The sequence below is a fragment of the Bombina bombina genome, chromosome 3 (genome assembly GCF_027579735.1).
Source record: "Bombina bombina isolate aBomBom1 chromosome 3, aBomBom1.pri, whole genome shotgun sequence".
NCBI classification, from domain to species: Eukaryota; Metazoa; Chordata; class Amphibia; order Anura; family Bombinatoridae; genus Bombina; species Bombina bombina.
The window spans coordinates 1,067,458,955-1,067,531,043 of record NC_069501.1 but is presented as its reverse complement, the minus strand read 5'-3'; positions in this window follow the sequence as shown (position 1 = coordinate 1,067,531,043).

The window sequence follows — 72,089 nt, the reverse complement described above, 5'->3', positions numbered from 1 at the left end:
TCATCCCCGAACTCATTGAACGCCTCCAACATGCCAAAATCTTCACCAAATTAGATCTAAGAGGGGCTTATAACCTTGTCCGCATAAGAGAAGGGGATGAGTGGTTGACCGCCTTTAGGACAAGATACGGCCTGTTTGAGTACCTGGTAATGCCGTTCGGGTTAACTAACGCCCCGGCCACATTCCAGTATTTTATTAACGATATATTTCACGATCTTCTTGATACTTGTGTGGTCGTATACCTGGACGACATTCTAGTGTACTCAAACACGCTTGAAGAACATGTTAAACATGTTAGTTGGATACTTTCCAGGCTCCAAGTTCATAGGCTATATGCAAAACTAGAAAAGTGTGTATTCCACACCAAGGAAATAGATTTTTTGGGGTACTCCATTGGCCCAAAAGGTATCCAAATGCAGGCTAACAAAGTCGATTCAGTAAAAAACTGGCCACAACCAAACAATAGGAAGGAACTACAACGTTTCCTCGGGTTTAGCAACTATTATAGAAAGTTTATTAAAAATTTCTCTCAAATTGCTAAACCTCTCACTGTACTCACCAGTTCCAGTACACCATTCACCTGGAACTCCAAAGCAACTGAAGCTTTCAACTCATTAAAAAACTCCTTCTGCTCAGCTCCAATACTTCAATTTCCTGACCCTTCTCTCCAATTCATTTTGGAGGTGGATTCCTCCGATTATGCCCTTGGAGCTGTCCTCTCGCAAAGACGCAGTATATCCCAACCACTACATCCAGTAGCTTTCTATTCCAAAATTCTTTCTGCACCTGAGATGAACTATGCTGTTGGAGAAAAGGAACTCCTGGCAATAAAACGTGCCTTTGAACATTGGAGGCATCTCCTGGAGGGCACGTCTTACCAATAATCATCTACACGGATCACCGTAATCTCGAGTTCTTACAGAGGAATAAAACTCTCTCTAGTCGACAGGTAAGATGGAGCCTATACTTCAGCAGGTTTAACTATCAAATCATCTACAGGCCCGGCTCTAAAAATGGAAAGGCGGACGCACTTTCTAGGAAAGACCCTAGACCTCCAAACACTCAGGAATCTACTTCTATCATTCCCCCAGATAGATTTTTGGGTCTACTGTCCACTTTCAAGACGCAACTTCAAACAGCTTTACGGTCAGATCCTCAGCTACCTCAACTCCGACTATCTTGTAGAAACAACCTCTACTATCATGGGACTCTCTTGTATGTCCCCGAGATTCTTAGACCTGCTCTAATTAAACAACATCATGATCCACCTCTCCTTGGACATCCAGGTATTATGAAAACAAAGGAACTTCTCAGCAGATCCTACTGGTGGCCAAATTTGGAAACATCTGTAAAAAACTATATCTCAAACTGCTCCATCTGCATTACTTCCAAAAAGGAAAGGGCTAAGCCATATGGACATCTTCCAATTCAAATACCTGATAGACCTTGGTTACATCTCGGCATGGACTTCATAGTTGAATTACCTGTGAGTTCAGGTTTCAACACCATTCTTGTTGTCACAGACATCCTGACCAAAATGGCTCATTTTATCCCTTTTAACAAACTTCCCACTTCCAGTGAGACAGCACAACTCTTCTTAAATTCGATTGTCAGATACCACGGAATTCCTTCAATCATAACAACTGATAGGGGTACTCAGTTTACCTCGAAGTTCTGGAAAAGTCTTTCTGCTCAACTGAAAATTGATCATCGCCTAAGTACTGCCTTCCATCCACAAACAAATGGCCAAACAGAGAAATTAAATCAATGGCTAGAGCAGTATCTACGCTGTTATTGCTCTTATCAGCAAAATGAATGGTCACAATACCTATATCTGGCCGAATTTGCCTACAATAACTCGGTTAATTCATCCACCCTTCTTTGCAAATTATGCTTTTCATCCACATTTTTCCCTGGAACAAACGGATAACCCAATTTCTCCTTCTGTAGATGATCTACTACAGAAGCTCGCTGAAAACTTCCACTTCCTAAAAACAAATATCCAACAGGCTCAGACCTCACAGAAGAAATACTACGACTTACACAGACGACCATCACCATCTTATGCCATAGGCGATAAAGTTTGGCTTTCGACAAAAAATATCAAAATCCCTGTTCCCAGTAAAAAACTAGCAGGATTATATATCGGACCGTTCACTATCACTCACGTTGTTAACCCAAATGCAGTTACTCTGGACCTTCCCAGTTCTATACCCATCCATCCTACTTTTCATGTGTCCCTTCTTAAACCAGCTTCAGATGATCCTTCAGTGAAAACTATTTTACCACCTGTACCTGTACCCCTAGATCCGGACACTTATGAAATTCAAGACCTCCTGGATTCCAGACGGCATAAAGGTGTCTTACAATATCTGGTCAGATGGAAAGGCTACTCACCTGATGATGACACCTGGGAGCCTTATACCAATATAGATGCACCTAGACTCATCTCCCGTTTCCACAGACGATATCCTCTTAGACCTAAACATCAAGCCGAGGATCGGCTTGCTTGAAGGGGGGCGTATGTAAGGATTCCGCTTCATGTTTTACCTATGCCTTTCCCATTCACCTTATGTATGGATTCCACTCCATGTTTTACCTATGCCTTTCCCATTCACCTGACTTCAGCCTTACCTGTACTTAAGGCATCAGCTGACTGCAGACAGGTGCTTAATTATTAAGTTTCTAGACTAGCTCTGAAGTCTGTCTGTTTTCCACTTGCTGTGTGTTTTTTCTGAAAACAAACCAGTCTGCTTTTCTTCCAATTTCTGAACCAGCTACTACCTTGGGATTACTTATTTTTACTGCCGGTTCATATGCTCATTTTGCCTACATAAACTTTTACAGAGGCGAGTTTTTCTTTTAAGCGTGCACGCTACAACAGAGACTTATTTCATACTGCAGTGTGTTTGCTGCCTTCTCCCTCTGAGTTGCTATCTCATTTGAGCCACTGAAGCGTTTCTCACACAGCGGACTTCAATCTCTCTTCCACTGCAACACAGTGCAACTCATCTACAAACAACCTCCCACGGACTAAGTACAAGGACATCTCAGAATTAATTCTGCTTCTATTTCACACCATCCGGTGACTGGGGGTAAGCACTGTAGTTACTTTAAGCTGTGCTGTACAAATAAACCTTGAACTTTGCTTTTCCCTGCTGCTCTACTGACCGCAAGACTATCAGCACATGTGTATACCATTCTGTGACAAACTAACTAACAGTGTCTAAAACTGAGAGTTACACTTCACACTGAACTGTTATATCTTACTCCAGCACTAATAGCAACACTACCTGCTTTCTGGAACTCTGCTTTTCTTTATCAAGATTTATCATACTGGGAGCTAGCTGAACACTAAAGTTTGCTACTAAGAAATTGTTTTATTTTTTACATTTCTTCTGATCCAGCCTTTGTTTATGTTTATACTATTGCTGTGACATTCAACAGCATATGTGATTTACATCATTCGTTGCCAGACAAGTTTCTGATCTGCAATTCAATTACTTGAGAATAACAACTTCACTTAAAGCAGCTTGGTCTATGCTGTTCAATAGTCCATTTGCCAAAAGTGATACAAATCATTTATTTTGCATACTCTGCAGTTGTGATCCATCCTCACTCTCTACTAAATCATTACAGTTATCATGTGCAGAACTCATGGATGGGATGATCGTTATCATGTGCAGAACCCATGGATGGGGGGGGATTGTTATCACATGCAGAACCCATGGATGGGGGGATTGTTATAACATGCAGAATCCAAAAAACTTTGATAAGCGGGATTCAAAAGATTTTAATTAACCCCATAGTTATGTAACCCTTATACATTATAATACTTATACATTTCAGTTAAGACAGATTCTAGATGACGGCTTACCTAGAGGATTATATGATAAGGAAACATTGGACTTCCTTTGTAGTTTTCCAGTTTTTCACAGTTCCTTAAGTACACAAGTCCCTAGAGAATGTCAAAGGGCATCTTATTGTATCAGGAATTGGACACTTTAAAACCATTGTCTTAATAGTTGGATAGTATTTTACAACCTTTCGGCTAGATTATGAGCTTTGCGTTAGGCTGAAAAAGCAGCGTTAACAGGTCCTAACGCTGCTTTTTCACTACCGCTGCTATTACGAGTCTTGCAGGTTTAGGTGCACCGCACACTTCTTTGGCTTTACCGCAAAACGACTTACGTAAACTTCGTAAACCCTTTTTTCTATGGGACTTCCATAGCGCTGGTATTGCGAGTCTGTCCTGGGAGACCAAAAAGTGAGCGGTACACCCTCTACCTCCAAGATCTCTAATGCATTTTAAAGTCAGTAGTTAAGAGTTTTATAGAACAACGCCGTAGCATAAAACTCATAACTAAAGTGCTAAAATGTACACTAACACCCATAAACTACCTATTAGCCCCTAACATTGCAAACACTAAAATAAATTTATTAACCCCTAATCTGCCGCTCCGGACATTGCCGCCACTATAATAAACATATTAAACCCTAAACCGCTGCACTCCCGCCTTGCAAACACTAGTTAAATATTATTAACCCCTAATCTGCTGCCCCTAACATTGCCACCACCTACATTATATTTATTAACCCCTAATCTGCCATCCCCAATGTCGCCGCCACTATATTAAATGTATTAACCCCTAAACCTAAGTCTAACCCTAACATAACTAATAGTTACATTGAATCTAGCTTAGGTTTTATTTTTATTTTACAGGCAAGTTTGAATTTATTTTAACTAGGTAGAATAGTTTCTAAATAGTTATTAACTATTTATTAACTGCCTAGCTAAAATAAATACAAATTGACCTGTAAAACCTAACCTAAGTTACACTAACACCTAACCTAACCCTACACTTAAATAAATGACCTAAATTAAATACAATTAAATAAATTAAATACAATTAGCTAAAGTACAAGAAAAAAACACTAAATTACAGAAAATCATAAACAAATTACAAGATATTTAAACTAATTACACCTAATCTAATAGCCCTATCAAAATAAAAAAGCCCCCCCAAAATAAAAAAAAAACCCTAGCCTAAACTAAACTATCAATAGCCCTTAAAAGGGCCTTTTGTGGGGCATTGCCCCAAAGAAATCAGGTCTTTTACCTATGAAAAAAAATTCAATTACCCCCCAACAGTAAAACCCATTACCCACACAACCAACCCCCCAAATAAAACCCTAACTAAAAAAAACCTAAGCTCCCCATTGCCCTGAAAAGGGCATTTGGATGGGAATTGCCCTTAAAAGGGCAGTTAGCTCTTTTGCGGCCCATAGCCCTAACCTAAAAATAAAACCCACCCAATACACCCTTAAAAAAACCTAACACTATCCCCCTGAAGATCGACTTACTGTTCTGAAGACCGGACATCCATCCTCAAGGAAGCAGCAGAAGTCTTCATCCAACCGGGCTGAAGTCCTCAACGAATCCGGGAGAAGTCTTCATCCAAGCCGGCCTAAGTGATCCTCCAGACGGGCAGAAGTCTTCATCCAGACGGCATCTTCTATCTTCATCCATCCGACGCGGAGCAGCTCCATCTTCAAGACATCCAACGTGGAGCATCCTCTTCATCCATAGTCTTCTTACTGAATGACGGTTCCTTTAAATGACGTCATCCAAGATCGCGTCCCTTAGATTCCGATTGGCTGATAGAATTCTATCAGCCAATTGGAATTAAGGTAGAAAAAATCCTATTGACTGATGCAATCAGCCAATAGGATTGAAGTTCAATCCTATTGGCTGATCCAATCAGCCAATAGGATTGAGCTCGCATTCTATTGGCTTGTATCAGACAATAGGATTGAACTTCAATCCTATTGGCTGATTGCATCAGTCAATAGGATTTTTCTACCTTAATTCCAATTGGCTGATAGAATTCTATCAGCCAATCGGAATCTAAGGGACGCCATCTTGGATGATGTAATTTAAAGGAACCGTCATTCAGTAAGAAGACTCTGGATGAAGAGGATGCTCCGTGTCGGATGACTTGAAGATGGAGCTGCGCCGCGTCGGATGGATGAAGATAGAAGATGCAGTCTGGATGAAGACTTCTGCCCGTCTGGAGGACCACTTTGCCCGGCTTGGATGAAAACTTCTCCTGGCTTCGTTGAGGACTTCGGGCCCGGTTGGATGAAGACTTCTGCTGCTTCCTTGAGAATGGATGTCCGGTCTTCAGAACAGTAAGTCGATCTTCAGGGGGATAGTGTTAGGTTTTTTAAGGGTGTATTGGGTGGGTTTTATTTTTAGGTTAGGGCTTTGGGCCGCAAAAGAGCTAACTGCCCTTTTAAGGGCAATGCCCATCCAAATGTCCTTTTCAGGGCAATGGGGAGCTTAGGTTTTTTTAGTTAGGGTTTTATTTGGGGGGTTGGTTGTGTGGGTGGTGGGTGGTTTTTACTGTTAGAAGATGCCGTCTGGATAAAGACTTCTGCCCGTCTGGAGGACCTCTTCGCCCGGCTTGGATGAAGACTTCTGCCACTTCCTTGAGGATGGATGTCTGGTCTTTTAAGGGGAATGCCCATCCAAATGCCTTTTTCAGGGCAATGTTTTTTTAGTTATTTGGGGGTTTGGTTTTGTGGGTGGTGGGTTTTACTGTTGTGGGGTGTTTGTATTTTTTTTTACAGGTAAAAGAGATTTATTTGGGGCAATGCCCCGCAAAAGGCCCTTTTAAGGGCTATTGGTAGTTTAGTTTAGGCTAGGGTTTTTTTATTTTGGGGGGGGCTTTTTTATTTTGATAGGGCTATTAGATTAGGTGTAATTAGTTTAAATGTCTTGTAATTTGTTTATTATTTCTGTAATTTAGTGTTTGTTTGTTTTTTGTACTTTAGCTAATTGTATTTAATGTATTTAATTGTTTTTAATTTAGGTCATTTATTTAATTGTAGTGTAGTGTTAGGTGTTATTGTAACTTAGGTTAGGTTTAATTTTACAGGTCAATTTGTATTTATTTTTAGGTATTTATTAAATAGTAACTATTCTACCTAGTTAAAATAAATACAAACCTGCCTGTAAAATAAAAATAAACCCTTCGGGGGCGTGTCCAAGCATCAAACATGGATGGCAGCACATTTGAGAGCTCCGTGCCTCTAGCAATTCAATCTGCAATATATCGGAGGATAAACTTCACATCTACCTCCTCAGTATACATGGCCTGAATTAGAAGCCAAAGATTGACCTGCTCAAGCCACTCTTTACCCAAAAGGAGCCTTAAAACTAATACTATTGAGAAACAAGCTGCACGCCACTTCAAATTATTCTTAACCTCCTCCCTGGCCTGCCCGAGTACAGTTATACCCTACTAATCCTGTAAATACAAAGCCGAAGTCCAGCCTCACCTATAGCTTTTAGTGGATCCCTGAGACTTTTTTTTATTGAGGACACAAGCATTTGCATAGCGGAACAGATAAAATGGAGGCAGAGATCGTATTTTTATTATGGGAACTCGAGGCTAAGCTGGACGCCCACTTCTGCAACTTGTGTGACATTCTCCCCGTGAGAAGCTTGCAATGAACTCTATAATCTCCACACACCTCCTGTAGATCGCTATCCAACCTCCTCATTCTGTGACAACCGGAACTTTACAGCTCCACTCACCCCTACCCTGACACTGAAAACGGACCACATAAGGATCACCGCAGAGGAGTTAACTCATCCAGTGCAGCTCAGAAGAGAGGAGGTAAACAATCCTGCTGACGTGTCTACAGCAATAGAGCAGCCAAGCCTGGCGACAACCCCAGCTGAGATGATACTGGTCGCATTGGAAGAGAGTCTGCATAAACTGCAGAGCGGTCTCAAGATGGAGTCGCCGACAGAAGCGCTGCTATGATTTCAGCCTGCCAAATCTACTACAAAGTCCTACACATCATGTGGACTCACATTACAGCCTGATTGTGGTCTCTCCTTCAGTCGCTCGGGTGGATCTGAGCAGAGGCAGCGGTGCAATCTGATAAACTTTGATAAACTGAACGTCAGGATGGGAGTAGGGTAAGAACATAGCGGAAACTTTATTCACTCATAAGCCCATTGCTTGCATGTGATATCTACCCTCAGAGATTCTTCAGTTGGTTGTTGGACATTTCATAGAAACCTGCCCGCATGAATGAGTCTAGAAAGATTCATGATCTGCACCAACTGAACCAGCAGCCACATGTTTTTTTCTTCAGTTAGCAACATAAGTATTGCACCACGTATATTTTTGTGAGCCTCAAGTTTGTTATGTGGAGGCACTATACCCTCTTAAAATGTATTTTATTCTATGTGTTTCTGCTTACATGCCTTCTAGGTTACCGTTTAGTATATGAGCACTTGAACCTTCACTACTGAGCTTGTAAAGTTCTGTTCAGGACTTATTGTTTAATATCTGTTGGTGTTCACTATACCTAACCACATGGTTTAATTACTTACTTCCCAGTCCTTAGGGGGAATGCATCTTGTAGTTCACTACTAATTGAGTTAAACCTGTTTGTCATTACTCTGTAATCTTAATGCTTATACTCATATCATACAAACTGCACTTAGTCTATGATTGCGATTTCAGCTTTTACTCCCATCCCATTTTCTCTTTTGAAATATGATACGAAATTCATGTCCATGGCCTGCAAATCTATACACCAACAGGGTAGTGGAACATACTACAGAGTTTGATCTAGCTCACGGCTATACCTTTGATAGTTTATGTGGGATTCTTTAGGTAACAAGTTTGGTAATATTCTTATAGAGGGTAAGTTCCCTTTATTAGATGGCCAGCCCCTATACTACTATATGTACATAACTTTCCCACCATATTAGCTGCTCGCATATTTAAAGCACATCCTACAATAATCTGTTTTACCTCTGATGGCTCCTGTTTGAGTACTTAGCTTTTGCACTATAGAGGAGGTTGAGGTACTCTAAGCTCCTATATAAGCTGGTTTTGGTTCGCTATTATTGAACCCTCTTTCCTTCATCATACTGAAAATGTCAGCCATGCTTGCTAAACTGCTCTGACACTATCATTTACACTCACTGTTATAAGGTTGTTATAGTCATTGTAGATGTACATATGTTGATTTATACAAATAACCTAAGTTTATATCTTGTGCATATGGGATCTTTATCCTATACTCCCTGAAGTGCTTTCCATGGTAGCTTTTTTGTAGTATTTCAGCCGTAGTTATCCTCTTACCCCAATATATCATAAAGCACACAACATATTTCAGTCTTTTGAATTAGTCCTTGCTATGGGCTCCAATATGTTTCTGTGGGACTTCCTGCGATAATAGTTTTAGCATAATTCCTATATATCATTCAAAGACCCATACGGGTTTCTATAGAGCAGTAATGAGATTTTTAATATATCTAACAGGAGCTATTGAGTACAGCATTTCCCCTAGACACTAATCTAGATACATGACCTACTGCCATCCACCTGTGCTAGATAACGATTCTAAGAGGCGATAATCTTGCAACTAAGGTGTTAAATAATGTCAGGGATGTAATATAATCAAGATGTTAATCGATACGATGTGCTGTTGTCTTACCATGATAAGACTCTATTATAATGACTGCTCCCATCTTGCGGCTAAGCGCCTAGTTCTCAGGTAATCTCTTATATTGAATAACTAGTTGCAGCCTATACCCTACAGATTACATATAGTTGAGCATGACCTAGCATGAGAGTGTTAGGTAGCAACTAGTGCAGATGGTTTCTGTGACCTCATAATGATGTACCATTTCCTCTAGGGGTCTGTTGCACCTGCAATAGGGTACATATGAGCATCTCTGTAATTTTAAGTCACTCAATTTTAATATTTGAATATAGGAAATAATTAGCTTATCTGTTTAGTGTTGTTTGACCTTTAGTTAACTATATCACCATTCATGCATTCAGTTCCTAACTGTTTAGCTCCATCTGCTTATTTTATGGCATAAGTATCAAACTACTCACTAACCTTTCATGGGCCCAAGAGCGACCACTCTAAACCCTAATCCCCCTCAAATTATAAGCTTAATAAGGCCCAATGGAACTACAGTTGGCTTTAGGAGGACTTAATTAAAGAAGATTATATATGAAAAAGAGGTATAGGGAGCCAATTGGCTGTTCCTCATTAGCTATACCCTTATACTTAAATGGATGCTTATTTCTAACTGGCCACGCCCCCCCCACTCTTATTTCGAGTGGCTTTTGCCCGCTGTTCCCCCCCCCCATAACCACTACTAAGGTCCAAAAGTGGCCTCACAAATGCCAATTTCCCTTCTCACTCTCCATTAGAATTCTCAGGTCCAAAAGTGGCCTCTCCTCTGAGTAAAATAGGGAACCCTAACTAATATATAAAAATGAGGTTTCATTCCTAGACACTTGCACTTCTCAATCAGCATTGTATACCACCACTTATTATACGAATGAATATTGTGACATTGACTTGCGATATGTAATATTTATCCTTGAAGCTCCAACATGATCATATATGTTCTTTTAGTTCCATTTCCAAAAATGTTTCCCTCATTAGCTTGGAAAGTACCTCAACGAATAACTAAAGGGACTCACGAATAGTTTAAAGAGAGACTCAAACTTTCCCTCATTAGCTTGAAAAGTACCTCAACGAATAACTAAAAGGACTCACGAATAGTTTAAAGAGAGACAATAAATAGTTTATTGTTTATTGGTTATTGTTTGGACTATTACTCTCCTGCCCAATGGCTACTTATTTGTAAAGAACATGCAACGCTTATATGTGTAGTTGGTCTATATACATTGTCTTGAATGGTGATGTAATATCATATCTGTACATCGATGTCTGTTAAGTGTTTTTTTCTTGTCATCGTTACTAATAACCTCAATAAAAATAAATTAAAAAAAATAAATAAATAAACCCTAAGCTAGCTACAATGTAACTATTAGTTACATTGTAGCTTTCTTACGGTTTATTTTACAGGTAAATATTTTGTTTTAAATAGGAATTATTTAGGTAATAATATTAATTTGTATTTAGATTTATTGTAATTATATTTAAGTTAGGGGGTGTTAGGGTTAGACTTAGGTTTAGGGGTTAATACATTTAATATAGTGGCATTGACATTGGGGGCGGCAGATTAGGGGTTAATAAATGTAGGTAGGTGGCGGCGATGTTAGGGACGGCAGATTAGGGGTTAATAATATTTAACTAATGTTTGCAAAGTGGGAGTGCGTCGGGTTTAGGGGTTAATATGTTTAATATAGTGGCGGCGATGTCCGGAGTGGTAGATTAGGGGTTAATAAAAATAATGTAGGTGTCGGCGATGTCGGGGGTGGCAGATTAGGGTTTAATAAGTATAATGTAGGTGGCGGCGGTGTCCGGAGCGGCAAATTAGGGGTATTCAGCGAGGTCTGGCGGACCTGATCCGTACTGTCGGATCAGGTCCGCCAGACTTTCATACATAGGGGCCATAGACTCAGAAGCAGCAATGCACTGTTGGAAGCTAGCTGCTGATTGGTGGATGCACATATATGCCTCTTGTCATTGGATCACTTGTGTTTCACTAGTTCCTAGTAGTGCAATTCTGCTTCAACAAATGATACCAAGAAAAGGAAGCAAATTTGATAATATAAGTAAATATGAAAGTTGTTTAAAATGTTATATTGTATGATGAAATTATTTAATGTTCTTTTAAAGATGTTACAAAAACAAGAAAAAAAACATTTTGGGGTTAATTTCTTTTGTTAGACAATACACACAGTAATATCATCAGATACGTAGAATTGTATGAAAACAGCAGATGAGAGATTGAAGGATGTAGATTTTGCTATTGAAAAGTTTTTTTTTTTATTTAAACAATCACCAACAACATTAAAACAAGCAAGAGTGACCAACTCATGACTCCTTTTTTAAGGTATACACAGATGTGGCACATCTGACTGCATTACAAGTAAGTTTATTTAACAAGGAAACAAATTTGTTCCTACAACAAACGGAAAAGAGTATGCGATGAAAACCTTTCACAATTGTAGATCTTTGTATTCTATCTAATTAATTGAGTGCATACACTGCCACCTGCAGTGAGTAGGTACAACTACAAGAGGCAAAAGTGAAGATAAGAGAGCGCCTTTCAAACATTACATCATATAGTACATCCTGTGATCATATTCCCTTATTGCATAACATTTTCCTACCATTCACAAGAAAAATGCTTATACATTCTCATGAACGCTAATAGAAAAATCACAGTTAAATAGAACAGGAGAGGATAAGGAAAAGTATTAGGATAAAGTATATTTTCTGTATCTTTAATTTTCAAACAAGAATCTCAAAAGGTTTAAATTCACAATTTGACATCATATTTTGTATGGAAGCCCAGAGAGTCCATGCATGTTTAATATTTTTTTTTACTTGTTTAACAACAAAAAAAAAATTCTCGACATAACAACTTGTTTTGTTAACATAACAAAAAGGTAAATTTATGCTTACCTGATTAATTTCTGTCTTTCCGGATATGGAGAGTCCACAACGTCATTCCAATTACTAGTGGGAATATCACTCCTGGCCAGCAGATGGAGGCAAAGAGCATCACAGCAAAGCTGTTAAATGTCACTCCCCTACCTATAATTCCCAGTCATTCGACCGAAGGGAAATGGAAAATAACACAAAGGTGTAGAGGTGCCTGAGGTTTAGTAAAAAATAACTGTCTTAATTAAGGGTGGGGTCGTGGACTCTCCTTATCCGGAACCAATACCCAAGCTAGAGGACACATAATGAAAAGGGAGAGAGAACAAGACAGGCAGACCTAAACAGAAGGCACCACCGCTTGCAGAACCCTTGTCCCAAAAGAGGTCTCAACCGAGGCAAAAGTATCAAATTTGTAAAAAGCTTTAATTCTCTCATGAAGCTGCTGACCAGCAGTCTCATAAGCAAAACTTATTATACTTCTCACCCAGAGGGAAAGAGAAGTAGCAGTAGCCTTCTGGCCCTTACACTTTCTTGAGAAACAAACAAACAGGGCAGAAGACTGGCAAAAATCCTTAGGTAGAATTTTAGAGCACGAACAACATCCAAGTTGAGCAACAGACATTTCTTATTAGAAGAAGGATTGGGACAGAGAGAAGGAACAACAATTTCCTGATTAATATTTCTATCCAAAACCAGTTTAGGGAGAAAATCCAACCTAGTACGAAGAACCGCCTTATCCGCATAAAAGATAAGGTAAGGCAAATCACACTGCGAAATCGAGAGTCCCGAAACTCTCCGAGCAGAAGAGATAGCAACAAGAAACAAAACCTTCCAAGATAACAACTTAATATTTATGGAATGCTTTGGCTCAAACAGAGCCTGCTGCAAAACTTTAAGAACAAAGTTAAGGCTCCAAGGAGGAGCAACAGGTTTAAACTCAGGCCTGATTCTGACCAGGGCCTGACAAAAAGATTGAACATCTGGCACTTCCGCCAGACGCTTATGTAAAATAATAGATAATGTAAGAATCTGACCTTTCAGAGAACTGACTGACAACCCTTTCTCCAGACCTTCCTGACCCTACTTCAAGAGTAGCACCTCGATTCACACCAATACAGGTATTTACGCCATACCTTATGGTAAATTTTACGAGTAGCAGGCTTGTGAGCCTGTAGCATGGTCTCAATGACTGACTCAGAAAACCCACGCTTAGCCACTAATCATTCAATCTCCAAGCAATCAGCTTCAGAGAAACAAGATTTGGATGGAGGAATAGACCTTGAGTTAGAAGGTCCTTCCTCAGAGGCAACCTCCAAGGTGGTTGAGATGATGTTTTCACTAGGTCGCATACCAGATCCTTGCGAGGCCATGCAGGAGCTATTAGAATTACCGACACTCTCTCCTGTTTGATACGAGCAATGACTTGTGGAAGGAGCACAAACGGAGGAAACAGGTATGCTAGACCGAACATCCAAGGAACCACCAGAGCATCTGATAAACCGGGCTGAGGACAACTGAGGCCAAGCCATTAGAGCATTGTAAATCGCTGTCAATTCTAAGATGTTTATGGGGAGAGCAGACTTCTCCTGCGTCCATAGTCCCTGTGCTTTTAACGAGTCCCAGATTTCCCCCCAGCCTAGCAGGCTGGCGTCCATGGTCACAATCAGCCAGGAAAGTCTCTGGAAGCATGTGCCCTGAAACAGATGCTCCTGAGAAAGTCACCATGGGAGAGAGTCTCTTGTTGACAGGTCTAGATATATCCTCTGAAACAGATCCGAATCGTCTCCATTCCATTGTCTGAGCATGCATAACTGCAGAGCTCTCAAATGGAATCGAGCAAAGGGAATGATGTCCTTGGAAGCGACCATCAGACCAATTACCTTCCTACATTGAGCCACTAATGGCCGAACAGTAGACTGTAGAGAGAGGCAAGAGAAGAAAATTTTGGATTTCAGTCAGAAAAAATTTCATAGATAGGGAATCTATTATGGTCCCTAAGAAAACCACCCTTGTACCTGGAACAAAGGAACTCTTCTCCAGATTCACTTTCCATCCGTGGGAATGTAGAAAAGACAACAAGATCTCTGTATGAGAGTTTGCTTGTTGAAAAGATGGCGCCTAAACCAATATGTCGTCTAGGTAGGGCGCCACTGCAATTCCCCGGAGCCTATTCACTGCCAAGAGAGCCCCCAGAACCTTTGAGAAAATTCTAGGAGCTGTGGCAAGACCAAACAGAAGAGCCACAAACTGAAAGTGTTTGCTTAGAAAGGCGAATCTCAGGAACTTGTGATTATCCCTGTGGATAGGAACATGAAGATATGCATCCTTCAGGTCTATGGTCGTCATGAACTGACCCTCTTGGACCAAAGGAAGAATGGAATGAATGGTTTCCATTCCCTGAGAAACTGGGTCGAAAAGTTCCCTCTTTTTTGGGAACTACACACAGATTTGAATAGAATCCTAGACCCTGTTCCCTTACTGGAACTAGAACAATCACTCCCAGGGAGGAAAGGTCCTGAACGCAGTTCAAGAATGCCTCTTTTTTTACCTGGTCTGCAGATAATCTTGAGAGGTGGAGTCTGCCCCTGGAAGTAAAAGTTTTGAATTCTATTTTGTAACCCTGAGATACTAAGTCCATAGCCCAAGGATCTGGGACATCTCGTATCCATGCTTGATAAAACAGGGAAAGTCTGCCCCCCACTGAAGGGGCTGACCCGTCAAGCTAACTTAGACTCAGCTAAGTAAGAGTCCTTTGATTGCTTCACCTTGTTCCAAGAATGATTGGGCTTCCAAGAAAACTTGGACTTCTCCTGCTTGGAAGAAGGAGAGGAAGGCTTTTGACCTTTGAAGTTATGAAAGGAACGAAAATTACTTTGATGTTCTGTTCTTTTTGTCTTGTGGTAGTAAAGACCCTTAATATCAGAAGTAATTTCTGCCAGACCAGGTCCAAACAAGGTTTTACCCTTGTAAGGAAGCGCCAGAAGCTTGGACTTGGAGGTAACATCAGCTGACCAAGATTTTAGCCACAATGCCCTACGGGCTAGGACAGTGAAGCCAGACATCTTGGCTCCCAGTCTAATAACTTGCATGTTAGCATTATAAATAAAGGAATTGGCTAGATTGAGAGCCTTAATTCTATCTTGAATCTCCTGTAATGGAGTCTCTTCTAAAATTGATTCAGACAAGGCATCGCACCAATAAGATGCTGCCCTAGCTACTGTAGCAATACAAAATACAGGTTGCCATTGCAGACCCTAATGAACATACATGTTTTTCAAATAAGCCTTCAGCTTCTTATCCATGGGATCCTTAAAGGAACAGCTATCGTCTATAGGGATCGTAGCTCTTTTAACCAGAGTAGAAATAGCCCCTTCTACTTTAGGCACCGTGCGCCATGATTTTTTAATGGAGTCAGCAACAAGAAACATATTTTTAAAGACGGTAAATGGGGAGAAAGGTATCCCTGGCTTCTCCCATTCCTGTGAAATAATCTCAGTCACACGGTCTGGAACAGGAAACACTTCCACAGAATAAGGAACATCATAGTATTAATTAAGTTTACTAGATTTCTTAGGGTTGACAACGGCAGAAGTATCGGAGTCGTCCAAAGTAGCCAATACCTCCTTTAACAGTACACAAAGGTGTTCAAGCTTAAATCTGAAGTTTTCTTCTTCAGTATCAGATTGTCAGACTCAGATACGATAGCTAGTAATGAGATTTATATAATGAGTTGTGTGAACCACAGCTGCTGAGAATCATACTTGTACTAAAAAATATGAATGATTGTAGCAGAATGAAATATTGCTATGTGACATAAACTATCATGAGTGATAGTGTCAAACAGCACATTTAACAGACAGCAAGGTTGATATTAGGGGAATAGGTGAGAAAACACTATTGCTATCACATGTGTTTGGTATTAACACTGCTTTTATATAGCAGTGTCTCTCACTGTGAATCCCAAATAAAAAAAGAACAAACTTACAAAGTACTTGTGAAAAATAATTATCATAAAGCACAGCTATGCAGCGAATAAATGTTGATCAACTTATTTATATATATATATATATATATATATATATATATATATATATATATATATATATATATATATATATATATATATATGGTATTTTGAGAGGATAAGAGAAATGTGCACAACAAAAGAAAAACTGACAGGTTGCTCTTTAGGGTGAACTGAAAATACAGGCTGTAGCAGTAAGAACAAACTTGTAACAACTGAACTTTTAAAAGTATCTGAGTGTGAGTTAATACCCTAGAGAGTGAGGTCTGGAATCCGGTATAGAAAACCCCAGTGGGGAGTAAGCTGGTCCGGTGTAGAGAGCTTGATCAGGGCTCAGGTAGTTCTGTTGATGGTGTGATTCAAAGTAGATCCGGTACTCAGAGAGAGGCTGTGCAGGCAAGGTTCAGAGAGGAGCAGGGAAACAGGCAAGGCTCAGGATAATACAGTTTAGCTACCACTGGGTGGCAGACGGTCAATAACAAGCAATGTAGGATAGTAGATTAGAGGTTTTATAGAGAAAGTTGTTAATCAGAGTTTATTACTTAAAGGGACAGGTACATCGATATGCCTTGCAGCAGTGAGCCTGACAGTATCCCCCCTTCTAGGAGCAGCTCCGGTGCTCAGGATGCGGCCGATCCGGGTTCCTCCTATGGAAAAGCGACACCAGTCGAGGTGCAGAGATGTTACTAGCAGGTTCCCAGGAATCGTGCTCTGAAGAATACCCTTTCCAACTGATAAGATATTGCAACACCCCTCGGAACAACCGGGAATCAAGAATTGCTCGAACTTCATATTCGGTAGTAGGGTCTATTGAGATCTGAGGGACAGAATCCGAAGGAACGTTTCTTAAAGCCTTGTAGGGCTTTAGAAGGGACACATGGAAGGTAGGGTGTACCTTCATGCTGTCCGGTAGTTTCAGGGTGACAGCATTCACGTTGAGTATTCGGGTGATAGGATAGGGTCCCAGGAATAAAGGAGAGAATTTCTTTGAAGGAGTGTTGAGCTTCAGGTTTTTTGTGGATAACCAGACGAGGTCACCTACAGCATACGGGGGTGGTTTTCTTCTTTTCCTATCGTAAAACTTTTTTTGTGTTTCCTTTGCTGATTCAATAGCATTCTGTGTAGCAGAGAAGCTGGCAGAGATGGCATCAGAGAGTTCAGATAAACCTGGGAAAGTGGTACGGTTATCGGGGTATAGATGAAACCTGGGGTGAAAACCGTAGTTCGCGAAGAATGGTGTAGTCCCAGTGGAGGTATTGATAGTGTTATTAAATGAAAATTCAGCATATGGTAAGTGTTGGGACCATGTGTTTTGTTGATCAGAGCAGTACAGCCGTATATATTGTTCGATCCATTGGTTACATCGCTCTGTCTGTCCGTTGCTTTGAGGATGATATGCAGTAGTGAGTCTCTTGTCAATCATAAATAATTCGCAAAACTTCGTCCATAACCTGCTAGAGAATTGACTGCCTCTGTCGCTCAAGATAGTAGTAGGAAGGCCATGGTGTTTGAAGACATGTTTTATGAGTAATTGGATGGTTTCCATGGCGGTAGGCAATTTGTGATATGAAATGAAATGTGCCATTTTACTGAATAGGTCTACTACTACTAAAATGGTATTAAAGTTGTTCGATACAGGTAGGTCTACTATGAAATCAAGTGCTATTTCTGACCATGGGATTGATGGAGTAGGTAAGGGCAGTAGAAATCCATAGTTTGCTTGTTTTGTTGATTTGGAAACGGTGCATTTGTGACAGGATGTTACATATTCGTTTATTTCACTGGCCATGTTAGGCCACCAGTAGGATCTCTTTGCGAGTTCTAGTGTCTTTTTCATTCCCGGGTGTCCAGCGAGCGAAGAATCGTGGACGGTTTGAAGAACCATTTGTCTACGAGTTGGAGGAATGTACAACTGATCTTGGTGGTAGTATAATTTATCCTTTCTCTTGTGCAGGAGCGATAATGGTTTGGTTTGATCCTCCATTTGTTCATGTAGTAGCTGTGGTTTGAAGTCACAGATAAAAGAAACAAACCTGTCTTTAGGGATTAGGCTGGTATCAGGTATAGGCTTCCGTACATAACAGGGTAACCTGGAGAGGGCATCTGCTTTATGGTTCTGACTTGCTGGTCGATATACTATCTGATAATTAAATCTGGTGAGGAATAAATGCCACCTTACTTGCCTGGAGGAGAGGGTCCTAGTGCTTTTCAAGTACTGTAAATTTCTATGGTCCGTATAGATCAATATAGGAACACTTGTACCCTCGAGTAGGTGCCTCCAATGCTCGAGTGATAGTTTAATGGCTAACATTTATTTTTCCCCAATGGGGTAGTTCTGTTCAGCAGAATTCAGTGATCGAGAGAAAAAAGCAACAGGATGGAGAGGTTGTTTTAAGCCTTTTCTTTGTGAAAGAACAGCACCCACAGCAACGTCAGAGGCATCAACCTCCAGTATAAATTGATACTCTGGATTAGGAAACCTAAGGATAGGAGCGGTAGTGAACTTTAGTTTTAACAGCTCAAAAGCTTCCTGTGCTGCGGGGTTCCATCTAAAAGGTATGCTAGTCCTTGTTAGCATCGTTAATGGTTTAGTGAGGGCAGAGAAATTTTTTATGAATTTGCGATAAAAATTCGCAAAGCCCAGGAAACTTTGGACTTCTTTTCTAGACTTAGGGACAGGCCAATCTTTAATGATTTGTATTTTTGATTCCTCCATATGTATACCTGAGGAACTGATGATATACCCAAGAAAAGCTATGGTCTGAGAATTGAATATACACTTCTCTGGTTTGACATACAGGTGGTTTTCCCTTAAACGAGATAGGACTTGTCTGACGTGTAGAACGTGTTCAGAGAGTGTTTTAGAGTATATTAATATATCGTCTAGATATATGACTATATAAACATCTAAGATATCTCTGAAGAGATCATTTATTAAATACTGGAAAGTGGCCGGGGCATTACAGAGCCCGAACGGCATGACTGTGTATTCATAGTGGCCGTATCGGGTCTTGAACGCCGTTAACCACTCGTCGCCACTTCGCACTCTGATTAAATTATACGCCCCCCGAAAGTCCAATTTCGTAAAGAACTTGGCCCCTTCTTACCTCTCGATTAACTCTGGGATTAGGGGCAAAGGGTATCTGTTCTTTACTGTGATCTTGTTCAATTGTCTATAGTCTATAATAGGCCTTAGGGAGCCGTCCTTGTTTTTTACAAAGAATATTCCGGCTCCCGCCGGTGATGTCGAGGGGCGGATAAACCCTTTCCTTAGGTTTTCCTCTAAATATGATTTTAAATGATCAAGCTCTGTTTTAGAGAGGGGAAAAATGTGCCCACAGGGAATCTCTGCTCCAGGTATTATGTCTATAGGGCAGTCGTACTTCCTATGGGGAGGTAAACTCTCTGACTCAGTTTTGTTAAATAAACCCATAAAATCCCTGTATTCATTGGGTATTTGGTTCTCAGTATCTGCCTGGGGAGTGAGTAGGATAGGCATAGGGAAACATGTGGTAGTGCAGTATCTAGAATTGAAGCTGAGAGAGAGTGTTTCCCAGGATATTTTGGGGTCATGTAGACTCAACCACGTTAAACCCAGGATAACAGGGGAAACTGGTGAAGAAATGACATCGAAAGACATATATTCCCTGTGATGGTCAGTCGTGGATACTAAAAGGGGTATTCTTTGATATTCAACTGGACCTGAGGAAAGGATCTTACCATCTATACCACGCAAATAAATAGGAGATTTTTTGTGCACAAGTGGTATTTTATTATTATAGGTGAATTCCTTATCAATATAGGAGACGGTTGCCCCAGAGTCAATAATGGCTGGAACTTTGACCCGTAGAAGATCCCACTGTAATAGAAGATTAATTTTACAATAGGTTGTGGTGGAGTCATAAGTTTTGCAACAGGATAAGGTTGAATAGTTCTTACCCTTTCGTTGTCTCAACAAGGAGGGGCAGTCTTTTACAGTATGTTCTTCTGAAGCACAATATAAACACAGGTTGTTCTCTCGTCTTCTATTTTTCTCTTGGGTAGATAGGGGTCCTTTTAGGAACCCGATATCCATAGGTTCAGCTGTTGATTTACTAGAGGCCTGAGGTGTAGCAGTGTTATAGTGCTTTTTGTAGTGTGTGTCCTGATAAGACCTTTCATGCATGCGTTCTCTGAGACGTCTGTCTATAGTAATGGTTAGATTTATAAGCCCCTCTAAAGTGGGAGGTAAGTCTATGCGAGACAGCTCATCTTTAATAGGGTCAGATAGACTGATTCTAAACTGGTTTTTAAGAGATACATCATTCCACTGGGAATCTTTTGCCCATCTTTTAAAGTCAGAGATGTACTCTTCTACAATTCTTTTCTTTTGTTTCAGAGCCCTAAGAGTTGTCTCAGCAGTCTGTTGTTTGAACGGGTCTTCATATAATTGACCCATAGCTGTTAGGAAGGCATCAAGTGAGTTCAATATAGTGTCATTTGTCTCAAAAAAGGTATTAGCCCATGTACGGGGCTCACCTCTCAAGAAAGAAATGATAGTCAGGACACGTGACCTATCATTTGGGTAGGTTTGTGGTTTCATTGTGAAAAGCAGAAGGCAGGCATTTTTAAAATCTCTATATAGAGATCTGTCGCCAGAAAATTTATCAGGGAGACTTATTGGTGGTTCTGATGTATGCAACTTAGGTTCTATGTATTCTTTAATGTAAGCTTTAAGTGCAGTGTTTTCTGCCTTAAGTGTGGATAAGCCCTCTGTTAGTAAATCAACTATTTGCTTTAGATTCTGCATACTTGTAGTCATCTCAGCTGGGTCCATTTTGTATTAATTGGCTTGTTATTCTGTCAGACTCAGGTACGATAGCTAGTAATGAGATTTATATAATGAGTTGTGTGAACCACAGCTGCTGAGAATCATACGTGTACTAAAAAATATGAATGATTGTAGCAGAATGAAATATTGCTATGTGACATAAACTATCATGAGTGATAGTGTCAAACAGCACATTTAACAGACAGCAAGGTTGATATTAGGGGAATAGGTGAGAAAACACTATTGCTATCACATGTGTTTGGTATTAACACTGCTTTTATATAGCAGTGTCTCTCACTGTGAATCCCAAATAAAAAAAGAACAAACTTACAAAGTACTTGTGAAAAATAATTATCATAAAGCACAGCTATGCAGCGAATAAATGTTGATCAACTTATTTATATATATATATATATATATATATGGTATTTTGAGAGGATAAGAGTAATGTGCACAACAAAAGAAAAACTGACAGGTTGCTCTTTAGGGTGAACTGAAAATACAGGCTGTAGCAGTAAGAACAAACTTGTAACAACTGAACTTTTAAAAGTACCTGAGTGGGAGTTAATACCCTAGAGAGTGAGGTCTGGAATCCGGTATAGAAAACCCCAGTGGGGAGTAAGCTGGTCCGGTGTAGAGAGCTTGATCAGGGCTCAGGTAGTTCTGTTGATGGTGTGATTCAAAGTAGATCCGGTACTCAGAAAGAGGCTGTGCAGGCAAGGTTCAGAGAGGAGCAGGGAAACAGGCAAGGCTCAGGATAATACCGTTTAGCTACCACTGGGTGGCAGACGGTCAATAACAAGCAATGTAGGATAGTAGATTAGAGGTTTTATAGAGAAAGTTGTTAATCAGAGTTTATTACTTAAAGGGACAGGTACATCGATATGCCTTGCAGCAGTGAGCCTGACACAGATGAAGGAATTATACTGTCTGAATCTGAGATTTCACCCTCAGAGGCTACCGACGTATCCTCCTCATCAGACTTATGAGGGACAGCAAGCTGCGTAGCAGAAGGTGGAACAGCAACCTTATTATCTGAATGTCTAATTTTCCTCTTGCGTTTTCCCAACATAGGAAAAGCAGATAATGCTGCAGATACTGCAGATGATACCTGTGCAGCAAAATATGCAGGCAAATAAACTCCTCCAGAAGGATGAGAGGAACTGCAGGGTACTGTATGTGCCACCATAGAGGCTTGGTAATGTTTGAGGAGAAAACTGTGGCATAGCCTGGACAGCATCATCCTGAGAGACATTAGGCTCAGAAACAAAAAAAAAAATCTTTACATGTATATGTTATATCAAGACATGGGGTACAAAATTGCATAGTTAGCACAATTTGGTTCTCTAGACACAATAATCACTTGTCCATAGGGACAGACTCCTGTTCCATGTCCATAAAATAAATTATTCCACCGGAATGACAAAAAGAAATAAAATAATTTCAAATGATACTGTCACTTTAAATGCTCAGAAAGAAATTACGCTCCAAAATAAACCTAACTGAGGACCTTTACACCTCAGCCGAACTGAGGTGTCCTACCTGCCTCTTCTGGAGTATAAAAATTCTGACAGGCAAAGGATTATTTCTAGTAGATAACTTGCCGGACTTACAGCACAATCAACGCTGCTCCGATAAATCTTTTGAGCAGAAGAGAGGAAGTCATGTGATTGGCTAGAAATAACACTGTGCAACTAAATAAATCGCATGAGTCAGCCGATTATACCAGGCAAACTGACAACTGCAGTCTAAGTTGCCTTACTCCCCATGAAATGATCGTATTCATGCTGTACCAGTGTAAATTATTCCACCCGAATGACAATAAACATTTGTTCATAGTCCAGAGTTATAATTAAATGACCTCCAAGGCATTTAGATTAAATAAATAAATAATTGAGCCCCAATTATCATAAAGAAGGTTAACCTAAGTCTCTAGTCACATACATATATTGTGCCTGCTCACTGCTTAAATGAATCCTGTATAAAGGATTATAAAATGTCCCCATATACTGCAAATTAAATTTCTTTCTGAAGTGCAAGTCTCCAACACCTAGAAGACAAAAGCTCTTACCTGCAGTCTAGCCGTCCAGCAGGAAGACAGCTCACAATTTGTAAAAGGACACATACTCCTTACAGAGATCTGTAGAAAAAAGAAAGAACAGAGTAACCAACTCTGGCTTTCTATAACTAGGGCAGCAATATGTTAGGAAACAAAGTAAGGACCACCTCACAACTTCCTAACTGATTAAAAGCCACCACTACTCTACTTGCTTGCAGGGAAAAGTACCCAAAAAAAGGAATTCATTTCTTCAGACACCAAACTTCACCTCCTCCATTGACAGAGGCAAAGAGAATGACTGTGGATTATGGGTAGAGGAGTGACACTTAACAGCCTTGCTGTGGTGCTCTTTGCCTCCTCCTGCTGGCCAGGAGTGATAATCCCACTAGTAATTGGAATTACGTTGTGGACTCTCCATATTTTAGGAAAGAAATTGTTTTGTCGCCATAACAACTTGTTTTGTTGACATAACAAAATTGTTTTGTCGACATAATTTGTTTTTGTCGGCATAACAAATTTGTGTTGATGACCTAACATAATTGTTTTGTCAGCATAACAACTTGTTTTATTAACTTTTTTTTAACAAACAGATTGTTACATTTACCTGACTAGATTTCATTCAGGAAGTGTTACAGTGATGTAGCATACTGATTGAAAGGAAAAGCAGCTGCCCGGGCTGTCACAGCAGCCTGCAACCTTCTTCCTAATCTTACCAGCAGCCAGAACAAGAACCTTTATTCAGAACTGTGTGCCAGTCTGGGAACTTGTATCTTGTCTACATATCTGTTATCCTGTCACTTCAATGAAGTGGTTATCTGGCTGCTCTTAAATCACTTGGAGTCTGGAACCCCCTCTCTCTGTCTGTTCCTTTTGTGTTTTTCTTTCCCTCTCTTTAAGTGTAACTGTCCTTCTGTGTATATTTCTCTCTGGCTTTGTTTCTTCATATCTCTGCTGTTTTTTTCTCTTCTCATGGGTATCTCCCTCTCTCTATCTGTGCCTCTATTTTACTCCCTTTTCCTATAATTCCCAAGTCCTTTTCACCCTTCCTTCACTTTACCCCAACTCAGTTTCTGCATCTTTTGCCTCTTTCAGTGTTTCTTCCTTTTCTCTCTTTATCCTTTTGTATGTCATTCTTTTTCTTGGTGCTTCTTTTTGCAATCCTGTCTTTATCTATGTATGTCTGTCTTCTAGAAACAGCTGTCACGTTTTCAATAGTCTGAATATTATTAAGGGACACTCTACTTGACATTTTTTATTATTTTTAAAGATAGACGGGAGACTTCCGGCGGAAGTGGAGCTCTCACGACACGCTGCTCCAACTTCAGCGTTCACTGAGGGCGGAAAGAACGCTATCCACGAGTGAGACCGCCTTTTGGCTGTACCTAACAGCAGCTTGTAGGCACTATTCTGGGGGATCTATCCCAGACCTCAGCCGAAGTCAGTAAGCGGATACGCTACTGCCCGTGCAAGGGACACAGACCGGGGATCGCCTGAAAGGAGAAAAGGCACGCCAGCCAGCCAAGGGTACTTTTGCGATATCTGCCTCTATTTGAACTTACCTCTGGGAGAACGCCCAGACACCTCAGGAAAAAGGAATCCTGTGCCCTCCTGGTAGGGCGTAACAGGTCAGCGACGCTGGGACCAGAGCAGTAACCAGCGGGTCGGGGAGGCACGGATGCGGAGGGATCCATGTGTGCCACTCCTTCCGGGCTGGACTGCTTTTGGGTCCGTACCAGCTCTTCATTGACTGCAGGGTAGACGCAACACAGTGCTCCAGATGCATTACTCCTGCAGAGGTACCAAATAACTGAAGGACTTCAGCACAACAGAAACCACACAGGAGCTTGGTATAGGTATCGTATGAGATAATACACCCTCACCCGGCACAGGCGATCTCCCCTTTGCACTAGCATGTCCTATTTTACTAAGTGGAACTGAGCTATACGGATCTAGCTGAGAGTTATCCCTTGGGTCTTCTTCCCTACTTAGTGCGGTTAAAGTTTGCACACAGTTTGCTTGTTATAACTAAGGACACGGGGAGAGACGGAGCAAAAGTCAGAAAGAAAGAGAAAAGAATCAGGGGGAAAAAAATTAGAGAAGGACAAAAATAACTCTTCCTCATGGACTCCCCTTTAAATTTTTCTATCTGGCTGATTTGTTTTTCTGAAAGAGCCTAGAGGAGGGAAGAAAAACTTTTTTTACTTTAACTTAACATGATATTTGAAATAGTATTCGAACAGAGTTAAGAAAAAAAAAGAAGTTGGGGACTGGAATATACAACTGGTTTGCTTCCCAGTGTGGCATCAGGATTAATCTTCTTATGTGTTTTCAATGTTCATAGGGATGTGTCTCTATTTAAGGGGACAAAATTCAATAGAACTTCCAACCAGTAGATATATGTCTATAAGGGTATAATTCTACACTGCTTTGCCCTAGCTTTCTGTTTGGTTCTTTTGAATGTTTTTTGGGTGCTATTTGTCTTTCTTCCCTTTTTTTTTTTTACCCCTTACCAGCATTCACTAGTCTTAGTAGTTGCAGTGATATATTGCTTATTCCGCTGTTTGTTATGTATGTTATGCTGATTAACCCTTATGGTATTTTTCATTGTGCAGGCATTATTAACATGATTCAGATTCAACTCTGAGTTTTCACTATTAATTTAACACCAATCCCCCAAAGGGAGGGAAAAAAAAAGGGGGAACATTCTCAATAGCAATAGTCTCTAGCTGATTGATCAGTTAGTAAGTCTACACCTCTACACTAATTTCACGATATCCATCACTCTAATTACACATTCCCCGTTGTCCACATTAGTTTGTTCTCCTAGTAAGCAGAAGTAATCTGCTGGACACACATAGTCTTGAATCCATATAATTCACTTTCTTTTTTTTTTTTTTTTTTTCTTTTTGCTTTGCTTCTTTTGTTTTTTGTTTTATTATTACACGTTACTTTACACGTTTTGGTTATTTTAGTTTTTTTTTATTTCACATGGAAAAATACTGCACACAACACCCTTCTAAAATGCCTGCCAAGTCCAGGGAAAAGAAAAATAATAAGGGGGCTGATCTGAGTTTTGTCTCTTGTGAAACGTTATCTTTATCAACTGATAATCAGACATTACTGGTACAGATGAGTATTCTTTTTTCACCGCAGTTTGACATAATTAAGAAGGAGCTGAATGGTATATCTAGTGAGCTTAATACTCTTAATCAGGAAGTTAAACAATTTGCCACTAGGATAGCGGAAGCAGAGGATAGGATATCTGTTCTGGAGGATATGGTTAATAAGCAAGAAAATATGCTAATAGAACAACAGTCCATAATCCAGAATATGGAAGCCCGTCTGGAGGATCAAGAGGATCGCTCCAGGCGTAATAATATTAGAATTCTAGGTATACCTGAAACTGCAGATTATGAAAACTTGATTGAATTTACCTCCCTAACGTTGCCTCAAGCCCTAGGGTTTCCTCCACACGCTTTACCTCTATCTATCGAAAGGGCACATAGAATAGGACCAAAAAAAATCTCTTAAAATGGCTTAGTTAGGAATAGAACATGTATATTTAAGCTGCTTCAAGACAAAGTGGAAATTTTGAGGCTGTATAGGAAATTTGATACTTTTACTATTAACGATAAAAAAGTTATGTTATTCCAAGACTTCTCTAATGAGACTGTCCTAAAAAGGAAAGCTATGTCTCCCATGTGTACGAGTATGATAAACAAAGGTTTGAAAGCACGCCTGATATACCCCGCTAAGATTATAGTGGAAGACAATGGGAAAAAGTTGGTCTTTACTGAGCCCTCTAAAGCAAGAGAATATATTGATTCCATGTGTTAACCAAGGGAGATTGTAACTCTCAGAGCATAGATTTAATGATATATTTAATGTTATGGCTATGCTATATATGGATATGTATTCTTTTTTTTTTCTTCCCCCCCCCCTCTTTTTTTTTTTTTTTTTGTTTGTGTCTCCCCCCGATGTCTCTGCTCTCTGCACTCTATCCCAATCCTTTTCCCACACCATGGATAGATGTACAGGAGAGTTGAAACATAATGTCTTCCGTTAGAGATTTTTGGACTAGTGAATTGTACCTATACAGGCTCTCTCCTGGTAATTGATCCAAAAGGATGGATAAAACTATATCACTCTGTTACAATTTTAAGTATCATAGTTAAAAGCTCGTGCTATTTTATTTTGTATTATGGTTGATCTAACAGAAAATTTTAAGATTCTCTCCTGGAATGTGGGGGGCATTACTAACCCAATGAAGCGCAAATTAATAATTAAGACATTAGGTTTACAGGAACCTAGTGTAGTGTTTTTACAAGAAACCTATTTAAAGGAGAATGAGATACCCAAATTGAGATCTAGGTGGATAGGTGAAGTAATTGCCACACCATGTAGTAGAAGGAGATTGGGGGTTGCAATTCTTTTAAATAAAAATCTAACCTATCAGATAATACAGATGGAACTACATCCGGAGACTAGATACATCATATTACAAATACGAGTAAAGGGGATAAAATTTGTTTTTTGTAACGTTTATGCGCCAAATGTTTTTTCTAAACCTTTTTGGGAAAAGTTAAAGGGTAAACTGCTACCATTTGTATCAGACAATTTGGTGATAGGGGGTGATTTAAATCTTTCATTGTGTCCTGAGCTGGATAGACTCTCTAAAAAAAATATAGCAGTATATAATAAACAAGCTAAATTTCTGAAAAAAAATTGTTATCAGTTAGAAATTATTGATGTATGGAGACTCCAGAATCCAGACCAGTGTCTATATACTTGCAAATCTAAAAAGCACAGGACATTTTCTAGAATAGATTTCATTTTAGTTGCCGAATCTCTTTCGTTGCAAAAAATGCAGGCTACAATAGAGGACATAGTGATCTCCGACCATGCGGCTGTTTCACTGTCATTCCAATCTTTAGTGAATCAGGCAAAAGAGAATTTTGCCATTTTCTTTCCGCGTTATTTGTATAAAAATATCAGATTCACTTTATGGTTAAAACAAAAATGGAAAGATTATTGTACTCTCAACATTTCATATTATCCAAAAATTGAAATTTTCTGGGAAGCTTCAAAAGCATATTTAAGAGGAGAAATAAAGGCTTATATGTGTAAAAAAAAAAAAGCATAAAGATAATCTGAGAGAAAATCAACTGGTTAAGCAAGTTAGAAATAGTTACAAGAAATATCTTGGGGATTCAACCAGTGTTCATTGGAAGAGGTATTCTAGGGCTAGACAGGAAAGGGACAGCTTCCTTAAACAGAAATCTTTGGAAGAAGAGATTAAATTAAATTTACGTTTTAAGGGACACTATGGTTATTCTGCTAAGTTCCTCGCTAAAATAGTTAAAGGCAGAAAAAAGAAGAATTACATTTTAGCAATCAGAGATCAGGACAAAAGATATACGGAAGTGTCAGATATCAGTAAAGTATTATTTGAGTATTATCAAAAATTATATACAAAGAGTAGTAACAACTTTCAAAACCGAGAAAAATTCTGGTCGCAAATAGAACTCCCTAGAGTCTCACAGGATCTCCTGGAGAAACTTAATGCCCCTATATCAGTGAAAGAGATAGGCAAAGCAATTGATAAAGCTAAGTTAAATAAAGCCGCAGGGCCTGATTGTCTAAATACTATAAAATATTGGCAGAAGAGATTAAACCCACTCTAGATAAATTATTTAATAGCTATTTTATGAATAGTAAACCACCTTCAGAATATTTTGCGGCTGCCAATATATCTCTAATTCTTAAAAAGGATAAAAACGCGGAGGATCCAGCTTCATACAGACCAATTTTCGTACTCAATGTGGATTATAAAATATTGTCTTCTATCATAGCATCTAGATTAATGTTCTGTCTTGATGAAATTATACACCCAGATCAGACGGGGTTTATGGTCTCAAGAAATGCATCTAAAAATATGCGAAAAGTTATAACTTTATTAGACTACATGTGGAACCTATGTCAAAAGACGGGTAGACAATTTAAACAATTTAAACACGATAGCACCCTTTTAACACTTGATGCGGTCAAAGCATTTGACTCCATAGAATGGGAATACCTATTTGAGGCTCTTGAAAAATTTGGGTTTAAAGATCATTTTGTACGGTTTATCCGCAATATCTATCAGTGCCCAATTTCTTACTTGCTGATCAACAATAAATTAACTCCAGGGATTAGATTGAAAAAGGGTACAAGGCAAGGTTGTCCGTTGTCCCCCTTGCTTTTTAACTTAGCATTGGAACCGCTGGCTATAAGGTTAAGGGACATAGTAGAAGGGATCACTATCGGTAAAACTGTTCTTAAAACCTTTTTATATGCAGATGATATCTTAATCTGCCTATATAACACACATAGGGCTATCCCTATAGTGATAGAATGTCTGAATTTTTTTAGCTCATTTTCTGGATACAAAGTAAATTATAATAAAAGTGAGTTAATGCGGATTCAAAAAACAAATCATGTGTCAGTTAACATAGAGTTTAGAGAGGTGGAGTCTCTCAGATATCTTGGAATTTATCTCCATAGAAACCCTTCAAAATGGTATGCACTAAATTTCTATCCTTTACTACAGAAAATCTATTCTGACTTAAAACTTTGGGCAGTATTTCCGCTTTCGATGTCCGCTAGAGCAAATCTTATCAAGACAATTATTTTCCCCCGGCTTCTTTTTCCATTACAGAACTTACCATTAATTTTAAATAAAACAGACATACAGAAATTGAATTCTAGCTTTTCCAAATTTATTTGGCATAATAAGAAACCGCGTATTGCATTAGAAAAGTTAATGCAACCACGTGAAGTTGCTGGTCTAGCCCTACCCAATATAAGACTCTATAACCTTGCAGCTTTGAGCAAACTTGCACTGGACTGGCTTATAGAAACAAGCTGGTTTTCAACTCTTGAAATGGAGAATGCTCTAGTGGCTCCTTTTTCACTTAAAGCCTTATTGCATACTCAATCTAAAGAAATCCCTAACAATATAAAGAGTTTAATATCCGTGCAAAATATAATTCTCGCCTGGCAAAAGCTTTGCACACTTATAAGCGTAGATTATTCGTATTCAGAATATCTACCCTTAATAGGCAATCCTGAATTTCTTCCTGGAAATAATCAGAGGACATTTAGAGAGTGGTATAATAAAGATCTTAAATTAGTAGGCCAATTCTTTACAGAGGAGCGTCAAATCATATCCTTTGATGATCTAAAATCCCAGTTCGACCTATCAAGCAATAGCTTATACGCTTATTGGCAAGTGCATCATTTTATAACATCTAGGGGATGGAGTGGCAATGGGACGGCTGCATGGTCGGAGATAAGGTCCATTATGGTTATTGCACGGGTCAAAGCTCCCTCAATCTCACTACTATATCGCATTATGCTTGCTAAACAAAGTGATTCCTTAATGGAAAAATTGAGTGCAAAATGGAGATCTCTGATCCCAGATATAGATCATGACATATTAAGAGACAGCTTTAAAACATTAAATAAATGTCGCATTCCAATAAGCTGGAAAGAAAGCCATATGAAACTTATCAATAATTTTTATTGTACTCCAGCTAAAATGGCTAAAATGTATACTGGTCAGGATTCCTCTTGTCCAAAATGTGCTCTAAGGAACGCAGACATACTGCACATGTTTTGGCAGTGTCCCAGAGTTGGACAATTCTGGAAGAAGGTCGTTTTTTGGATTAATAGACTTTATCTAACCAATATTCATCTCTATATGGAAGAAACATTGTTTCTTTCTGATTGCTCCAGTCCAGGAGCAGTTTTACAAAATAAGACTTTAAATACAATTATATTATCGGTTAAAAAATTGGAAGACCAAAAAAATGCCGGGCTTCTCAGTGTTTATCAAATCGATTCAGATGCAGATAATTTTTGAGTCTTTCCATCTTAGAGAGGCAAATGAACAAGAAATTAAAAGGTTTTTAGTGGGTTGGTTACCTATAATCAAGACATATTCGGAAGATTTACAAAAGACAATATTATACCCATTCTTAAATTCTGAATGTTTCTATGAGCTGGTATTATTAGGTGATTTCCCGTCTGAGTGGATCACGAGTTATAGGTAGACTTATTATAATGATTACAAGAAGCATGGTAAGGATTGGGCTACGTTTGATAAGTTGGTGCCGTAGGGGAATGTCAGTGGGGTGGGGTGGAGAGCAGGAGTGGGAGTGCCCAGAGAGCCAATTTATATACATATATATATATTTTTTTTATTTTTTTTTATTTTATTTTTTTTCTCCCTTTGTCCCTTCCCTTCTTTTTTTTTTTTTTTTTTTCTTTATCTTCTTTTTCTTCTAATCTTTGTGTATAAAAAAGCTGCCAAGACCAAAAAGATGATATAATCTTTGGCATAATATTTCCACAGCAAAATGATAAAATTGATGTGTGATGTTCATACTTTATGTCATTTTTGCATGTTGTATATTAATTTTTGTAATTCTGTCTTGTGATGTCAAAGACATATTATGTGTTCACCCGGTGTGGTGTCTTTTCTTTGTAACATGGTTAAATTGTATGAATCTTTTTTTGGCAGTGACAAATAAATAAATATTTAAAAAAAAAAAAAAAAGATAGATAATCCCTTTATTAATCCCCAGTTTTGAATAACCAACACTTATTACCTCTGTGATTACCTTGGGGCATATGCTCGCCGTATTCAGCATTGCACCAGCAGCTCACAAGAGCTGCTGGTGCAACGCCCCTCCCTGCTGACTCGCGGCCAATCGGCCGCCAGCAGGGGGGGTGTCAATCAACCCGATCATACTCGATCGGGTTGATTTCCGGCAATGTCTGTCTGCCTACTCAGAGCAGGCGGACAGGTTATGGAGCAGCGGTCGTTGTGACCGCTGCTTCATAACTTCTGTTTCTGGCGAGCCTGCAGGCTCGCCAGAAACACGGGGCATCAAAATCCATTCGGAGCTTGATACATATGCCCCCTTGTATCTAAGCCTCTGTAGGCTGCCCCCTTAGCTCAGTGCTTTTGACAGACTTGCATTTTAGCCAATCAGTGCTGACTCCTAAATAACTCCACGGAAGTGAGAACAATGTTATCGATAAGACACACATGAACTAGCGCTGAGATAAGAAGAAGCTTTCAATGGTTTAAAAATCAGTTAGAGACGACCTAGGTTAAGCTTTTATAAAAGAATACCAAGTGAAGTTTAATTTTGACTAGACTATCCCTTTAACTGGTTCCCTTTAAACGAATATTCATTCAACTATTATTTCCAATGGGAAGAGGGGGGAAAATCCAACTTTTCATGTCATGTTAATTTAAAAGGACAATAAACAACTTGAAATTTTCAAATAAAATGTTATGTATAATGAAACAGCTTTGTATTATACATTCATTATTTATTTTTCCCACTTTGTATGTAATTTAGTTCTGATAATTGAGTATTTCAGAACTTAAAATGCACCCTGCTGACTTTTCAAGGCTAACTCTGCTACATATCTCTCCCTAATTGGCTTTATCAGATAACAACTGCAAAATATACTTTATACTAACTTTATGACAGTGACTAGCCTTGTCTGTGGACTAAAGTCTAGACTGGCTCATCCAAATAATGCAAATGGAGGGTGGAGTTTGGCCACTAAAACATTATTGCAGTAAATAGGATGTAAATTTGTTTTTTGTTTTTTTAAATGTACAACTTGGCTGATATGTTTTTCTATAGCAACACAACAGAAATGTCTTATAACTACAATGGGCCAGATTACAAGTGGAGCTCTAAATATCACTTGCATGCTAATGTGAGTTGGTATTACAAGTAAAGCACAATGAGAACGCAAGTTCACGTTCACATTGCTAGGAAGCATTGCGCTCACTAGAGCGTGCTTCCATAGGCTCCAATCACAGCCTCATTCTGATGACCTCAGGTTGTAAGTATTGCAGCAATGGCAGCAAATATATATGTGTGTGTATATATATATATATATATATATATATATATATATTGTATATAAAAGTCCTGACTGACTGACTCATCAACACCTAGTTCAAACCATTTAACCTAGGAACATAACATTTGGAAGGTACATTGTTTTTGTTATGTAAGCACCCAATAAGGAAGGATTTTTGGAAATGATGTCCCTAAGGGGGTGAAAAAGTGGGGTGAATTTTTTTTATGAGTATACTTATATCTCAAAAAATGAAGATGTTACAGATGTGAAAATTGGTATTTAGATTCTCCTTTAAAAATAAAGAAACACAACTTTTTAAAACATAACAAAATGGCAGCAACTTTGTGAGTTGGATTGGCACATTTCCATCTCTGACATAGTATACTGGGATATAGTGAAGGAAGTACTTGGCTCCTGATACCTGGTGAGGGTGAGCTAATACACCCTGGCATATCAGCCTTCTCCTATAAGCACATTAGGGTTTTCATCAAATGTGAGTATCCATTTGATTTTTACATCCATTAAGATTACAAATATATCATTTGATCTACACATGAGGCGCCCCTCTATCTGCTTATTATTTCTAAAAATACAGAAACACGTGTTTTACTATTTCCTGAAAATCCACTTAAAGGGACACAAACCCATATTTGTTCTTTCATGATTCAGATAGACCATGCAATTTTAATCAACTTTCTAATTTACTCCTATTATCATTTTTTCTTCATTCTCTTGCTATCTTTATTTAAAAAGCAGGAAAGTGGTGCATAGTAGCCAGCCCATTTTTGTTTGAGAACCTGGGTTATGCTTGCTTATTGGTGGGTAAATGTAAGCAAGGCCTATCCATGGTGCTGAACCTAAAATGGGTTGGCTGCTAAGATTTACATTCCTGCTTTTAAAATAAATATAGAAAGAGAACGAAGAAAAAGTATAATAGGAGTAAATTAGAACGTTGCTTAAAATGTCATGCTCTATCTGAATCATGAAAGAAAAAAATTGGGTTCAGTGTCCCTTTAAGGGGGGTAATTAATGAGGATGCCTATATCTCAAAAACAAAAGATGTTACAGACGTGAACATTGGTATTTACATTCTACTTTAAAACTAAAGAAACGTGTTTTACCATTTCCTGAAAATCCACTGAAGGGGGTGAAAAGGGGGAGTGATTTATGAGAATACCTATATCTCAAAAACCGAAGATGTTAGAAAGTAAAAATTATAAATTAAAATCTTTATTATAAAGTTAGTTTACATGCCAAATGTATTGCTCCTAAAGTCAGCAGTTCTCAAGATACAGATATCACTAAAAAAATTAATACTCTTTTTTTTTTTAACATCTGACAGTTGAGTCATAATATATAATTTCAATTTAATATTAAACTATTTCTGCACAGAATAATAATAACATATTTTTGATGTGCCGGTCGGACGCCCCGCCCAAAACTTAACTAATTGGTGCTCATGTATGAGAAACACAGCCAGATTATGAGTTTTGAGTTATGGCTGGCTCGCTAATTACTTGTACGTTTTTTTCACCGCTCACCTTTCATAGCGCTGCTATTATAGGTTTGCAAAAAGCAGGATTGTGCGGGCGATATGGTTGAGTTGAGCTCCATACCTCACCCAAATACAAGCGCTGCTTTGATGTGCCCGTGCAAGATTTCCCCATAGACTTTAAAGGGGCTGCGTTACGGAGCTTTAGTTTCCACGATCGGAGGATTTTAGGCTTCTTTTTTGCCGGCTCTCCTAATCTGCCGCCCCCGACATCGCCGCCACCTACATAATGTTATTAACCTCTAATCTACCGCCCCCAACTAAATAAAACTATTAACTCCTAATCTGCCATGGGCCCACACCTCCGCTATAATAAAGCTATTAACTCCTAAACCTAACCCTAACGTAACCCTAACCCTAACACCCTCTAACTTAAATATAATTAAAATAAATCTAAATAAAACTTACAATTATTACCTAAATAATTCCTATTTAAAACTAAATACAAACTTACCTGTAAAATAAAACCTAAGCTAGCTACAATATAACTAATAGTTATATTGTAGCTATCTTAGGTTTTATTTTTATTTCACAGGTAAGTTTGTATTTATTTTAACTAGGTAGACTAGTTAGTAAATAGTTATTAACTATTTACTAACTATTTACTAACTACCTAGTTAAAATAAATACAAATGTACCTGTAAAATAAAACCTAAGCTAGCTACAATATAACTAATAGTTACATTGTATCTATCTTAGGTTTTATTTTTATTTCACAGGTAAGTTTGTATTTATTTTAACTAGGTAGACTAGTTAGTAAATAGGTATTAACTATTTACTAACTACCTAGCTAAAATAAATACAAACTTACCTGTGAAATAAAACCTAACCTGCCTTACACTAAAACCTAACATTACAATAAAATAAAATAAATTAAATTAATACAATACATTTATCTAAATTACAAAAAATAAACACTAAATTGCACGAAATAAAAAATGAAATGATCAAAAATAAAAAAGAATTACTCCTAATATAATAGCCCTATCAAAATAAAAAGCCCTCCCAAAATAAAAAAAAACCTAGCCTACACTAAACTGCTCGTATCCATCTTCACGACATCCGGTGCGGATGTCTTGAAGATAAGATGGACCCACTCCGCACCGGATGGATGAAGATAGAAGATACCGTCTGGATGAAGACTTCTGCCTGCTTGGATGAAGACTTCTGCCGCCTGGATGAGGATGGATGTCCGGTCTTCAAAAACTGTAAGTGGATCGTCGGGGGTTAGTGTTAGGTTTTTTTAAGGGTTTATTGGGTGGGTTTTATTTTTAGCTTAGGGTTTGGGAAATAAAAGAGCTAAATGCCCTTTTAAGGGCAATGCCCATCCAAATGCCCTTTTCAGGGCAATGGGGAGCTTAGGTTTATTTAGGTTTTGATTTGGGGGGTTTGGTTGTGTGGGTGGTGGGTTTTACTGTTGGGGGGCATTGCCCCGCAAAAGGCCCTTTTTAGGGCTATTGGCAGTTTAGTGTAGGCTAGGGTTTTTTTATTTTGGGGGGCTTTCTTATTTTGATAGGACTATTAGATTAGGAGTAATTCTTTTTTATTTTTGATAATTTCATTTTTTATTTTGTAATTTAGATGTATTGTATTAATTGAATTTATTTTATTTTTATTGTAATGTTAGGTTTTAGTGTAAGGCAGGTTAGGTTTTATTTCACAGGTAACTTTCTATTTATTTTAGCTAGGTAGTTAGTAAATAGTTAATAACTATTTACTAACTAGTCTACCTAGTTAAAATGAATACAAACTTACCTGTGAAATAAAAATAAAACCTAAGATAGATACAATATAACTATTAGCTATAATGTAGCTAGCTTAGGTTTTATTTTACAGGTAAGTATTTATTTTTAAATAGGAATTATTTAGGTAATAATTGTAAGTTTTATTTAGATTTATTTTAATTATATTTAAGTTAGGGTTACGTTAGGGTTAGTGTTAGGTTTAGGGGTTAATAGTTTTATTATAGTGGCGGTGTGGGCGGAAGGCAGATTAGGGGTTAATAATATTTAAATAGTGTTTGCGATGCGGGTGTGCAGCATTTTAGGGGTTAATAGGTTTATTATAGTGGCGACGATGTCGGGAAGCAGCGGAATAGGGGTTAATACATTTTTTCAGTGGTGGCGATGTCCGGAGCGACAGATTAGGGGTTAATAATTTTATTATAGTGTTTGCAATGCGGGCGGGGCTCGGTTTAGAGGTTAATAGATAGTTTATGGGTGTTAGTGCAATTTTTTTTTTTTTTTTTTTTTTTTTTTTTTTTAAACATAATTTTTTATTGAGGTTTAGTTAAAGGCATACATAGATCATAATAACCAATTCCTATGTCACATGAAGTAAAGCTTTCAATGTTACAGGAGTAGCAAAATAGGCATAAAAGAGACGTATAATATATAATAGCCGACAAGTTACATAGCCTGCAAGCATTATACAGGTAGGATACTGATCTTTCGGGAACCTTCTATATGACACATTAAATCACTTTTGAACCAACAAAAGAAACAGGTTGTAATAAAGCAAAAGAAGGAAATTGTACCTAAGGAGATCACTTTTGGATCTCATTAATAAACCTTGATTTTTTAAGATTAACAACAGTTTTGTTCTTGAGGTCCCGAGGACTCATACACCATAGAACAAGGAGGGTATTAACTGGGACTATTAATAAATCCACAGGACTACTCATAAATTGTATAGATTATTAAAGTAAATAAGGGAAATATTGTGGACTAAAATTAGCTAGTTGAATGGGTGCTTTTGGACCTGTTAGTGTAAGGTAGTTAAAGGTTGGTATTGTAAGCACCAATATGAGTAAATATATAGATTTGTTGTGTAGACATTATGGTGGAATATGCAGGTAAAAATAATTAAAGTATGGCATAGGCAAGATAAGCCATATAGATAGCCCTCCAACATTAGGGGGTACCTTAGGGGTTGGGGGGAGAGGAGGTGGTAAGTTGAATAAGGTTTATGCGATTTATATGGAATACCATGAATATGGTGTTAATGGTAACAGAGCAGGTCCAGCCTGCACCAGGAACCTATCTACTGCGGCTATGTGACAGAGCTGCAGATCACATCATAGTTCTACCAGGCTCACAGAAGAAATAAGCTGTAGCCCAATTTCTTAACTACTATTTATGTGGCTTTAGAAGTTATGTTGCGGGAATAAAAGAGAACATATATACATAGGTAATCCAAACCAGTTATTGATATGTGAGGGTTGAAACTAACCCCTTATATTGAAATATGAGTAATTATGTTGCTCATGGCTCACCGCCTCGGCCGCCGGCAGTGGCACCATACAAGACCAGTCAGCAGGGGTTGGAAGAGTATTTTTAAGTAGATATATAGCAGTCAAAGTTTATGAGAAACTGCGTTTAGAACTTAAACCATTCCTATGTGTAACATATTCTTTTACTGAGGAAAGTCTTCAACATTACTGCCATACAGCTGACTTGCAAACTAGAGGTACTGTTAGGTAGTTGAGAATTATAAATTAGAATGCTACCAGGGATATCTATGGGTACATATTGACATTAACCGTCAGGCAGGTGCTTAGCACCTCTGAACCAAGTGTATTAGGGTAAACATATAACTAGGAACTGTGCCATAACCTTAGAACCTTACGTAAACATTAATATTGCGCCAAAATAAGATGTGCATGGGATAGGTGATCTGTTTTGTAGAGACTTACAGTATTCTAAAGCCCATTGGAGCTAGAAGTGTAGGATATCGCAATTAAACATGGTACTAATGCATCAAGAACTGCAGGAAATACAAAATACAAAAACCCTCTACATGTTGGCTCCACTATAATAAGAAGAGACTCTAAAATAGTGGCTAATATAAACAAGTTAGAATTCAGAGAGCGGTAATGTTAAGGGTAAGCAATTGCAAGCATTGGGATCATTAAAGTGAGAATATTGAATTGCAAACAAGTGTATAGCCTGTACACTGCGGAGGTTAGTTTAAAACAGGAAGCAAGGTAGAAGAAGTGAGCTCTTTGGATTGATGTGAATGGGTGCGGTCTACATTATGTTATGAGTGTGCTATAATTAGTGCTCAGCACGTGTGTAAACCAGACAGAATTGGAGTTGTGAATTGCTCCTTTAAGCTCTACAACCTAGATGGGAGTGTGGCCCTATGGAGAAAAGCTATCTGGAAGAGCTGTGAATGAGAGGCTGCACGAGCAATAATATAAACAACATGTACAAACATCTATATGCTCTGCAGCGGTATGACCTGAGAGACTGAGCTCACTTCCTGTTTACTGAAGTAATAATGCCTTGGTACCGTAGTCAGCCACAGGCCTACTCATATAGTGTGAAATATTGTCCCTGGAAACAATGAGCTCTCAACTCAAATATAGGGGCCACACACATGAAAGTCAGAGCATAGCAATATTAAAGGACAAAACAAGTCTATGGTAGTTGTACTAAAAGTAATTGTTATGGCTAAAGAAATGTAGCAGCACAATAAGCAGTCCCATTAGTATGTGTGCGGGAGGATGTTCAGACTGGAAATAGTTTTCATACATGCTGTAAATCAAAAGCTGCTAGCATAGTCATAAGGAGCTCCAAATTAGCCGATGCCACTTCTCAGGTTACCGGGAGCATATTGTACTTGTAGTGTGAGGCCCATTAATGCACACCAATTTACAGTGCTCATCCTGTGCTGAGACTCCCAACGTGAACACAGCGCATAGGCTCTGAGTCTATCTGTCCCTGTGAGAAATGTGTTGTGCGGTCCGTACCTCTCCAGTGGGTTCCAAGATGTCAGCAGGAATTTGCGCGGTCCCTGCCTTTGTGTCCAGCTGCAGCTGCTCCGTAGCGCATTTGTCTGCGGCGTTTCTCTAGAGGCTTCAAGGTGCGCAGCTGTTGGGGAATCGCCCAGATCATCCTCGGACTGCGATCCGCCGCCGGTATCCAGCTGAGTGAGCTCCCTGGTCCTCTCGACCATGCTTTGTAGGCAAATGGGTGTCGGTCTTGGAAGAGAAGATGGCGGCTGCCTCTGTTCTAAGCTGCTTTCTGTGTCTTCTGAGTTCCTCACATGAGTAGTCAAGGTGGGTAGATAGTTAGCATGTCTGGCGTGAGGCTTACAAAATTCAGTCAATGTGTTACTAAGAGTCCCGCCATATCGGTCTATTAGTACATGCATCTGACTCAAGATGGAAGCTGCAGTGTCGTCGCACATTGTAGGCCAGAGAGAATCAGAGAGCCCGGGACTCGAAAGATAGGGCGGTAAGTGCTGTGCTGCTTTCCAGAAGTAGTGATAGATAGATCTTCCACATACACCCCTTAGGCAAAGTGAAAAGTGGAGAAAATAGACAGTAGATCACTTGAAAATAATAAATATATCAGGAGCTCTGTAAAAGTGCGTCTTGTCTTAGTGAAGGTTGGCTCCTCCCCCCGTTAGTGCAATTTTTAACACTTTAGTTATGTGTTTTATGGTACAGCTTTGTAGCGTAAAACTCATAACTACTGACTTTAGATGGCGGTACGGATCATGTCATTTTAGGCTGTAACGCTCACTTTTTTGGCCTCACAGCACAACTCGTAATACCAGCGCTATGGAAGTCACATTGAAAAAGGACTTTTCTTAAAGTGCGGTACTGATGTTGCGTGACGGCCAAAAAAGTGTGCGGTACAAGACTTGTAATAACAGCGTTAGTGAAAAAGCATAACGATGCTTTTTCATTCATAACGCCAAACTCGTAATCTATCTGACAGAGAATTAACGAAAATTCACAAAGTTTATGTCAGCAAGTGTGCAACCCAAACGGGCATACACGCGAGGGCACATGTAGTTGCAAGTATTTTTGTGTGTATAATAGTTTTCGCTATTTTTTTTACAAATCACAAAATCCACGCAAGCGAAGCGTGGGCAACAGCTAGTATAAATATATATGCATATGCTTTTATATATATATATATATTTATATTTATGTGTTGTATGTATATAAACATATACATATATATATATTTATTTTCCCATAGACCACAATGTAAAGGCACTCTTCAGTGACTTTTTTTTTTCCGAACACCCCACCAACTTTAAGGCCCAAAACTGCCTAGTGCATTTTTTTATTAAAAAAAGTATAATGCACTCAATTTTGAGGGCATTTGTGGCACTTTTTGAAAATTAACCAGAGATCGGATCTCTAGTTAATTTTCTCAGTGCTAAATGCTCACGGTAGCAATAACCAGCCACTTGAAATGGCTGGTTAATTATCAGGCGGCCAAAAAACGGCCAAATTTGACGATTTGCGGGAGCACGATAATTTAACAGGCCACACATAATCTAGCCCAAAGTGTTTACTGCCCCTTTAAATGTGAAACACTATAATGTGAGCAACAGTACTCAAATAGGCCTAGGTTACAAGTAAAGCTCTACAGATCTCTACACTAAAGCTAAAATTAACCCTGCAAGCTCCCTACAAGCTACCTAATTAACCCCTTCACTGCTGGGCATAATTCACGTGTTGTGCGCAGTTGCATTTAGCACCCTTCTAATTACCAAAAAGCAACACCAAAGCCATATATGTCTGCTATTTCTAAACAAACGGGATCCCAGAGAAGCATTTACAACCATTTGTGCCATAATCGCACAAGCTGTTTGTAAATAATTTCAGTGAGAAACCTAAAGTTTTTTGAAAAGTTGACTATTTTTTTTAATTTGATCGCGGTGAAATGGTGGCATGAAATATACCAAAATGGGCCTAGATCAATACATGGGGTTGTCTACTACACTACACTAAAGCTAAAATTAACCCAAAAAGCTCCCTACATGCTCCCTAATTAACCCCTTCACTGTTGGGCATAAAACACGTGTGGTGCGCAGTGGCATTTAGCAGCCTTCTAATTACCAAAAAGCAACGTCAAAGCCATATATGTCTGCTATTTCTGAACAAAGGGGATCCCAGAGAAAAATTTACAACCATTTGTGCCATAATTGCACAAGCTGTTTGTAAATAATTTCTGAGAGAAACCGAAAGTTTGTGAAAAAAATTGTGAAAAAGTGAACAATTTCTTTTATTTGATCTCATTTGGTGGTGAAATGGTGGCATACAATATACCAAAATGGGCCTACATCAATACTTTGGGATGTCTTCTAAAATATATATATATATATATATATATATATATATATATATATATATATATATATATATATATATATATATATATATATATATATATATATATATACACATGTCAATGGATATTCAGGGATTCCTGAAAGCTATCAGTCTTCCAATGTAACTAGCGCTAATTTTGAAAAAAAGTGGTTTGGAAATAGCAAAGTGCTACTTATATTTATGGCCCTATAACTTGCAAAAAAAGCAAAGAACATGTAAACATTGGGTATTTCTAAACTCAGGACAAAATTTAGAAACTATTTAACATGGGTGTTTTTTGGTGGTTGTAGATGTGTAACAGATTTTGGGGGTCAAAATTATAAAAAGTGTGTTTTTTTTTTCATTTTTTCCTCATATTTTATAAAATAAATATAGTAAATGATAAGATATGATGAAAATAATTGTATCTATAGAAAGTCCATTTAATGGCGAGAAAAACTGTATATAATATGTGTGGGTACAGTAAACGAGTAAGAGGAAAATTACAGCTAAACACAAACACCCCAGAAATGTAAAAATAGCCCTGGTCCCAAACGGACAGAAAATGGAAAAGTGCTCATTAAGGGGTTAAACAAATTCACATCCTATTTACTGCAATAATGTTTTAGTGGCCAAACTCCACCCTCCATTTGCATTATTTGGAGGAGCCAGTCTAGACTTTAGTCCACAGACAAGGCTAGTCACTGTCATAAAGTTAGTATTTTTTGCAGATGTTATCTGATAAAGCCAATTAGAGAAGGATATGTAGCAGAGTTAGCCTTGAAAAGTCAGCAGGGTGCATTTTAAGTTCTGAAATGCTTAATTTTCAGAACTAAATTACATACAAAGTGGGCAAAATAAATAATGAATGTATAATGCAAAGCTGTTTCATTATACAAAACATTTTATTTGAAAATCTCAAGTTGTTTATTGTCCTTTTAAATTAACATGGAATGAATAGCTGGATTTCCCCCCCTCTTACCATGGGAAATAATAGTTGAATGAATATTTGTTTAAAGGGAACTAGTTAAAGGGATAGTCCAGTCAAAATGTAACTTTCATGATACAGCAAATTTGTTTTGTTCTCTTGGTATTCATTTTTAAAAGCTTAACCTAGGTCGTCTCTTTTTTAAACCATTTAAGGCTGCCTCTAATCTCAGTGCATTTTGACAGTTTTTTAAAGCTAGACAATGTTAGTTCATGTGTGTCTTATCGATAACATTGTGCTCACTCCTGTTGAGTTATTTAGGAGTCAGCATTGATTGGCTAAAATGCAAGTCTGCACTGAGCTAAGGGGGCAGACTGCAGAGGCTTAGATAAAAGGTAATCACAGAGGTAATAAGTGTTTTAATAACACAGTGTTGGTTGTACAAAACTGGGGAATAATAAAGGGATTATCTATCTTTCAAAATAATAAAAAATGTCAAGTAGAGTGACCCTTTAAATAATATTCAGACTATTGAAAACATGACAGCTGTTTCTAGAAGACAGACATACATAGATAAAGACAGGATGGCAAAAAGAAGCACCAAGAAAAAGAATGACATACAAAAGGATAAAGAGAGAAAAGGAAGAAACACTGAAAGAGGCAAAAGATGCAGAAACTGAGTTGGGGTAAAGAGAAGGAAGGGTGAAAAGGACTTGGGAAATATAGGAATAGGGAGTAAAATAGAGGCACAGATAGAGAGAGGGAGACACCCATGACAACTGAAAAAACAGCAGAGATACAAAGAAACAAAGCCAGAGAGAAATATACACGGAAGGACAGTTACACTTAAAGAGAGGGAAAGAAAAACACAATAGGAACAGACAGAGAGAGGGGGTTCCAGACTCCAAGTGATTTAACAGCAGCCAGATAACCACTTCATTGAAGTGACAGGATAACAGATATGCAGGCAAGATACAAGTTCCCAGACCGGCACACAGTTCTGAATAAAAGTTCTTGTTCTGGCTGCTGGTAAGATTAGGAAGAAGGAAAATGATTAAACTTGACTATCTAGAGGAAGTAAAAGTTGTTACAAGGTTTCCGTAAGTGAACCTTCGGAAGGATCATTAATGGGCTGCTGTGACAGCCTGTGCAGCTGCTTTCCCTTTCAATCAGTATGCTCCATCACTGTAACACTTCCTGAAAGAAATCTAGTCAGGTAAATGTAACAATCTACGTTTAAAAAAAAAAAAATTGAGGGGGCGGAGCCTGGACGAGCTCAGTGATGGCAACATAATCACTGAGCTCCGTGCATAGAGAAGAAGGAAAGTGTGTTAAACTTTTTATATGGCAACCTAACTACTTATAGTATGCTGCGGGAGTAACTCTGAACTTACTGAGAGCAACTTTGCTGGACTAACACTACAAAGCCGCACGGAAGGAGAGATAAACACTAAGTTGGGTGCGTAGCAGTGAGAAACACGGATCCGCCATCTTGGGGAGTAAAGTTTGTACGCAGTTGGTGGCAAAATTCCTGTAGCGGCTACGAGTGAAGTACTGAGACTTGAGAAACACTATGTGAGACTGATCAAGGCATCCGGTAAGCTGGTTTAATATTACATATGATAGCTGGCTAAGAAGTTACAAGTGAGCGCTGTAATACATGGCCATAACTCGATACGCACACGTGGGGCACAGTTAAAAGACACATCTAGCTTTTTGTACAATAGATGTACCCATGGCTTACGGTAGTCGGTTATAATATAAGGCGGGATGAAGATTGAAATATGGGTGTGTTGTTAACGGATATATCACGAAAATGGATGGTGTAACAATAAAACAGAATTACAGTGGTTCTTAACACCTTAATAATCAGCATTGGAGATGCAGTACTTCATTTCATTTGGATTGGTATTTACCATATGCTTGAAATATACTGATTGCTGAAATTCGTCACTACAAAAAATTTCATAAAAGATACCACCACAGCTGCTTATATTACTCTATCTGTTAACGTTGGAGGGAGGGGGCTCTGCTCTGCCTGTGAGTTATTGGGATTGGTATTTACCATGTACCTGACATATAAGTTATGTTGAAGTCTTGAAATGATTATTAGTGAACAAGAGACATTGCCACAAAGGTATATTTAACTTCTGACAATACTAAGACCTTATAAGGGGATAAATCTATCTACTGAAAAGTCGCAACACGCTGCAGAGGGCGGCTGGATATCAGACAGGAGAGGAACTCTCTAACTCTAAAATTAAGATACAGATTCCAGACTGAAACAGGCTATAAACCAGAACAGGAAGAAGATACCTGTTCCTCTGTATTTGAAATATGTCGGTTAGAAAGCAAAATAAACCACAACCTATTTCTAAATCCTCCATACAGCATCCCTTTTTTAAACCCACCAAAGGAGGGAAAACCCCAGAAAGAGAGACTTCACCCCCAGCAGAAGAATTAGACACAGATTCAGAGCCCCAATCAGATAACACAGATATGATTTCTATTACAAAAGCTGATCTCCAAAATCTTGTATCAAAACAGGATATTAACATCATCTTTGACAAAATGCTAGAGAAAATGGACACTCTACAAGATACTGTCACTAATAGTCTGGCGGATATTAAACAAGACATACTGGAATTGGGAGCAAGAGTTGAGACACTGGAGGGCAGAGAGAACTCTGTTACAGAAGATATGACCATTTTACAACAGCAGATCTCATCCCAACAACAAGAAATAGCTGACATCAATAATAAACAAGAGGACCTAGAGAATAGAGGGCGAAGATGTAATATAAGATTAAAAGGAATACCTGAAACTGTGACTGCGCCAGAAATAAAAGACTTTTTATTGCAATTATTCCAAACCATAACAGAAGATAAAGAGGAGGGCAAATTTCAAATGGAAAGAGCACACAGAGCTCTTAGAGCACCACCAAAAAAGGAGACCCCCCAAGGGACATCATTGCAAAAATGTTCTGCTTTCAGGAAAAAGAAGAAATAATGGCGGCGGCCAGAAAAAATCCCACTTTTAAATTTAAGGGGTCAGTCATCCAATTTTACAAAGATCTCTGCCTGAGAACACTACAAAAACGGAGTGCATTAAGACCGTTCACGCCGTCCATTTGCACTGCACATTCAATATGAAGGCAAAATAACCTCAATTGATAATCTATCAGAAATCCTGGAGATGTGTAAACATCTCAAACTGGAATGCCCGGAACTACCAGCTCCATCTCAAGAGCAAAGTACACATCGTAATCTCACACAGCAGGGATCATCGGCCAAAGGAAAATGGACGAAAGTCCCTAAGAAAAGGCAGAAAACATAACCAACCTCTGATTTTACAAATTTGTGTATAATAATCCATTGAAGGAGGAAAAAGAAAGAAGAATAAGCAGAGACATTCTAGCGGGGTATGACCCTTGTTTAAGAGACTCCTCTGAAATGAGACTGGCCTAGAGATAAGTATATTTCTCTATTTTAACTATCTGCTGAAAATATATTGAGCTATTATAAAAATATTGACTTGGACACAGGTGACAGCTGTTACCCAATCTTTTAGTTTTGTTGTTACATGTTATATGGTTTAAAATGGGTATCAAACTGGATATATGAGGTTCGGAGGTGACCCCAATGCAGACACGGGGCGTGTCCCCTCACACTTTCTAATGGAAATACACTTAAAATTCTATTTTTTTTTATGCACACACAATGTGATACGTTTTTTTCTAACAATACAAGTTAAAAGTTTCTTATTACCTGTATTATTTTTTGCAACACAAATTGTATATTACGTTATTAGCTTAATTATGGTTAAATATCTAAAAAGGATATATTCAGTTTATACATTTATGATGTTTGTGGTTATGTGGTCATTGAAATGCTATTTACCTTTTTACTCTTACAGTGTGTCAGATATCAGGGGGAAAACTGAAGGTTGTAGAAATCCCATTCCTTTGCTTACTGATTTTGTAGCGGATGCACAGTCCCTAAGTGAGAAACGGTTAGAACAATATACAGCTAAGACAATGGATACTATTAACATTATTAGCTACAAACCCTGTTCTATCTATGGAACCGTGGGCCAATAACTTGATTTCACACAATGTCAGGGGACTAAATTCAGACATTAAGAGAAGAACAGCACTTACACAATACAGATCATTAAAAGCCAATGTAATTTTCCTACAGGAAACACATTTCTTAAATTCACAAATACCCAGATGTTGGAGTAGAGACTTCCCACTACACTATCATGCTACAACTGACTCGAAAAAAAGAGGGGTCTCCATCCTCATACACTCCTCTATTCCCTTTGTCCATATAGACACAATTAAAGATAAAGAGGGCAGATTTTTAATAGTTAGAGGTCAGATACAAGGTACGGAAATCACATTTTGTAATTTATATGCTCCCAATGACAAACAAGAGAGTTACTTTAAGCTGATGTTGCATCAACTGACACACTGGAATCAGTCTAGAATGATATTAGCTGGTGACTTTAATGTAGACCTCGCATTACAATTCAGAAAATGCTCCCAACTGTCGACTAATAAACAACACAGACAGTATAACAAGGCCAAAGTGATACTTGATCACCTAAACACATGCCTTAATTGACTCCTGGAAGACCGTATATGGAAACACAGTAGACACCACATATTATTCTGCAGCACACAAGACGTACACAAAATTAGATTACATATTTGTCAGTCAAATACTACAGCCTTCCCTAGAATCAGCTACTATACTCCCCTGTGTGTGGTCAGACCACTCAATAACACAATTGAAATTAGGCACTTTCCCGATGAGGGATAAAACTAAAACATGGACTTTCGACCCTTTCTGCCTAAAAGATCCATTAAAGTTAAAATCCATAACACGACAAATGTAGGAATATTGGGAAATCAACACAGGGACGACGGTGAATCCCATATCAACTTGGGCAGCTCACAAAACCTACTTAAGAGGATTACTTATAAGGGAGAAAGCTGTTATGACTAAAAAATGTAACAGTCAAAGACTAGAACTCCAAAAAGAAATAGGCATACTGGAACAACGACACCGACTTACACAATCTAAGACTATATACCAACAACTGCCAGAAAAGCACTCAACACTAGCCAACATTCTTAATGACCAATCAGTTAGGGCAACATTCAGACTTAAGACCAATTACTATATATACTCCAATAAACCGGACAGATATCTGGCTAATAAAATCCGTGACAAATTAAGAGTAGCGGCTATTACACAAATTCAGAAACAAGATGGTACTTACACAACTCACCCACAGGAGATAGTTGACTGTTTTGCTGATTACTATAGTGACCTGTATGATGGACACAAGGTGATACATTCTGCACAAACTACAGCCTTACTAACTAGCTTTCTTAATGAAACGCAACTGGCTTCTTTGACGGAAAAAGATAGGGATGACTTGACTCAAGACATTACACTGAATGAAGTTCAACAGGCAGTGAAGGATTTAAAACCAAGAAAGGCCCCGGGTCCTGATGGACTTCCGGGTGAATATTACAAATTATTCCAGTCCTCACTGATCTCCCACTTGGTTAAATTTTCAAATCACGTTATGCAGGGAAATGCAATTCCCCAAGATCTTCTTAGAGCACGGATAGCAGTAATACCCAAACCAGGAAAAAATGTCAAGTGGTGTGCTAGTTATAGACCTATCTACCTCATAAACCAAGATCTTAAAATCTTTACTAAGATATTAGCTAAAAGACTTAAAATCATACTGCCGGATATCGTTCACCCAGATCAGGTTGGGTTTATGATGGGTAGGGAAGCCCCTGATAACATTAGACGCATACTCATGACCATAAACCAACTGACAAAGACAAAAACGCCTTCTCTGGTCCTATCATTGGATGCAGAGAAGGAGTTTGACAGGATCGACTGGACATATATGTTCGCTGTATTAGATAAGATGGACTTTAGAGGCCCATTTGTGACAGCCCTAGGAGGCATATATTCTGCACCTACGGCCACGGTTAGGGCTATTGGACACCACTCCAAACTTATAAATATTAAAAACGGTACAAGACAGGGATGCCCTCTGTCGCCATTATTATTTGCACTTTGCATGGAACCCTTAGCCACTTGTATTAGACAAAATCCTAACATTACAGGCTTCCAACTTAAAAAGAGGGACTACAAGATTGCCCTCTTTGCAGATGACGTCTTGCTGACCCTAACTAAACCCCTAACATCTCTTACTAGCCTTTATGACGTACTGGACCAATACTCTGCCATATCGGGATATAAAATAAATATGGACAAAAGCTTAATTTTGAATTTTCCTGGGTTAAGTCACATATCAAATATTTGGGAATTAACTTATCTGTTCAATTTACGGATCTCTATAGAATCAATTATTTACCTTTATACAGAGATATCCGAAAGGATATCGCAAAGTGGAAACACCTTAACTTCTCGTGGTATGCCAGAATATCAGCAATAAAAATGAATATTCTCCAAAGATTGCTTTATCTGTTCAGGACCTTACCTATAGTGGTTCCTAGAAGAAATTTAGATACAATGCAATCAGAATTTACTCATTTTGTCAATAACAAAAAGCACTCTAGAATCCCTTTTCAGACAATGACAAAGCATAGACAACTAGGTGGGATCGGAGTCCCTAACTTGATAGATTACTATGATGCCTCCAGACTGGCCCAAACAGCGCTAATGGGAACTTCTAACCCTGATATAATATGGACGGGGATGGAATCGGATCTGGGAGAAGTGGACTCCCCAGATGCTCTAAGATGGGACACTTCTGTGCCTTACAAAACATTTATAACCACTCTCAGATCACCGGTCACTCTGTGGAACACTGGAGAACCCTCAATAGAAAGAAAAAATTGATACCGTATAACTCACTTAAGACACCACTTAGATATCTTATCCCAAGGGAATACAGGAAGCAATTGGACAAATGGGGAAATAAATATAGGGTAGGAGATATGATATCACACGGTAAACCATTGACCTTTACACAAACTCAGGAAAAGCTAGCACCAGACCCCCTAAGGTGGTATTTATACCTACAAGTTACTTCTGCCTTACATAAATTTACGGTAAACACACGAAAACCAACTTAGCACCAAGTTAGAAAGATTAAGCTGTGCTGACACTAGACAGAAAGATACTATCTCACATCTATACATAGCATTACAATCCACTACAAGTGAGGATAAGTCCTCTCTTATGTGCAAATGGGAGGCTGATATGGGCAATAGTTTTGAGGTGAAGGAATGGCATGAATTTCTTTATTCCTCTTGTAGAGGATTGATAAGCGCAGATCTACAAGAGAATAGAAAATAGAGGTAAGAAATAGAAAATGCTACAGGGGATGTAACGAAATAGAAACCTATATACACATGTGGTGGGAGTGCCGCGAGGTTAGACAGATCTGGTCGAGGTTGTCTAACCTTATTAGTACACTACTAGATGAACAGATAACATTAACTATGCTCCAGGGACTCCTTAACATGCCACTTCCAAAATATCATCATCATATAAATACGTTCATTAGAATACTTTGCACAGTCACAAGAATAAGCATTGCTATTGGAGAGAGAAAGCACCGATGTGGCAGGAGGTCTTGGACAGAATTAGTTTGACACATAAACTTTATGAAACTGCAGCTATTATCCTAGGAAACATTGACATATACCACAAAATATGGTTTTACTGGTTGATGCAAACAAAATGACACATTGACTCTTGTGAGGCCCTAAACTAAGGTTGTTGATAGGCTATTTATACAGACTAGAGAAAGCTGACATGGGAATGTCTTTTACAGATACTATATCCCCTATATGGAGTATAATTCTTGAAATAATAAATGGCAATGACACACGAAAAATGTACTTATCAATTGACCACTAGTTCGTTTATTCATTTTTGTTCTTATTTGTTTGTTCATGATTTTTCTCTTTGATTTTTGAGTTGTATTGAAGTTTTATCTTTTTTATCAGCTTTGAAAATTATTGTGCAGAACACTTATGCTACTAATCATATTGTTTGGTACATCAGTAGGAGACTGGCCTCTATGGCTAGTATTAAAATCACATGGCGAAGTAATTATATATAACTTTATGGACAAAGGGGACTATTATCGCAACCAACAACTGATGGTAAACGTGGATACAGAAAATGGAAGATATATAATTACCATAATGATGTAATACCTAATGATTCTGTGATGTACCGCCATATGAATTCTTCTCAAGAAGTGATGTGATGTATTTTGCATAAGGAAATAAAAAATATTTTGACATAAAAAAAAAAAATCTTGGGGGGGGTGTCCAAGCCGCGATCAAGTATGGCCGCAATCTCAGGAGCTCTGAGAGACAAATAAAATATTCATAGAATATCCTTGGTTTGCAGCTCCATCCGATCCACCGACATTGAAGGTTACTCACCCTAATGCTATAGCTTACACTGGATATAGGATCACCACAAGTATGCTCCAAGAAAATTGAAACTGACCTAAACTACAGGAAGACAGCCTATTCACCTGATCTTGCTAAGCTTCATCCCTTGTCTCCCGGATCTGGCAGTAATTTATACACTAATGCCTAGAACATGGAGGAAGCTAATATAATTATCCACCAGATGCTGAGCGAACTAGATCAAAAGACTAAAAGCCTCACATCTATACTGAAGGGCACCCACGTGGAGTCAGCCATCTTTGATCCAGAGATAACTACCAAAGCCGACAAACAGAAGACAGACACACAATAAAACATCCTCGCAAGAGAGGATGTACCTGCTTGTGCACCAAGGAACAGTTATGCCGGTCCTGCACCCTCTTCCTCCACCTCTGCAGTGGGAGACGGGGCCGACGCCTGGCAGGTAGCTGGTGGTTCAAAAACCCGGGCAATTAGGGACCTAGAAATCACGGAGGCAAAAGATAAATGGTTCGCAAACCCCCCAATTCGGCGAATGCTGGAGCGGCAATTAAATAATCCTTCAGACCCCTACAAACAAGAGGTGAATATATCTCACCACAGATTCCTTGAGCCCACCATTGGAAACACATTAATAGCTTGGGGAGAAGAAAAAGTTTGGCACCCCTTCAGATCATGCACTTACAGTACATACAGCCTGCCGTAACCGGACTCCACCAGTGGAGCCAAGTGACTTGCTTCAGGTGCGACAATCTAACCTGCATGCAGATCGATGCAGAGGCATCCTTATCACCTCTACTCAGAATGGGTGTGGACTAGCACCCTATATGGATCACACTTTTGTCAGTGAGACCCCAGTATAAGCCCTGGTCAACATCCTCGAACACCATACGAACTTTGCCCAACTCCTCTCATACCCTACTGAATTACGAGACATTGTTACCACTGGGTACTATAGCATCCATAACTTTCTTTTTCCTCTCATATGAATTCCCTTCTAACTCCCTTCACCTCATATGAGTTCTGCACATCAATTTTTAACCTTAATCTAATTTTAACCTCCCTGACCTATTCATGCCTACAAGAGCCCTCATAATAAAAGAATCCCACTCAAATGTATGCTTCATGGTTCCATAGTTATCGTTATGCAGAAACCCACACTACTCCCCACCCCCACCCCCATGGCTCAGATATCTATTTAGAGTACCCTCCATACATACAGAGATGGTATGATATATATTTATTTTTCTATTTTCTTCAGCTCACATAGCTCTGACTTAATTGTATTACCCATAGACTTATCTATATACAGATATGGCTGTCTATATATTAAGGGTGAGAGTACATTATAGAGTACGCAGTATCGGTACATGCTCCTTTTTATAGGTTTTGACACAGTACCCTCCCAGATTAAGCCTCTATACTTATTACATGAACATATTATGATGTATATCTATTTTATTATACAAAAATGTATGTCAGTTTATTTGCACCACAGACATGCATTAGTTATTTATCTAACACAATAGGTAGTACATACTACTTTTAGGCTAATGGGCCTTTACTATATACTAGTTTATATCACATTCAACAATCAGAAACGCGTTGCAGACTATCCAACTAGTTAGTCTCTAGGTATATGCTATGTTTTATGTTATGTCAGAATCTAGTGAATAAAATAGGTGTCTTAAGAGACACATATGCTTTGTGTGTCTCTTATATATTTTAGCATACTGTATGTTATTGATTGCCCAGACATATTTTTCATTTTGAATGACATTGGGCCCTATAGCTAAACCTGTATTTCATTATTATATATTTCTGCGAACTATCTAGCATGTCTAGTTCTTATACGGCTAGATTTAGAGTTGGCGGGTAGCCGTCAAAACCAGCGTTAGAGGCTCCTAACGCTGGTTTTTACCACCCTCTGGTATTTGGAGTCAGTCAGGAAAGGGTCTAACGCTCACTTTCCAGCCGCGACTTTTCCATACCGCAGATCCCCCTACGCCATTTGCGTATCCTATCTTTTCAATGGGATCTTCCTAACGCCGGTATTTAGAGTCTTGGCTGAAGTGAGCGTTAGAAATCTAACGACAAAACTCCAGCCGTAGAAAAAAGTCAGTAGTTAAGAGCTTTCTAGGCTAACGCCGATTTATAAAGCTCTTAACTACTGTGCTCTAAAGTACACTAACACCCATAAACTACCTATGTACCCCTAAACCGAGGTCCCCCCACATCGCCGCCACTCTATTAAATTTTTTTAACCCCTAATCTGCCGTCCGCACGCCGCCGCAAGTTATGTTATACTTATGTACCCCTAATCTGCTGCCCCTAACACCGCCGACCCTTATATTATATTTATTAACCCCTAATCTGCCCCCCTCAACGTCGCCTCCACCTGCCTACACTTATTAACCCCTAATCTTCCGACCGGACCGCGCCGCTATTATAATAAAGTTATTAACCCCTAATCCGCCTCACTCCCGCCTCAATAACCCTATAATAAATAGTATTAACCCCTAATCTGCCCTCCCTAACATCGCCGACACCTAACTTCAAGCATTAACCCCTAATCTGCCGACCGGAGCTCACCGCTATTCTAATAAATTTATTAACCCCTAAAGCTAATTCTAACCCTAACACCCCCCTAAGTTAAATATAATTTAAATCTAACGAAATAAATTAACTATTATTAAATAAATTATTCCTATTTAAAGCTAAATACTTACCTGTAAAATAAACCCTAATATAGCTACAATATAAATTATAATTATATTGTAGCTATTTTAGGATTTATATTTATTTTACAGGTAACTTTGTAATTATTTTAACCAGGTACAATAGCTATTAAATAGTTAATAACTATTTAATAGTTACCTAGTTAAAATAATTACAAAATTACCTGTAAAATAAATCCTAACCTAAGTTACAATTAAACCTAACACTACACTATCAATAAATTAATTAAATACAATACCTACAAATAAATACATTTAAATAAACTAACTAAAGTACAAAAAATAAAAAAGAACTAAGTTACAAAAAATAAAAAAATATTTACAAACATAAGAAAAATATTACAACAATTTTAAACTAATTACACCTACTCTAAGCCCCCTAATAAAATAACAAAGCCCCCCAAAATAAAAAAATGCCCTACCCTATTCTAAATTAAAAAAGTTCAAAGCTCTTTTACCTTACCAGCCCTTAAAAGGACCTTTTGTGGGGCATGCCCCAAAGAATTCAGCTCTTTTGCCTGTAAAAAAAACACATACAATACCCCCCCAACATTAAAACCCACCACGCACATACCCCTAATCTAACCCAAACCCCCCTTAAATAAACCTAACACTACCCCCCTGAAGATCTCCCTACCTTGTCTTCACCATGCCAGGTATCGATCCAGAAGAGCCTCCGATGTCTTGATCCAAGCCCAAGCGGGGGGCTGAAGAGTGACGTCCATCCTCGGGCTGAAGTCTGGATCCAAGCGGCGGCTGAAGAAATCCATCATCGGGCTGAAGTCTTGATCCAAGCGGGCGCTGAAGAAGTCCATAATCAGGATGAAGTCTTCTATGAAGCAGCATCTTCAATCTTCTTTCTTCCGGAGCCATCAACATCCAGCCGACGCGGAACATCCTCTTCTACCGACGCCTACTCGCCGAATGACGGTTCCTTTAAATGACGTCATCCAAGATGGCGTCCGTCGAATTACGATTGGCTGATAGGATTCTATCAGCCAATCGGAATTAAGGTAGGAAAATTCTGATTGGCTGATGGAATCAGCCAATCAGATTCAAGTTCAATCCGATTGGCTGATCCGATCAGCCAATCAGATTGAGCTCGCATTCTATTGGCTGTTCAGATCAGCCAATAGAATGTGAGCTCAATCTGATTGGCTGATTCCATCAGCCAATCAGAATTTTCCTACCTTAATTCCGATTGGCTGATAGAATCCTATCAGCGAATCGGAATTCGACGGACGCCATCTTGGATGACGTCATTTAAAGGAACCGTCATTTGGCGAGTAGGCGTCAGTAGAAGAGGATGTTCCGCGTCGGCTGGAAGATGATGGCTCCGGAAGAAAGAAGATTGAAGATGCTGCTTCATAGAAGACTTCATCCCGATTATGGACTTCTTCAGCGCCCGCTTGGATCAAGACTTCCGCCCGATGATGGATTTCTTCAGCCGCCGCTTGGATCCAGACTTCAGCCCGAGGATGGACGTCACTCTTCAGCCCCCCGCTTGGGCTTGGATCAAGACATCGGAGGCTCTTCTGGACAGATCGGGACCCGGTGAGGTGAAGACAAGGTAGGGAGATCTTCAGGGGCTTAGTGTTAGGTTTATTTAAGGGGGGTTTGGGTTAGATTAGGGGTATGTGGGTGGTTGGGGGGAGGGGATTGTATGTTTTTTTTTACAGGCAAAAGAGCTGAATTCTTTGGGGCATGCCCCGCAAAGGGCCCTTTTCAGGGCTGGTAAGGTAAAAGAGCTTTTCTATTTTAATTTTAGAATAGGGTAGGGCATTTTTTTATTTTGGGGGTCTTTGTTATTTTATTAGGGGGCTTAGAGTAGGTGTAATTAGTTTAAAATTGTTGTAATATTTTTCTAATGTTTGTAAATATTTTTTTATTTTTTGTAACTTAGTTCTTTTTTATTTTTTGTACTTTAGTGTTAGGTTTAATTGTAACTTAGGTTAGGATTTATTTTACAGGTAATTTTGTAGTTATTTTAACTAGGTAACTATTAAATAGTTATTAACTATTTAATAGCTATTGTACCTGGTTAAAATAAATACAAAGTTGCCTGTAAAATAAATATAAATCCTAAAATAGCTACAATATAATTATAATTTATATTGTAGCTATATTAGGGTTTATTTTACAGGTAAGTATTTAGATTTAAATAGGAATAATTTATTTAATAAGAGTTAATTTATTTCGTTAGAATAAAATTATATTTAACTTAGGGGGTGTTAGGGTTAGGGTTAGAATTAGCTTTAGGGGTTAAAAAATTTATTAGAGTAGCGGTGAGCTCCGATCGGCAGATTAGGGGTTAATACTTTAAGTTAGGTGTCGGCGAAGTTAGGGAGGGCAGATTAGGGGTTAATACTATTTATTATAGGGTTATTGAGGCGGGAGTGAGGCGGATTAGGGGTTATTAACTTTATTATAGTAGCGGTGCGGTCCGCTCGGCAGATTAGGGGTTAATAAGTGTAGGCAGGTGGAGGCGACGATGAGGGGGGCAGATTAGGGGTTAATAAATATAATATAGGGGTCGGCGGTGTTAGGGGCAGCAGATTAGGGGTACATAGCTATAATGTAGCTTGCGGTGGTGTACGGAGCGGCAGATTAGGGGTTAATAATAATATGCAGGGGTCAGCGATAGCGGGGGCGGCAGATTAGGGGTTCATAAGTGTAAGGTTAGGGGTGTTTAGACTCGGGGTTCATGTTAGGGTGTTAGGTGCAGACTTAGGAAGTGTTTCCGCATAGCAAACAATGGGGCTGCGTTAGGACCTGAACGCTGCTTTTTTTTTAGCTCAAACAGCCCCATTGTTTTCTATGGGGGAATCGTGCACGAGCTAGTTTTTGAAGCTGGCCGCGTCCGTAAGCAACGCTGGTATTTAGAGTTGCAGTGGCGGTAAACATGCCTATACGCTCCCTTTTTGGAGCCTAATGCAGCCCTTCTGTGAACTCTAAATACCAGCGGTATTTAAAAGGTGCGGGGGAAAAAAAGCACGCGTAGCTAACGCACCCCTTTGGCCGCAGAACTCCACATCTAGCCGACTGTTTGTTGTTCCAACAAATTATAGCATTAGTGGTGTTATGTTAGACAAGTTTGACAGGATCTGTCGCAAAAAATGTTGGAGCTGTACAATGCTAATCATGCCCCTCCCCCCATATAGAATATATTTTAGCATTATGTCCCACAATTTTTTCTGATACTCTTTACTGTTATATATTCTACAAATGTGACTTCTTTCCACTCATATATATTTTATATCCCAAGCGGTGTTTATCCGCTGTTTCCTATTAGCTACAATAAAGCCCAAAATTGGCTGCCAATCTGACTATCATATGTCTTTCAGTTTGTATGACCAAATGGCTCATAAGTGGCCATCTAATTAGTTAGCCCTTTAAGCTATAATATTTATAAAATAGAGGTTAGAGAAGACTATTTACTGTTATTCCTTGTAGTGTTTTTTTTTTATTTTCTTACAAATATCAATGTTTATTGTACAATGGTATACATGCCCTTGATGTTATAAGGCGATCATTGTAGGTTGCTTTTATCGCAAAACCTCAAAAAAAAACTATTTTAAAAAAAATCTTCATAAAACCACTTGTTTTGTCGACAAAATAAGTTGTTATGCAGACAAAACCATTTTGTCATGTCGATAAAACAATTTTGTTATGTTAACAAAACAAGTTGTTATGTCGACAAACCAACTTTGCTATGTCAACAAAACAAGTTAACAAAATATTAAACATGCATAGCATCTCTGGGCTTCCATAGTAATTTTGAGGAAAATTCAGAAAATTATGTTAGACTACAGTTCAAATCCTGTTTTTTTAAATATTATTAGGAATATATTTTTGGACATTATATACAGTGAGAAATCCTGGATCTGCTTATCTAAGGGTGATACATATAGCATTGCTAGTAAGATATACATATTAACATATATATATATATATATATATATAGATAGATAGATAGATAGATAGATAGATAGATAGATAGATAGATAGATAGATAGATAGATAGATGATAGATAGATATACATAACTTCAAAACAGAACAAACTGCAAACTACAGGGTAGGGGGGCTGACCCAGAGTTCCCACCCCTATCCTGTGTAGTTCAGTATATCTTTATCCAGCACAAACCATGTCAGATTCTAATATTAATAAATCAAAACAATAACAGTGATAAGTCAGCTTAACTAACAGATATTTATTAATAAACACATTGCCACAAGCAGAAAAGATAACGAAAATACCATGTCCACTAGACAAAGTTAATAATGGGTACCCATAACATTTAATAGGGAGCTCCCTGTTAGTTGTATATCCAGAGTTGAATGACTTATTCAAATTTATCCTCTGTTTCCCACATCCACTGTGTATAGTTATTCACACTTGTTATTGCCTGTTAGTAAATGTATTCAATGTGCACCCCCACGGCTGTTGTCATGGTTGCTTGCAACTGTTAGTGTAATTAGCTTCCAGTTGTGTCTCGCAAGTTGAACTTTGAGCAGTTGGGTTAGTAAAGCAAAGCATGTATTGCACAGTCCTTAGTCAGACCCTTCATATTCATAAATAACGGAACATTTGATACCAGGGAGTAGCGCCTTCCACGGTGTGTTAAGTTTAGGCAGCGTCTGCCATATACTCTTACCCTTCTTCGGTTCTCCGTTTTCTATGCTCTTTTCAGGTCAAACTTATGTAGGGTTTCTGGTGCCACATCCTTTAACCTTCAGCATCATCTGCAGTTAGCACTTCAGCTGCTTAGTTGGCCTTGGCAGTTTGGAGAAAGTCCCTTGAAACCTTGTCAGTGGTATTATTTCTGCTGCGTCTGCTACGTGCGTTCCACCCCTACCATTGCACGGGGCATCGTCCGGCTTGAGTTCAGTGACGTAATTTCCTATTGTCATTACACTTAAATGGAAATTCTTTCCCCTTCAGCCTATCGGGTGAATTTGAAACTTTGGCCCCTATTTAAGAAAGGTCTTGCGGACCTGATCCGACACTGCGTATCAGGACCGCATGACCTCACTGAATGCGGAGAGCAATACGCTCTCCGTATTCAGCATTGCGCCAGCAGCTCACAAGAGCTGCTGGTGCAACGCCGCCCCCTGCAGACTCGCGCCCAATTGGCCGCCAGCAGGGGGGTGTCAATCAACCTGATCGTACTCGATCGGGTTGATTTCTGGCGATGTCTGTTTGCCTGATCAGAGCAGGCAGACAGGTTATGGAGCAGCGGTCTTTGTGACCGCTGCTTCATAAGTGCTGTTTCTGGTGAGTCTGAAGACTCACCAGAAACACGGGCCGTCAAGCTCCTTTCGGAGCTTGATAGATAGGCCCCTTTGTATCTACTTAACTGATTGTGGTCTTTTATTGTGGCAAACAAGAACAACTTTAATACAAACTCTGTATGTTTGTCATATTTCGTGCCCCTTTCATTAAGAAATGTATTCATTACCATAATACCTGTTTCGTGAGGAATTGAGGAATATAAAGCTTCCACGTCAATGGTTACCAATATAGTTTCTCGTTTAACATGTATTCCATTCAGCTTTTTTAGAACATCCAGAGTATCTTTTATATATGATGGTAAAGTGATTAAAAATGGACATAAGCAATAATCTACATACTGTTAAACATTTTCGGTGATTGAATTAATCCCGGAGACTATTGGTCTCCCGGGAGGGGGATTAAGTCTTTTATGGATCCCTGCATTAATGTTTGTTAAGTGTTCTCAAATTAAATTATGGCCTCTCTCGTTGTGAGGCCAACATATTAAACCTTACAAACTGTACATGTGAGAAGGTAGATTATATTAGTAGATCTGCAATTAAGGCATTCCATATGCTCATATACTCTTCCCGTAGCCTCACTTTTAAATTGATTCCCTTGAGAAAAAGACTCACAGGCCTTGCAGGTATGATTGCTGCATCTAAAAAACCATTACATGATAGCCAAGAACTAGTCAGGGTACCTAGACCGGGAAGCTTAGTTGGTGCTATTACATTACCTATAGTTTTAGCTTTTCTAAAAGAAAACCTGCATCCTCTTGATACCATTTGCACCAAGTCATCATCCACCAAAAGGAGCGGTAGATGCTTTTTGATAATTAAACCGACCTTGTTATACTGGTCACTAAAGCTGATCACAAATGTGACCCCTCATGCATCTGTTTCTTGGGGGGGTGCTTATTAGCCAATAAGTCCTCCTTTTTTAGAGACAATTTATTTTCAGACGTATAAACTGTCCTTTTGCTACCACCCTAAACAATTTTTAGAGTGGCAGCTCTCTTCATGGAGAAGTGAATTCCCTGATATGGGTTTCCTATATACTTCAGTTTTTATTTTTCCAGTGTCCAATCCTGTTAATCTGATATCTAGTTAATCTATTTGTTCCCTCGCAAATTCAAAGGTAAAACTGATACCTATGCTGTTGCCATTTAGATAGTCAATAAAGGAATGTGCCTGTTGTTCACTACCTTCCTATATCACCAGAAGATTGTCTATGTATCTCCTATAAAATGATACACACGGTCTGAAAAGGTTTCTATCTCCATAGATGTAGGACAGCTCCCACCACCCCATAAAGGGGTTGGCGTATGAGGGCTCATATTGGCCCCCATCGATGTCTCATGACTCTAAAGGTAGAATTTGCCTTCAAATGAAAAATAATTGTGGGTCAAAAGAAATAAGGTGACCCTCAAAATGTATTCACAGAAAGAAGGACTCCACATATTGGATCTCTCAAAGAAAAATCTAATGGCCTCTAAGCCCACATGCCAAATGGATGAGTATTAGGCCCGTACATCAACAGTTAGCCACCGTGACTGTTTGTTCCATCTACTTTTTGACATTAATACCAGCAACTCTTTGGTATCTCTTAAATATGAATATAGACCTTCCACTAGGAGTTGCAGTATCTCATCTAGCCATTTTGAATGTGGCTCTATGAGTGAACCTATTCCACTTACAATTGGTCTGCGGGTCACATTGTTCAATGTTTTATGCACTTTAGGCAAATGGTTAAATATTGGTATTATGGGTTTATCTACCAACAAAAAATAGGCTGTGTCTTGGTTAAAAATACCAAGATCCTTACCCTCGTCAATCAGATGACTGATCTCCCTAAATCTCATTGTTGGATCACCCAGTAATACTGTTTATTGTGCCGTATCCTCCAGTTATCTCCAGGCTTCTCTTATGAACCATATACGGTCCCTCACCACCACAGTGCCCCCTTTGTCCACTGCCCTTATTATGATGCTTTTATTAGACTGCAAACCTCTAAGATCTTGTTTCTCTTTGTATGTCAATTTTTTGCTTCGGGAGTGGTCAACTGTGTAAGCCAATTCAGTGAGATCTTGTTCTACTCTTCTCTGAAAGGTCATTAATAGCGATCCCCTATCTTGTATAGGGTAAATACTGGAGGGTCATTTGAAACTGGGGAGGGTTGTGAAAAATCTTCTCTATCTACTTGTGACATATTACTTTCTTCAAAAAGTCTCTCCAAATTATTTAGATCACAGAGCTCATTAAAGGGGAGTGATCTTGCTTCTTTAAGAGCATTTAATTCCTTCAAAGTGTGGATGTCAAATTGGACATCTGATTCATACATACTCTTTCAAAAATGTTTTTTGAGAGTCAAGTTCTGAATCAAAGTATTTATGTCTATAAGGGTTTCAAAAAGATCAAATGAAGTAGAGGGGGCAAAGTATAAACCTAATGATAAGACCTTGTATTCTGCAGGTGTCAAGCTATGTTTTGAGATATTAATTACACTCATGGATTGTATTTTGTGTGTGGGTAATACCTCCCCCTGCGCAAATGATATCTCTCCAGGGTAATCTCTTGTTCCTTCCCTCTGCCTCTTGTTCCTGCCCCCCCTTCTGAATCTCCTCTGAGGTAGAGGGGAAAACCTGTTCCAAATCCCTCTCATCTGATAGTCTGTCTGTTGCTATTGCAGTTTCCCTGGGCACTTCAGTATATCTGTTGTAATTACCACGTCTGCCAGTTTGTTTTAGATTTGGTACAATATGGGAGGCTCCCTGTTTAGGTTTAACCACTTGTATGGGTTCCTCATCCTCCCCCAATATTGTATTGTCTCCCATATATTCTGCCTCACTCTCTGAAAACGTTACTACTCTGTCTCTATTTGGAGTGGTGTTTTTACTCTTATCTGGGGTTTTTCCCCCTTTTTTTTTAATGCAGATCAAACATAGAAAATAGATTAAGAGACCAGTCAGATTACGTCAATAATACGGTATACATCTGGAAAAAAAAAACAGAGAAGTCAGTACAAACAAAGAAATTACCAGAGGGAACCCTTTACACACACTAGAGGGGGGGGGGAGGGGGGAAAGAACAATAAGAATAAAAACACAACTCCAAATAAAGACAGAGTAGTAACGTTTTCAGAGAGTGAGGCAGAATCTATGGGAGACAATACAATATCGGGGGAGGGGGTTGAGAAACCCATACAAGTGGTTAAACCTAAACAAAGAGCCTCCCATATTGTACCGATTCTAAAACAAACTGACAGACGTGGTAATTACAACAGATATACTGAAGTGCCCAGGGAAACTGCAATAGCAACAGACAGACTATCAGATGAGCGGAATTTGTAACAGGTTTTCCCCCTACCTCAAAGGACCTTCAGAGGGGGGGCAGGAACAAGAGGCAAAGGGAAGGAACAAGAGATTACCCAGGATAACATATCATATCATTTGCGCAGGGGGAGGAATTACTCACACACAAAATACAATCCATGAGTGTAATTAATATCTCAAAACATAACTTGACACCTGCAGAATACAAGGTCTTATTATTAGGTTTAAACTTTGCCCCTATACTTCATTTGATCTTTATCAAACCCTTATAGACATATATGGTTTGATTTGGAACTTGACTCTCAATAAACATTTTTCAAAGAGTATGTACGAATCAGATGTCCAATTTGACATCCACACTTCAGGGGAATTGAATGCTCTTGAAAGAGCAAGATCACTCCCCTTTAAAGAGCTCTGTGATCTAAATAATTTGGAGAGTCTTTTTGAAGAAAGTAATATGTCACAAGTAGATAGAGAAGATTTTTCTACAACCCTCCCCAGTTTCAAACGACTCTCCAGATTTTACCTATTCAAGATAGGGGATCGCTATTAATGAGCTTTCAGAGAATAGTAGAAAAAAATCTCAGTGAATTGGCTTACACAGTTGACCACTGCCAAAGGGGAAATCTGACATACAAAGAGAAACAAGCTCTTATAGGTTTGCAGTCTAATAAAATCATCATAAAAAGGGCAACGGACAAAGGGAGCGCTGTGGTGGTCATGAACCGTATATGGTTCATGAGAGAAGCCTGGAGACAACTGGAGTATACGGCACAATATACGGTATTAAGGGGTGATCCAACAATGAGATTTAGGAGGGAGATAAGTCATCTGATTCACGAGGGTAGGGATCATTCATATGAAAATAAATTGTACCTCAATAGAAGACTTTAAAGTATATGCTGAAGACTTAACCAAACATTTGGTGAATAGTGGCTATATTAAGTATATGGTACAAGGAGTGAGAAACCAACAGTCTCTAAAAAGGGAGGACTTATTGGCTAATAAGCACACCCCCAAGAAACAGATGCATGAGGGGGTCACATTTGTGATCATCTTTAGTGACCAGTATAACAAGGTCTGTGGAATTAGCAAAAAGTATCTACGCTCCTTTTGATGACTTGGTGCAAACAGAATCGAGAGGATGCAGGTTTTCTTTAAGAAAAGCTAAAACTATAGGTAATGCAATACAACCAACTAAGCTTAATTACTTTTTGTGACATGGCTGGCGTTAACTGTCTGTGTTAGCTTGTCCGTATGATGGTGGTTTTGTGCATTATTAATTGTGGCTATGTTAGTGTCCGTCACTGGTATATACTGACATGGTATTTCTGTAACACTGTATGCACTGTTGATTACAAATTGTGGCTATGAATTTGTCAGTTAAAAGTATTCTTAATACCTGTATATATTGCGGTTCCTTCTAATTTGTGTGATATGGTTATGTTTAGATTGAGAATTAAAAGCAGGTGTCTTTTTACTATAAGTATGGGCAATGCCGGTTTCGGTTCTTAATTGCCTAAACTCTTTTACGGCTAGATTTAGAGTTTGGCGGTAGCCGTGAAAACCAGCGTTAGAGGCTCCTAACGCTGGTTTTAGGCTACCGCCGGTATTTGGAGTCAGTGATTAAAGGGTCTAACGCTCACTTTTCAGCCGCGACTTTTCCATACCGCAGATCCCCTTACGTCAATTGCGTATCCTATCTTTTCAATGGGATCTTTCTAACTCCGGTATTTAGAGTCGTTTCTGAAGTGAGCGTTAGAGCTCTAACAACAAAACTCCAGCCGCCGGAAAAAAGCAGGAGTTAAGAGCTTTCTGGGCTAACGCCGGTTCATAAAGCTCTTAACTACTGTACCCTAAAGTACAGTAACACCCATAACCTACCTATGTACCCCTAAACCGAGGTCCCCCCACATCGCCGCCACTCGATTAAAATTTTTTAACCCCTAATCTGCCGACCGCCACCTACGTTATACTTATGTACCCCTAATCTGCTGCCCCTAACCCCGCCGACCCCTGTATTACATTTATTAACCCCTAACCTGCCCCCCACAACGTCGCCACCAGCTACTTACAATAATTAACCCCTAATCTGCCGACCGCAAAGCGCCGCCACCTACGTTATCCTTATGTACCCCTAATCTGCTGCCCCTAACACCGCCGACCCCTATATTATATTTATTAACCCCTAATCTGCCCCCCTCAACGTCGCCGACACCTGCCTACACTTATTAACCCCTAATCTGCCGAGCGGACCTGAGCGCTACTATAATAAAGTTATTAACCCCTAATCCGCCTCACTAACCCTATCATAAATAGTATTAACCCCTAATCTGCCCTCCCTAACATCGCCGACACCTAACTTCAATTATTAACCCCTAATCTGACGACCGGAGCTCACCGCTACTATAATAAATGGATTAACCCCTAAAGCTAAGTCTAACCCTAACACTAACACCCCCCTTACTTAAATATAATTTAAATCTAACGAAATTAATTAACTCTTATTAAATAAATTATTCCTATTTAAAGCTAAATACTTACCTGTAAAATACATCCTAATATAGCTACAATATAAATTATAATTATATTGTAGCTATTTTAGGATTAATATTTATTTTACAGGCAACTTTGTAATTATTTTAACCAGGTACCCCTAATCTAACCCAAACCCCCCTTAAATAAACCTAACACTAAGCCCCTGAAGATCTTCCTACCTTGTCTTCACCTCAACAGGTATCACCGATCTGTCCTGGCATCCGGTGCTGAAGAGGTCCAGAAGAGGGTCCAAAGTCTTCCTCCTATCCGGCAAGAAGAGGACATCCGGACCGGCAAACATCTTCTCCAAGCGGCATCTTCGATCTTCTTCCATCCGGTGCGGAGCGGGTCCATCTTGAAGCAGCCGACGCGGATCCATCCTCTTCTTCCGTTGTCTCCCGACGAATGACGGTTCCTTTAAGGGACGTCATCCAAGATGGCGTCCCTCGAATTCCGATTGGCTGATCGGATTCTATCAGCCAATCGGAATTAAGGTAGGAATATTCTGATTGGCTGATGGAATCAGCCAATCAGAATCAAGTTCAATCCTATTGGCTGATCCAATCAGCCAATCAGATTGACCTCGCATTCTATTGGCTGTTCCGATCAGCCAATAGAATGCGAGCTCAATCTGATTGGCTGATTGGATCAGCCAATCGGATTGAACTTGATTCTGATTGGCTGATTCCATCAGCCAATCAGAATATTCCTACCTTAATTCCGATTGGCTGATAGAATCCTATCAGCCAATCGGAATTCGAGGGACGCCATCTTGGATGACGTCCCTTAAAGGAACCGTCATTCGTCGGGAGACAACGGAAGAAGAGGATGGATCCGCGTCGGCTGCTTCAAGATGGACCCGTTTCGCACCGGATGGAAGAAGATCGAAGATGCCGCTTGGAGAAGATGTTTGCCGGTCCGGATGTCCTCTTCTTGCCGGATAGGAGGAAGACTTTGGACCCTCTTCTGGACCTCTTCAGCACCGGATGCCAGGACGGATCGGTGATACCTGGATGGTGAAGACAAGGTAGGAAGATCTTCAGGGGCTTAGTGTTAGGTTTATTTAAGGGGGGTTTGGGTTAGATTAGGGGTATGTGGGTGGTGGGTTGTAATGTTGGGGGGGGGGTATTGTATTTTTTTTTTACAGGCAAAAGAGCTGATTTTCTTGGGGCATGCCCCGCAAAGGGCCCTGTTCAGGGCTGGTAAGGTAAAAGAGCTTTTACATTTATTAATTTAGAATAGGGTAGGGAATTTTTTATTTTGGGGGTCTTTGTTATTTTATTAGGGGGCTTAGAGTAGGTGTAATTAGTTTAAAATTGTTGTAATATTTTTCTAATGTTGGTAAATATTTTTTTATTTTTTGTAACTTAGTTCTTTTTTATTTTTTGTACTTTAGTTAGTTTATGTAATTGTAGTTATTTGTAGCAATTGTATTTAATTTATTTATTGATAGTGTAGTGTTAGGTTAATTGTAGGTATTTGTAGGTAGTTTATTTAATTAATTTATTGATAGGGTAGTGTTAGGTTTAATTATAACTTAGGTTAGGATTTATTTTACAGGTAATTTTGTTATTATTTTAACTAGGTAACTATTAAATAGTTCTTAACTATTTAATAGCTATTGTACCTGGTTAAAATAATTACCAAGTTGCCTGTAAAATAAATATTAATCCTAAAATAGCTACAATATAATTATAATTTATATTGTAGCTATATTAGGATGTATTTTACAGGTAAGTATTTAGCTTTAAATAGGAATAATTAGGGGGTGTTAGTGTTAGGGTTAGACTTAGCTTTAGGGGTTAATACATTTATTAGAATAGCGATGAGCTCCGGTCGTCAGATTAGGGGTTAATAATTGAAGTTAGGTGTCGGCGATGTTAGGGAGGGCAGATTAGGGGTTAATACTATTTATGATAGGGTTAGTGAGGCGGATTAGGGGTTAATAACTTTATTATAGTAGCGCTCAGGTCCGCTCAGCAGATTAGGGGTTAATTATTGTAAGTAGCTGGCGGCGACGTTGTGGGGGGCAGGTTAGGGGTTAATAAATATAATATAGGGGTCGGCGGTGTTAGGGGCAGCAGATTAGGGGTACATAGGGATAATGTAAGTTGCGGCGGTTTACGGAGCGGAAGATTAGGGGTTAATAATATAATGCAGGGGTCAGCGATAGCGGGGGCGGCAGATTAGGGGTTAATACGTGTAAGGGTAGGGGTGTTTAGACTCGGGGTACATGTTAGAGTGTTAGGTGCAGACGTAGGAAGTGTTTCCCCATAGGAAACAATGGGGCTGCGTTAGGAGCTGAACGCTGCTTTTTTGCAGGTGTTAGGTTTTTTTTCAGCTCAAACAGCCCCATTGTTTCCTATGGGAGAATCGTGCACGAGCACGTTTTTGAGGCTGGCCGCGTCCGTAAGCAACTCTGGTATCGAGAGTTGCATTTGCGGTAAAAATGCTCTACGCTCCTTTTTTGGAGCCTAACGCAGCATTTGTTTGAACTCTCGATACCAGAGTTAATTTTATGGTGCGGCCAGAAAAAAGCCTGCGGAGCGTTAACAGCCCATCTACCGCCAAACTCCAAATCTAGGCCTTAGTTTATAGCTATATCAGCTGCTTTCTCGCACTGCATGGGTATTTTCTGCTTGTTATACATTTGTTACTACAATATTGCTATTTTTCTTGCCTTTGCTATAGACCGTGGCCTTATAAGATTGAGGGTTTATTCGGGTATTTTGTTTCTGTAAGGTAACATCTCACCTGATGTGTACACATGTGAGCTATGCCATAGTTGTAATCTCTGTAGATGGGCTGAACCATGTTGGTTTTAGTTCCATTATTGGTTTGCTACAGGTGGCGGTAGTAAAGTGTACTGGGTTCATATACCTTTTGACACATACCTATTACTATAAGAATGATTGTATTAGGGAGGTTTATATTTGTGGCATTGTTATGTGTGTTGCTTTCCCTACATGATTTAAGATATGGCCTATGTGTAACATCAGTAACGGGCATAGTCAATTCTTATTGTTCATAAAGACTCTCAATTTAGAGGTTAGTGCCCTTATATCATTACTTTTTTTTTTTAAATTATTGGTGCTACCAATTCGTGTATAGCCCTGCTTAGTGTTATGACGTGGTTTTCACTGTATTTCAAGTACTGTCCTATGTACACATGTTTAATGGAGATGGTTGTATTCATTTTAAAGTCAGGTAGTTTGGCTTATGTTTGGTACCCTCCTTATGGAAGTTCCTCAGCATTACTCTATTGTTTTGATCAGTCATATCTATACATGTGTCACCATCTTTCTGTGTATCATTTTTTCATTGTGTAAAGTAGTGTTTTTGTGTGTCTGGCTTGGTGACCATGGACTTGTATACAAGTTTATCCTTCTGTATAATTTTAAACGCATAATATAAGTGGTGTTGGGTGTATATATTTTCACGTTAGTTTATAATTATGTGTTTGTATATATTGGCTGTTCTTTCTTTTATTTCACAGATGTTGTTTGTCTTGAGGAAGGCTTCAGTCAAAGCCAAAACGTCGACTATGAAGAATTGTAGAAATTAAGAATAAATATATTTATTTTGCAAATACTAAAAAACCTGAGAGTGCCCTTCATTCTACAAAAATTTTCTATATATTCTATTAAGGACTGCACCCAGGTGTGTGAGAATTAACCAAGGTTGGAGTGCTGGAAAACTTGCTATTTTATATATATATATATATATTCTAAAAGACTGAACGATATGGACTTGAGGGATGAAGGGGATCTTTTTTTTTGTTCTGTTTATTTAAGCTACAAAAAATATAAAATTTGAGCCTGCATATTTGAACCACAGTTCTGAGGCCTTTAACATGCTGTAATTGATGTAGTCTCTGATTTGTTTTATAATGGCATAGCAAAGATCCTGTTTAGGAACTTAACGATTTGTGATATTTGATTGTCAAGTTGCTGATCTGCTCTTATTTATTTTTTCTTGTTTTTTGATATATAAATGTCACAATCTGTTGGAACTGAAAAGAAGCTATGTATCTCTATGTTTTGGCTTATGAATAAAAACTGCTTTAAAAAAAATCCAACACTTCACTGACAAACACTCAAAATCTTCCAAATCATTGAGATGGACAATTATCCAAAGAGTTAAGAACCAAGAAAGAGGTGGAGACTTGGATTATTTACTTGCCAAAAAGAGGTATTTTGGATTTTCAACCTCCAAAATAGAATGCCACAGGGATTAAAATCAGAGTTTGACCTAGTAAATTTTGGGATAATAAATAATAAAGGTGTCAGACATAGCATTTTCTGCTCTTTAGATGCCTATGGAACCTAAACTTTATCTTAGGTGGCTTTGTGATATTAAATATCTCCATAAAATTATTAATACTCCTGAAATGAGTTTCCTTATGTTTATATGTGTCAATTAATAAGAGGATGGATATGGGGGACTTAATTTCATCACAAATTAATTTCATTCATGTATTTCCATCAGGTAACAAAACAAAACTACCAAACAGATTCATGAAGGTCTGATCACTTTTACAGTATGAGAAATTTACCCCAGACAGATTGCCTAATAAAATCAATATACTAAAACATACCATATTAATTTAAGCTATGAGGATAAATATCAACATGAATATAAAGTAAACATGGATGTTTGGGGTAAAAAATATGTATGTTTACATGTATATACATATTTATATCCATATGTGAACAAGCATGTTCTAAGGTAAATAATAATACATTTATACAAGTGAAGAGGCTGCACAACGGGTCAATCAAAAAAGCCACATTTATTGAGGCAAAAATAAAGATAAAACCTAGGCAGACATGGAAGGAAACAAGGCAGTCTTGTTTCCTTCCATGTTTCCCTAGGTTTTATCTTTATTTTTGTCTCAATAAATGTGGCTTTTTTGATTGAACGGTTGTGCAGCCTCTTCAATTGTATCCATTTGTCTTGTCGGTATTGGTTCCCGATTCCTAGGCTAAGCACCTTGCCTGATTTGATGTGACTCCACTCTGGCTGCTCCTTGATGATGTCAGCCACCCACGACCAGTTTCTCCAGTGGAATGCTGGCTACTGCAATCGTTGATTCACTTTGAATAATACATTTATACCTTAATATAGGTATTATGTATATAACCTCAAGTTACATTTTTCAGAGTATCCATTGTATATTTGATTAACAAGTAACAGGGGCCAACAAAGCTAAATTAATGTTTCAAGCACCAATGCTTAATGTAATGTACATAATAATATGAATTACCATTGTAAACACTGTTTCGTAAGTAACACTATCATTGAGTGAAAAATGAGCTGTAATCTGATTAGAGGAGCCCAGGCAACGTCATTTTGTTTTACCCAATCAGACTGTATGTATTGCTTCTTTAATGAATGCCGGGTATGCACAGGTCATACAGCTATGACTTAGGCCATTTGGCCAAAATGCGTCAGATGACCTGTGACGTTGCTGGCATCAGATGGGTGCTGTTACTCACTTTGTATATACATGCACATACGTTCTGCTTGGATTTTACACTGTAATCAATAAAGGATTACGTTTTAAGCTCTTTAGGGGGTTTCAATGTTAGTTTATTACGTTGCGTTGTGGGGGATGCAGCTTAGGAGTTAATAGTTCTATTTAGTTATTGTGATGTGGAGAGATGGAGGTTTAGGAGTTAATAGTTCTATTTAGTTATTGTGATGGAGAGAGATGGAGGTTTAGGGGTTAATAGTTCTATTTAGCTATTGCAATGTAGGAGGGGTTTAGTGGTTAATAGTTCTATTTAGTTATTGTGATGTAGTGGAGGGCGGTTAACGGTTAATAGTTTATTTAGGTACATTGTGATGTGGGGGGATGGCAGTTTAGGGGTTAATAGTTTATTTATGAGTCTAACTGTACTTTGTAAAGTATTTTTGAAGTGTTTTGTGCAACCTTTTAGATGCAGAAACCAGTTAACCACAACTCTTAGATTGGAAAGGATTGAAGCGCAATCACGATTTCGCTCATCTTGTAATATCTATCTATCATAATTAAAATGGAATGTGAAAAGGCGATTGCGCTAGTGCAAAACCGTTTCTGCCTCACTTGTAACCAAGCCCCTTGTTTGCATAGAGAATATCATAGAAAAATGTCAGAAATATTGATTTATTTTTCAGTAAAATGTTTAATGAAAGCCTGTATATACTAGAGATTAAGGCATCTATTTATCAAGCCGTCAACCGCAAATATTTGGAATTCCGCAGCATATTTGTGGCGAGCCTGATTCCCCTTAGTTATCAAACCCTACAGACCGGCAAAAGTAGAATTTTGTGACGTAACATACGATCCCCCGGACTCAGTCTGACACAGATCGATGCTTACGTCATTACAGATGTTCCGAATGCAAATTCGGCACAATCTGACTACTTTTGCTAGTTATCAAATTTCTACCAGGTACACTCGCCACTATTCCGGCCCAGCGTACCTGGTTTTCAATCCGCCACCCTGGAAGCGGCGGATACCATAGGAATCAATGGAAGGCTGAAAGCAGCGAAAGCTCATGTTCGCTGCTGCCCGATATCCCATTGATTCCTATGGTAATGTTTACACCTAACACCCTAACATGTACCCCGAGTCTAAACACCCCTAATCTGCCGCCCCCTACACCGCCGCCACCTACATTATACTTATTAACCCCTAATCTGCCACCCTACACTGCCGCCACCTACATTATACTTATTAACCCCTAATATGCCCCCCTACACCGCCGCCACCTACCTACATTTATTAACCCCTAATCTGCCACCCCCAACGTCGCAGCCGCTATATTAAATTTATTAACCCTTAAACCTAAGTCTAATCCTAACACCCCCTAACTAAAATATAATTTAAATAAATCTAAATAAATATTCCTATCATTAAATAAATTATTCCTATTTAA